The 72,089-nt window shown below is 40.6% G+C and overlaps 2 protein-coding genes across 2 annotated transcripts in view; one reads left to right on the top strand and one right to left on the bottom strand.

The window, feature by feature from the left end:
• Nucleotides 1–8,595, bottom strand: part of znf526 (zinc finger protein 526) — a 21,211-nt gene extending 12,616 nt beyond the window's left edge. The window contains exon 1 of the mRNA XM_061947508.1: nt 8,389–8,595. The gene's annotated coding sequence lies outside the window, so the exon portion shown is untranslated. The remainder of the gene's footprint in view (nt 1–8,388) is intronic.
• A 16,344-nt stretch (nt 8,596–24,939) lies between these two features.
• gsk3ab (glycogen synthase kinase 3 alpha b) lies at nt 24,940–71,597 on the top strand. The gene is made up of 11 exons (XM_061947477.2): nt 24,940–25,046; nt 25,154–25,339; nt 51,559–51,746; nt 52,936–53,019; nt 55,945–56,055; nt 56,829–56,959; nt 65,315–65,519; nt 65,594–65,689; nt 65,914–66,100; nt 66,183–66,260; nt 69,553–71,597. Exons 2-11 carry the CDS (start codon nt 25,165–25,167, stop codon nt 69,618–69,620), a joined length of 1,323 nt encoding a protein of 440 aa, XP_061803461.1. The 5' UTR covers nt 24,940–25,046; nt 25,154–25,164; the 3' UTR covers nt 69,621–71,597.
• The last annotated feature ends 492 nt before the right edge of the window (nt 71,598–72,089 follow it).

The raw sequence follows: 72,089 nt of genomic DNA, 5'->3' as shown, positions 1-72,089 counted from the left end.
GGACATTAAAAATCCCTACAGGCAACCTATGGACCGACTCAACTGACACTGATTTGATGCCCTAGTACAGGGGTCACCAACCTTTTTGAAACCAAAAACTACTTCTTGGGTACTGATTAATGCGAAGGGCTACCAGTTTGATACACACTTAAATAAATAAATATATTGTCATTTGTAAGTTACACGTAAGTGTGATTTAAACAAGAATAGCTAAATAAATAAATGTATATATATAAAAAAAATGGGTATTTCTGTCTGTCACTCCATCGTACTTTTTTTTTCCTTTTACGGAAGGTTTTTTGTAGAGAATAAATGATGAAAAAAACACTTAATTGAACGGTTTAAAAGAGGAGAAAACACGAAAAAAATTTGAAATAAAATTTTTAAACATAGTTTATCTTCAATTTCGACTCTTTAAAATTCAAAATTCAACCGACAAAAAGAAGAGAAAAACTAACTTATTTGAATCTTTTTGAAAAAATTTAAAAAAGAATTTATGGAACATCATTAGTAATTTTTCCTGATTAAGATACATTTTATAATTTTGATGACATGTTTTAAATTGGTTAAAATCCAATCTGCACTTTGTTAGAATATTTAACAAATTGGACCAAGCTATATTTCTAACAAAGACAAATCAGTATTTTTTCTAGATTTTCCAGAACAAAAATTTTAAAAGAAATTAAAAATACTTTGAAATAAGATTTAAATTTGATTCTACAGATTTTCTAGATTTGCCAGAATATTTTTTTTGAATTTTAATCATAGTAAGTTTGAAGAAATATTTCACAAATATTCTTCGTCGAAAAAACAGAAGCTAAAATATTTATTATTCTTTACAATAAAAAAAAAAAATGTTTACTTGAACATTGATTTAAATTGTCAGGAAAGAAGAGGAAGAAATTTAAAAGGTAAAAAGGTATATTTGTTTAAAAATCCTAAAATCATTTTTAAGGTTGTATTTTTTCTCTAAAATTGTATTACTAAAAGTAATAAGAAGCAAAGTACACCGGCGGTGAGGGATGCCGTCAAGCTGAAGAAGGAGTCCTATCGGGTTCTTTTGGCTCATGGGACTCCTGACGCAGCAGACAGGTACCGACAGGCCAAGCGGTGTGCGGCTTCAGCGGTCGCGGAGGCAAAAACTCGGACATGGGAGGAGTTCGGTGAGGCCATGGAAAAAGACTTCCGGACGGCTTCGAAGCAATTCTGGACCACCATCCGCCGCCTCAGGAAGGGGAAGCAGTGCAGTGTCAACACCGTGTATGGTGGGGATGGTGCTCTGTTGACCTCGACTGCGGATGTTGTGGATCGGTGGAGAGAATACTTCGAAGACCTCCTCAATCCTACCAGCACGTCTTCCTATGAGGAAGCAGGGCCTGGGGAATCTGTGGTGGGCTCTCCTATTTCTGGGGCTGAGGTTGCCGAGGTAGTTAAAAAGCTCCTCGGTGGCAAGGCCCCGGGGGTGGATGAGATCCGCCCGGAGTTCCTTAAGGCTCTGGATGTTGTGGGGCTGTCTTGGTTGACAAGACTCTGCAACATCGCGTGGACATCGGGGGCGGTACCTCTGGATTGGCAGACCGGGGTGGTGGTTCCTCTCTTTAAGAAGGGGAACCGGAGGGTGTGTTCCAACTATCGTGGGATCACACTCCTCAGCCTTCCCGGTAAGGTCTATTCAGGTGTACTGGAGAGGAGGCTACGCCGGATAGTCGAACCTCGGATTCAGGAGGAACAGTGTGGTTTTCGTCCTGGTCGTGGAACTGTGGACCAGCTCTATACTCTCGGCAGGGTCCTTGAGGGTGCATGGGAGTTTGCCCAACCAGTCTACATGTGCTTTGTGGACTTGGAGAAGGCATTCGACCGTGTACCCCGGGAAGTCCTGTGGGGAGTGCTCAGAGAGTATGGGGTAACGGACTGTCTTATTGTGGCGGTTCGCTCCCTGTATAATCGGTGTCAGAGCTTGGTCCGCATTGCCGGCAGTAAGTCGGACACGTTTCCAGTGAGGGTTGGACTCCGCCAGGGCTGCCCTTTGTCACCGATTCTGTTCATAACCTTTATGGACAGAATTTCTAGGCGCAGTCAGGGCGTTGAGGGTATCTGGTTTGGTGGCTGCAGGATTAGGTCTCTGCTTTTTGCAGATGATGTGGTCCTGATGGCTTCATCTGGCCAAGATCTTCAGCTCTCACTGGATCGGTTCGCAGCCGAGTGTGAAGCGACTGGGATGAGAATCAGCACCTCCAAATCCGAGTCCATGGTTCTCGCCCGGAAAAGGGTGGAGTGCCATCTCCGGGTTGGGGAGGAGATCTTGCCCCAAGTGGAGGAGTTCAAGTACCTCGGAGTCTTGTTCACGAGTGAGGGAAGAGTGGATCGTGAGATCGACAGGCGGATCGGTGCGGCATCTTCAGTAATGCGGACGCTGTATCGATCCGTTGTGGTGAAGAAGGAGCTGAGCCAGAAGGCAAAGCTCTCGATTTACCGGTCGATCTACGTTCCCATCCTCACCTATGGTCATGAGCTTTGGGTCATGACCGAAAGGACAAGATCACGGGTACAAGCGGCCGAAATGAGTTTCCTCCGCCGGGTGGCGGGGCTCTCCCTTAGAGATAGGGTGAGAAGCTCTGCCATCCGGGGGGAGCTCAAAGTAAAGCCGCTGCTCCTCCATATCGAGAGGAGCCAGATGAGGTGGTTCGGGCATCTGGTCAGGATGCCACCCGAACGCCTCCCTCGGGAGGTGTTTCGGGCACGTCCGACCGGTAGGAGGCCACGGGGAAGACCCAGGACACGTTGGGAAGACTATGTCTCCCGGCTGGCCTGGGAACGCCTCGGGATCCACCGGGAGGAGCTGGACGAAGTGGCTGGGGAGAGGGAAGTCTGGGCTTCCCTGCTTAGGCTGCTGCCCCCGCGACCCGACCTCGGATAAGCGGAAGAAGATGGATGGATGGATGGATAAGAAGCAAAGTAAAAAATAAATGAATTTATTTAAACAAGTGAAGACCCATCCATCCATCCATTTTCTACCGCTTATTCCAAGGGAAGACCAAGTCTTTAAAATATTTTCTTGGATTTTCAAATTCTATTTGAGTTTTGTCTCTTTTAGAATTAAAAATGTCGAGCAAAGCGAGACCAGCTTGCTAGTAAATAAATAAAATTTAAAAAAATAGAGGCAGCTCACTGGTAAGTGCTGCTCTTTGAGCTATTTTTAGAACAGGCCAGCGGGCGACTGATCTGGTCCTTACGGGCTACCTGGTGACCGCGGGCACCGCGTTGGTGACCCCTGCCCTAGTATATACAATAATATAAACCAAGTCATTGTATTTCATTTAGGATTATTTCATATCTTCATTTAAATAAAAATATATTTTTATCTTTTTTAGATACAGTCAATAAATAATGTGAACATGTATCATAACATGGAAATCTAAGAGAACGTGTTGTGGATGATTGTGGACTGGGAATTTTTTTAATTTTATTTTTTTTACACATTTTTATAAAAAAAAAAAAAAAAAGTTTTTCTGACGTATTACATTTTAGACGATTTCTCTTCTTAGTTATTATTTCTCCGGCTGTAGAAAAGAGCCGTTCACAGGGCACAGAGGAGGCGTCAGTGCGACACAGTTCGCGTATCGGTCACGTGACCGAAACAGCTCATGATCGGTCACGTGACTTTCTAAAAGCGGTACGCGCACCGACACAGGGTTTTGCTCTATGAGCTCGACGCATGCGCCGATGCATCGGTGTTGCCGGACCCATCACTAGTAACTAGTATATCATGCAAAAGCGCAGACTCCAACCATAGAAATACTTTGTATCGTTCAAGACTTACGGCCATTTGAAAACATCGCTGCACATCATAATGGCAGCTACACTTTCCATCTTAAACATCTAAAAAAATGATTTGGGAATGTCCGGTGGGCCAGATTGAAAAGCTTAATTTGCCCAGGTCTGCTCTAACCACTAGGCCACTGAGTAGAAAGTAAGAAAGTATAAATAACGACAAATAAAGGTAGACTACTACTAACCACCAGTGTTGGGACTAACACGTTACAAAGTAACGCGTTACTGTAACGCCGTTAGTTTCGGCAGTAACTAGTAATCTAACGCGTTATTTTTTTATAGTCAGTAACTCAGTTACCGTTACTACATGATGCGTTACTGCGTTATTTTACGTTATTTTTTATGTAGTATCGGCTAGAAACTGAGGATCTGAGTGTGTTTTATTCCAGCGAAGCAGAGACGTGCTTCTGATTCTTCCTCTGCGCTCTCTGTGTGTGTGTGTGTGTGTGTGTGTGTGTGTGTGTGTGTGTGTGTGTGTGTGTGTGTGTGTGTGTGTGTGTGTGTGTGTGTGTGTGTGTGTGTGTGTGTGCGTGCGTGCGTGCGTGTGTGTGTGTGTCTGAGTGTGGGAAGGGGAGGGGAGGGGAGGGGGGTGCGCAATACAACCGTTGGCCAACAAAAAAGTAACCACAGAACACTATACGACTATACGGTATAGTGTTCTGTGGTTACTTTTTGGTTGGCCAAGCGGACGTGACGACAGGCTGTCCCCACTCAGATCCGCACAGACCGGGAGGGGGCGTGCCTTAAGTCCGGCTGGAAATCGGCAGAAATTTGGAGAATGGTTGTCCCGGGGAGAGGCAGTGAAATTCGGGAGGGTTGGCAAGTATGAGATATTCTCACTTCTTTTCTTTTGTCGAGCACAATTTAGTTAAATGTAAGTTGTGTCTTGGATCAAAGATCCCGTCTACTGCCCAAAACAACAATTCAAATCTGCCTGGTTAGGCTTTGTGTACCGTATTTTCCGCACTATAAGGCGCACCTAAAAACCACAAATGTTCTCAAAAGCTGACAGTGCGCCTTATAACCCGGTGCGCTTTATATATGGATTAATATTAAGATTCATTTTCATAAAGTTTCGGTCTCGTAACTACGGTAAACAGCCGCCATCTTTTTTCCCAGTAGAACAGGAAGCGCTTCTTCTTCTACGCAAGCAACCGCCAAGGTAAGCACCCGCCCCCATAGAACAGGAAGCGCTTCTTCTTCTACTGTAAGCAACCACCCGCCCGCGTAGAAGAAGAAAAAGCGCGCGGATATTACCGTACGTTTCATTTCCTTTGTGTGTTTACATCTGTAAAGACCACAAAATGGCTCCTACTAAGCGACAGGGATCCGGTTCATGAAAAGACGCAATCTCTCCATCCGCACACGGATTACTATTTCACAGCAACTGATATTCCTGTGAACCGCACTGTGGATACAACGGGAGCACGTACGGTGAATATTCGCACCACAGGGAATGAGAAGTCATCCTTCACTGTGGTTCTAGCCTGCCATGCTAATGGCCAGAAACTTCCACCCATGGTGATATTCAAAAGGAAGACCTTGCCAAAAGAGACCTTTCCAGCCGGCGTCATCATAAAAGCTAACTCGAAGGGATGGATGAAGAAAAGATGAGCGAGTGGTTAAGGTAAGTTTAAGTTTAAGTCCATGTTGATATACGATTCCATGCGCGCCCACATCACGCTGGTTTTAATATATTATTAAAGTTTGACTGACCTATTTGACTGTTTTTTTGACATTCCTTTAGCGCAGTTAGATGCGGCTTACAACACGGGGCGGCTTATAGGTGGACAAAGTTTTGAAATATGCCGTTCATTGAAGGCGCGGCTTATAACCCAGGGCGCCTTATGGTGCGGAAAATACGGTATGTCACGTGTGCCTTCCTTAGGTGAAGCCAGCTTTACAGCTATGTTGTTGATTGATTGATTGAAACTTTTATTAGTAGATTGCACAGTACAGTACATATTCCGTACAATTGACCACTAAATGGTAACACCCAAATAAGTTTTTTAACTTGTTTAAGTCGGGGTCCAGATACAGATATATACTATCAAATATATACTAACATCATAATACAGTCATCACACAAGATAATCATCAGAGTATATACATTGAATTATTTACAATCCGGGATGTGGGATATGGGGGGGGGGTTAGGTTTGGTTGGTATCAACACTTCTGTCATCAACAATTGCATCATCAGAGAAATGGACAGTGAAACAGTGTAGGACTGACTTGGTAGGATATGTACAGCAAGTAGTGGACACAGAGAGAGAGATCAGAAAGTATAAGAAAAAGTGTCTACATTTGATTATTTACAATCCGAAGAGGTATTATGTGGAAGGGAGGGTGTTAGTTTAGGGTTGTAGTTGCCTGGAGGTGTTCTTTTAGTGCGGTTTTGAAGGAGGATAGAGATGCCCTTTCTTTTACACCTGTTGGGAGTGCATTCCATATTGAAGTGGCATAGAAAGAGAATGAGTTAAGACCTTTATTAGTTCGGAATCTGGGTTTAACGTGGTTAGTGTTAGTGTTAGTGTTATTATGCTGTTTGTTACTTATGTATGTTATGTTGCAGCTATTTAAAATAGTTTTGTCAATTTGTTCTGGCCTGAAATAAATTGGCCCTTTGAAACATATCTTTGTCTTTGTGTGTTGTATGTAGAGCACATTGCTTAGCAGAGTTCAGTGATGCAAATGCATGTCAAGTTGATCAACAGATTGTATTATTCTCCAGTGCAATAACAGTACTGAAATGAAGGCTAAAAGGGCATTAATGGGAGCTTTAAAAACAAAAAGTAGAAGAAGTAACTAAATACCGTATTTTCCGCACTATTAGCCGCACCTAAAAACCACAAATTTACTCAAAAGCTGACAGTGCGGCTTATAACCCAGTGCGCTTTATATATGGATTAATATTAAGATTCATTTTCATAAAGTTTAGGTCTCGCAACTACGGTAAACAGCCGCCATCTTTTTTCCCCGTAGAAGAGGAAGCGCTTCTTCTTCTACGGTAAGCAACCGCCAAGGTAAGCACCCGCCCCCATAGAAGAGGAAGCGCTTCTTCTTCTACTGTAAGCAACCACCCGCCCCCGTAGAAGAAGAAGCGCGCGGATATTACGTTTCATTTCATTTGTGTGTTTACATCTGTAAAGACCACAAAATGGCTCCTATTAAGAGACACGCGTACAACGCAGAATTCAAACTCAAGGCAATAAGTCACGCAGTAGAACACGGAAATAGAGCAGCAGCAAGAGAATTGAAGCAACAAGATGACCTGCGCCACTAAGACAGGGAGACAGCGCCGGACAACATACGCCAACATCTGCCAGTGGATTGTAAATGCCTGGGCGGATATATCGGTCTCAACTGTGGTCCGAACTTTCCGGAAGGCAGGATTCACGGAACTGCTGGACAACAATAGCAACATTGACTCTGATGACTTCGACGAGACGGAGCCGGCCATTTTGGATCCCGTATTCGCCCAACTTTTTAATTCGGACACCGAAGGAGAAGAATTCGAGCGATTTATGAATGAAGAATAACTTCAGAAAGTGAGCGTTATGTTTATTTTGTGTGTTGTGACATTGCTATTGCTCTGCACTATTTTGAATTTTACTATGTTTGTGATTGCACATTTGCACATTACCGTACATTTTGGGAGTGAACAGAGTTGTTAGAACGCTGGTTTTTAATATATTATTAAAGTTTGACTGACCTATCTGACTGTTTTTTTGACATTCCCTTTAGCGCAGTTAGATGCGGCTTATAACACCGGGCGGCTTATAGGTGGACAAAGTTTTGAAATATGCCGTTCATTGAAGGCGCGGCTTATAACCCAGGGCGGCTTATGGTGCGGAAAATACGGTAGTTACTTTTCACAGTAACGCATTACTTTTTGGTGTAAGTAACTGAGTTAGTAACTGAGTTACTTTTGAAATAAAGTAACTAGTAACTGTAACTAGTTACTGTTTTTCAGTAACTAACCCAACACTGCTAACCACAACATGTAAGTGTAACAAAACAACAACATTGTGATTTGTACATTTTCAGAATGTGCTTGTTCTATTTTTTAAAAAGAAAACAATATTCTGAAGTTGTCTTTATTTTTAAGTTATGGTGCGGTGATTTTACCAGTCCGACCCACTTGGGAGTAGATTTTTCTCCGCCATCTAAAATGAGCTTGACACCCCTGATTTAAATACATTTGGCAAGATAATTATGACTTTGATATATTTGTCAAATAATTGTGATGATTATCAGGTGGGCTTCATGAATGATTTGATTAGCAGTTAGCAGACATCATGTTAGCCTCGCCATAGCTACTCGCTAGCATGCTACTTTATTATCGCGATGCGTGAAAATGTGCTTTTATGGCGTCTGGGGGGGCGCTTGAAGGCGCTCCTCCCCCCGGACAACGCGGACCAGTTCCTCCGCAGCGCAATTTCCTGACAGCGTCGCCCCGGTTCGCCGGGCGGTCCGTCAGGCGGCGCTAGCTACTTTTCACCGAAGCTCTTCGGCGGCCATGACGGCGGCGGGCCCTTCCTTCTTTAGCCTTACCTATCATATACTGTGGTCAGACGGTGACTGTTACAGACATCACGGCGCGTCATTCACACGTCCACATGTCCTCCGTCGTGGTCTCCGGAACGGGAGTGGTACATAATTGAAGGATATTCGCTGGAAACGCTGATTCAAGGCGTGTTATAACCTAACCCGCCGTTTTCCCTTCATTTTCTAAACACCAAGCCCCGCCCAATGCGGTAGTGCTCAAGCCTTCTAAACGCTGATAGGCTCGCTCGCCTGCCAATCGTCACTTCGCGCTTTGCTTTATGGGTATTGTAGTTTGAGTTTTTTTAGAGCAGGCCTGGGCAATTATATTGACCCGAGGGCCACATTTGGAGAAAAAGGTGTGTCTGGGGGCCGGTATATCTATTTTTAGGAACACTAATAAAAAAAGATCACAATAATGTCTGATTCAATCAATCAATCAATCAATGTTTATTTATATAGCCCTAAATCACAAGTGTCTCAAAGGGCTGCACAAGCCACAACGACATCCTCGGTACAAAGCCCACATAAGGGCAAGGAAAAACTCACCCCAGTGGGACGTCGATGTGAATGACTATGAGAAACCTTGGAGAGGACCGCATATGTGGGTAACCCCCCCCCCCCCCCTCTAGGGGAGACCGAAAGCAATGGATGTCGAGTGGGTCTGACATAATATTGTGAGAGTCCAGTCCATAGTGGATCCAACATAATAGTAAGAGTCCAGTCCATAGTGGGGCCAGCAGGACACCACCCCGAGCGGAGACGGGTCAGCAGCGCAGAGATGTTCCCAGCCGATGCACAGGCGAGCGGTCCACCCCGGGTCCCGACTCTGGACAGCCAGCACTTCATCCATGGCCACCGGACCTGTGCCCCCCCCCCTCTCCACAAGGAACAGGGGAGCAGAGGAGAAAAGAAAAGAAACGGCAGATCAACTGGTCTAACAGGGGGGCTATTTAAAGGCTAGAGTATACAAATGAGTTTTAAGATGGGACTTAAATGCTTCTACTGAGGTAGCATCTCTAATTGTTACCGGGAGGGCATTCCATAGTACTGGAGCCCCAATAGAAAACGCTCTATAGCTAAATTGAATGCTAAAAACTAGGGGTGTGGGCATTGGCGTTGTTAGGCCTATTTTAGGGGGGCTCAAGCCCCCCTAAAATATTCTTAAGCCCCCCTAAATAATTTGGTGTTTTTTTTGTTTTTTTTTACACATACTTGCCAACATATTCATTATAAAGTGGCCCAAATATGAGTTTAAATATCCATCCATCCATCCATCTTCTTCCGCTTATCCGAGGTCGGGTCGCGGGGGCAGCAGCCTAAGCAGGGAAGCCCAGACTTCCCTCTCCCCAGCCACTTCGTCCAGCTCTTCCTGTGGGATCCCGAGGCGTTCCCAGGCCAGCCAGGAGACATAGTCATCCCAACGTGTCCTGGGTCTTACCCCGCGGCCTCCCACCAGTTGGACGTGCCCTAAACACCTCCCTAGGGAGGCGTTCGGGTGGCATCCTGACCAGATGCCCGAACCACCTCATCTGGCTCCTCTCCATGTGGAGGAGCAGCGGCTTTACTTTGAGCTCCTCCCGGATGACAGAGCTTCTCACCCTATCTCTAAGAGAGAGCCCCGCCACCCGGCGGAGGAAACTCATTTCGGCCGCTTGTACCCGTGATCTTGTCCTTAAGGTCATAACCCAAAGCTCATGACCATAGGTGAGGATGGGAACGTAGATCGACCGGTAAATTGAGAGCTTTGCCTTCCGGCTCAGCTCCTTCTTCACCACAACGGATCGATACAGCGTCCGCATTACTGAAGACGCCGCACCGATCCGCCTGTCGATCTCACGATCCACTCTTCCCTCACTCGTGAACAAGACTCCGAGGTACTTGAACTCCTCCACTTGGGGCAAGATCTCCTCCCCAACCCGGAGATGGCACTCCACCCTTTTCCGGGCGAGAACCATGGACTCGGACTTGGAAAATCAGAATTAGAATAGTTGTATCGCCATTGTTTGAGAACGGGTTCACAAACTAGGAATTTTTCTTGGTGCAATCGTGCAACATAAAATACATACAACACAGATTTGGTAATAACAAGAGCTGTAACTGAGCTATCAGATAGAAGGAATTCAAAGGAGCTACTGTTAAGGAGTTATTGTTCATGACCTGATGGCCGAGGGGAAAAAAACGTACAGGTGGCGGGAGGTGTGGGTCTGGATGGACCTTAGTCTCCTGCCTGAGGGGAGAGGGGAGAATAGTTTGTGTCCAGGGTGAGAAGAGTCAGCTGTGATCCGACCCACACGCCTCCTGGTCCTGGAGGAGAACAAGTCCTGGAGGGATGGGAGCTTGAAGCAAATCACCTTCTCAGCAGCACGTACCATGCGCTGCAGTCGATGCTTATCCTGGACTGTGGCGCCGGGGAACCACACGGTGATGGAGGAGGTCAGGATGGACTCGATGATGACTGAGTAAAACTGCACCAGCATCTCGGTCGGCACCTTAAGTTTCCTCAGCTGTCGCAGGAAGTACATCCTCTGCTGGGCCTTCTTGATGACGGAGCTGATGGTCGGCTCCTACTTGAGGTCCTGGGTGATGGTGGTGCCCAAGAAACGGAAGGAGTCCACAATGGAGACGGGGATGAGGGTGAGGGGGGGAGGGTGGGTGCTCTGACTTTCCTGACGTCCATGATCATCTCCACTGTTTTCTGGGCGTTCAGCTCCAGGTTGTTGAGGCTGCACCAGGACGCCAGCCGGTCCACCTCTCTCCTGTAGGCGGTCTCATCGCCAATCCGAGAGAATGAACTATACACAGCAACAGGGACGTGCACATGATTATAGAGGGGCAGGGGCTCAAAGCCAGAAAAGGGCAGGACATTTTTTTTTGGTCCTTTACACAATATGGAAATTAATGTAAAATTAAATTTGCTAATAGGAAGCTAACTACTTAGCTGTGTGTCCTTTGTAGGTAAAAGTGATTGACATTTCTTTTGTGTCAACAAATTATTGTCATAATGAGTTAATTCACATTATCATAGGCTTGGAAGACATGAAAAGCAACAAAACACTGGTTTATTATTAGGCTATTTATTGTTAAAGATAAGCACTTTAATATTGAACATTGAACAGTGCAACATCTCAGGGGTGACACTTTCTGAGGTCTGTGGTCTTTCTTGAATTCTGGTGCAGTACTTGGTTTTAGCCATGCATTAAGAGGTCTGCTACCCTTAGCTGCTTCCTGGCGCTCCTTCTCCTTCCTTTTCTGTATCCTTTCTTTTTTTTGGCATTGTGCTGCAGGCATAATCAACATGAATCAAGTTTAAATACAGATGGTAATATTCCTAACAGATAACCTACATCTTATATCCCCAGAATGCTGAAATTATTATTATTATTAATAATAATTATTATTATTATCATTATCATTATTATTCTTCTTATTATTGTTATTATTATCATTATTATTATTATTTTGTTAACCCACACAGTAATAGCAAAGTCACAATAAACTTTATATCTAAACCTCTACTGTGAGAGAAATGTGATCCGCCGTAAACAGTGCATTTTATTTTGAAAATTAACCCGGTGTTTTATTTTGTATTTTGTACACTACTTCCTGTCCCGCACGATCCGCTCTGCTCTGTGCGGAATTGATGTGCCGTGCTCAATTGATGCGCCGTGCTCCGACGTCCGGCAAAAACAGAAGCTGACACATTGAATAATAGAATAATACAGCGTTTTTCTGAAATATTACTCATATTAGATGCTGAATAAGTGAACGGCGACTAGACCATAACTCACAGGTTCAAGTTGCTCCACTGTCACGTCTCCTCAGGGGCGCACTTGGCTCTCTCTCCTCTCACTTACTCACTCACTCGCCCTCTCTCTCTCTCTCTGGCGGAAGCGGCAGGCTCAAACAACCCGGTATTACAAGAAAACGTGGAGTTTTTGTACCGCTGTTTTTTTGTGTGGTTTTTTTACATCCCTGACAGGAATTTATTAATGTTGTTTAAAGAAAAAAAAAGAAAAAAAAACACACACACACACACAGGCAGAGGGCACTTTTTAAGACGAGGCAAAAAAGGGCAGGGGCTCAAGCACCCATAGGGCCCTATGTGTGCACGTGCCTGCACAGCAATACCATAACAATGCAATCCAATTCCAAAACCAAACCCGACCCAGCAACACTCAGAACTGCAATAAACAGAGCAATTGAGAAGAGACACAAACACGACACAGAACAAACCAAAAGTAGTGAAACAAAAATGAATATTATCAACAACAGTATCAATATTGGTTACAATTTCAACATAGCAGTGATTAAAAATCCCTCACTGACATTATCATTAGACATTTATTTAAAAAAAAAAAAAAAAAAAAAAGGAACAATAGTGTCACAGTGGCTTACACTTGCATCGCATCTCATAAGCTTGACAACACACTGTGTCCAATATTTTCACAAAGATAAAATAAGTCATATTTTTGGTTCATTTAATAGTTAAAACAAAGTTACATTATTGCAATCAGTTGATAAAACATTGTCCTTTACAATTATAAAAGCTTTTTACAAAAATCTACTACTCTGCTTGCATGTCAGCAGACTGGGGTAGATCCTGCTGAAATCCTATGTATTGAATGAATAGAGAATCCTTTTGAATCCGGAAAAAATCGTTTTTGAATCAAAAATCGTGTTGAATTGAAAAAAAAAAAAGATTTTGAATCGAATTGTGACCCCAAGAATCGATATTGAATCGAATCGTGAGACACCCAAAGATTCACAGGCCTACTAAAAACGTTATGACAGACCAGGCCCGGCCCTAACCAATCTGGCGCCCTAGGCAAGATTTTAGGTGGCGCCCCCCCACATCGGCAGTGAAGTGTATATACTCACAAGAACCCGAATAGCTTTGTCTTTGACCTTTTTTTTTTTACTTACAACTATACCTAATATATAAAGGGGTGGAAAAGTGACTATTACCTGCAGGGCAAACATTAGCTAACCAGAAGGCAATAACAATGTAAACAAAAAACACCTGCTTGAGAGAGACCTAATACAAACATTTATATGCACGTACAACACTTATAACTTTTAGCATATCAGTATGTGGAATTAAATTATGGAATAGATTAAGTAAAAAAGTTAAAAATTGTACTGATATGATCCAGTTTAAGAGGTTGTTCAAAATAATAGTGCTTACAGAGTACAAAGAAGAAGAATTATGAGAAATACTTTCAACCTTATTGAAAATAAGATATTCTTCATCTCAGTATGTTAATAATGACTGAATTAATTAATTAATTACATATTACAAAACTGTTGTATACTAATTCATAGATGTTATTTTATTATATAAAAAGGTCAGTAAATGATTCTATATATTTGTAAACGCTTTGAAATGGGAAAGGGGTAGGATTAAATAAGCTTTGCTTCTTCCTACTCCTTTTCGGGCATGATGTAAAATGAAATGATATGAAATTGTGTGATGTATTATGATGTAAGTGTGTTCATGTTCCAAATAAACTAAAGAAAGAAAGAAATGTCCCTGAGGAATGTAAAGTGGGAGTACTGTAATTACCTAACGTTACATTATTATTTTCCATAACAATTTAGCCCCCTCCACAATATTAACCCGACGTTAAAACAGAACTAGCTATTTATTGATTAGCAATTGCCGAATCATGTAACATTAGCTTAATGCTAAAAAGCCAGGTTACTATCACATTCTGTAACAGACAAATAATTTCATGTAGGCTAACGTTACCTACCTGCTACCTCTGTCTTTTCTCGTTTCTCCTCCTCTTCTTTTCTCTTTTTTCTTCCCTGGGCACCTGACAGTTTTGGCATCTTGTGTTGATTTTTTGATGTGGTGACGTCCAAAAAGAGTCATGATACGGGAAGGGAGGGGGCGCACCGTGCGGGGGAGGAGGGGGGGGCGGGGGCGTAATGTTGTAACAAATAATATTTCTATTAAATAGGCTTTACTTTGCATTTTAATTAACGTGGGATTATTTTTTGTATTTAGAAATAATAGTACCAACTTTTTTTCTTTTCTCCCAACATTTGTGGCACTGGCGTGGCGCCCCCTGATGGACGGCGCCCTTAGCATTTGCCTATACGGCCTATGCCACGGGCCGGCCCTGTGACAGACCGACCGCTTTAAAAAACGGAATGGAATTTAATTTTTTTTTACTGAATGAGACACGCAGAATGTACATGAAAATAAAGAATGTGGGATTTACGATATTAGCTAAGAACGATAAAACACTGAATATTGACAACATATGAATGTCACACCCCCTCTCGATCGACATATTTTACAATCAAGCTAAACGCAACAAAAATGCAACAAACGCAGTCAAATATGAACGCGAAGGGTAAAAAAAACACCTAATATCTGATAAATTTGATACATCACTAAGCTTTAGAACTTTGCTGTAAAAATATCCTTCCACGTCTGTCTCTGACACCCACATTTCAGGCTGGCCGCTCTGGAAACACACTGTGGAAACGTTCCCCACCCACACTGCTCGGTGCCTCATCTGAGCTGCTGTGACTTGGATTACCATAGTAACTAATTAGATTACCAAAGTAACTAATTAGATGACCATAGTAACTAGTATATCATGCAAAAGCGCAGATTTCAACCATTGAAATACTTTGTATAGTTCAAGACTTACGGTCATTTGAAAACATCACTGCACATCATAATGGCAGCTACACTTTCCATCTTAAATATCTGAAAAAAAATATTTGGGAATGTCCGGCGGGCCAGATTGAAAAGCTTAACGGGCCGCATGTGGCCCCCGGGCCTTATATTTGCCCAGGTTTGTTTTGGACATTTGATGTCAATCATCTGTTTGTGGAATGTGAGAGTGTTACATGAGTTTTGGGAGAAGATCAGAGATTGGCTGAGAAACAAGAAACAAGAAATTTGACCTCTATAGAAGAGGTCAAATTTGGTATTTTTATAAGTTTGTCAACATTATTACGTATGCTCCAGGCAAAAAAAATTCTACATAAATGTCGATTTATGAAAGTAAGGCCTACATTTTTTAATTGGCTTAATCATTAAGCCAAAGCCACTTTTTCTGCAGGCGAGCTACTTTTCAATTGATCAAGTCGTGGGGATCTACCTCATTCATATATATCATTTATATTTACTTATTTATGAAATATATGTTTTTGTTAACAAGTTAGAGGTGTTTAATGATAATGCAAGCATGTTTAACACATATAGTTAATATTGTTAATAAATTAAAGGTGTTTAAAGATAATAAAAGCATGTTTAACTCATATAGTTAATATTGTTAAAAAAATTAAAGGTGTTTAATGATAATACAAGCATGTTAAACACATAGTTAATATTGTTAAAAAATTAAAGGTGTTTAATGATAATACAAGAATGTTTAATACATATAGTTAATATTGTTAACAAGTTAAAGGTGTTTAATGATAATACAAGCATGTTTAACACATAGTTAATATTGTTAAAAAATTAAAGGTGTTTAATGATAATACAAGAATGTTTAATACATATAGTTAATATTGTTAACAAGTTAAAGGTGTTTAAAGATAATACAAGCATGTTTAACACATATAGTTAATATTGTTAATAAGTTAAAGGTGTTTAAAGATAATACAAGCATGTTTAACACATATAGATTCCTTTCTTTCATGAAGACAAGAATATAAGTTGGTGTATTACCTGATTCTGATGACTTGCATTGATAGGAATCAGACAGTGGTGATGATAAGGTCCGCATTTTCGAATGGAGGAGAAAAAAAGTCCTCCTTTCTGTCCAATACCACATGAAAGTGGTTGGTTTTTGGCATCTTATTTGTCCAGCTTTCGTACTCCTTTGTATACACTTTACAAGAAATACATTGTCGGCAAACTCCGTAGCTTGCTAGCTTGTGCACGCCAGCTTTCTGAGACTCCTATTTTGTTTGCGCAACTGTGCAACTGTGCAGTCGGTCTTTGGAGTTTTGACGACAGGTACGGCGCCAGAGTCTGTTGAAATAAAGTGTTTCTCGCCTTCCAGTCGGTAATTTTAATGAGCTGGCAGCAGCCAGTGTCATCTCAGAAGACCCTCGGGTGCCGTGAATGTCAATCAAGTGACGAAAATGACGTCATTGTGAAGATTTATGATCGCTCATTTTTAGGACTATTTTTTTAATGCCTGGCTGGTGATCGACTGACACACCCTCCGAGATCGACCGGTAGCTCGCGATCGACGTAATGAGCACCCCTGAACTATATGATTTGCCTGAGAAGCTGGACAGGACACACACACAAAAAAAAAAAAAAAAAAAAAGATTTTTTTTTTTTTTTTTTTAATAATGTAATGCGATCTACCAATACTACCTTTGCGATCGACTGGTAGATCGCGATCGACGTATTGAGCACCCCTGGCTTAATGGTTTACAATTTTCAATCAAATCTTGGAGGATGATTAAGAGTACAAAAGCCCTTACATTTATATATTTGTTAAAAACATTTAAAGTGATTTAGGTAGCCATTTTTGTCTTTTTTTCATATATATTTTTTTCATATATTTGTATTATTATTATTTACTAATATTTAATACTCTATCTGTATTTACTTTTGTTTTCTTTCCTTGACATGCTTCGCTGATGTTGAAAGTGCCTTGACTTTTGTGTGCATTATAAATGTATGTTAGTTGTTCAATAAAAATAATAATAAAATAAAATAAAAAAAGACATTGGATCGTTGTGGAACTTCCGGTTTTGCTCAAAATATGTACTTATGTACATATGTACTAGAGTATTAAATATTAATCCATCCATCTTCAATCGCTTATCTTGAATCAGGTTGCGGGGATTAAATATCAATAAATAATAATAATAAAAAATATGAAGAAAAAAAAAAAAAAGACAAAAAGGGCTACCTAAATCACAACACAAGAAAATGTAGGCCTTACTTTAATAAATTGACATTTATGTAGAAATGTTTTTGCCTGGAGCATAATAATATTGACAAACATTTCTATGTTACAGTCGTCTATAAAAATACCAATTTTGATCTCTTCTACAGTGAAAATGGGGACATCTCCACACCTCAGTCAGTTTAGACGTTGGATCGTTGTGGAACTTCCGGTTTTGCTCAAAATATGTACTTTGTTCATTTTCGCTTTATTTCTGATCATTTTAATCGACACATAAACACCATAAACAACAGAAACAAACTTCCGAGATTGAATTTCAGTACAGTAAAATAAACTCTAAAAAAATATGTAAAGCACAGGTGTCAAACTCAAGGCCCGGGGCCCAGATGTGGCCCGCCACTTCATTTTATTTGGCCCTTGAAAGCCTGGAAATAGTATATATCAATAAAGTACTGTAATTTTCCTTACCAAATGTATTCTTTCTTTCTATTTTGGGAGAACACATATATACAGGTAAAAGCCAGTAAATTAGAATATTTTAAAAAACTTGATTTATTTCAGTAATTGCATTCAAAAGGTGTAACTTGTACATTATATTTATTCATTGCACACAGACTGATGCATTCAAATGTTTATTTCATTTAATTTTGATGATTTGAAGTGGCAACAAATGAAAATCCAAAATTCCGTGTGTCACAAAATTAGAATATTACTTAAGGCTAATACAAAAAAGGGATTTTTAGAAATGTTGGCCAACTGAAAAGTATGAAAATGAAAAATATGAGCATGTACAATACTCAATACTTGGTTGGAGCTCCTTTTGCCTCAATTACTGCATTAATGCGGCGTGGCATGGAGTCGATGAGTTTCTGGCACTGCTCAGGTGTTATGAGAGCCCAGGTTGCTCTGATAGTGGCCTTCAACTCTTCTGCGTTTTTGGGTCTGGCATTCTGCATCTTCCTTTTCACAATACCCCACAGATTTTCTATGGGGCTAAGGTCAGGGGAGTTGGCGGGCCAATTTAGAACAGAAATACCATGGTCCGTAAACCAGGCACGGGTAGATTTTGCGCTGTGTGCAGGCGCCAAGTCCTGTTGGAACTTGAAATCTCCATCTCCATAGAGCAGGTCAGCAGCAGGAAGCATGAAGTGCTCTAAAACTTGCTGGTAGACGGCTACGTTGACCCTGGATCTCAGGAAACAGAGTGGACCGACACCAGCAGATGACATGGCACCCCAAACCATCACCCAACCATGCAAATTTTGCATTTCCTTTGGAAATCGAGGTCCCAGAGTCTGTAGGAAGACAGGAGAGGCACAGGATCCACGTTGCCTGAAGTCTAGTGTAAAGTTTCCACCATCAGTGATGGTTTGGGGTGCCATGTCATCTGCTGGTGTCGGTCCACTCTGTTTCCTGAGATCCAGGGTCAACGCAGCCGTCTACCAGCAAGTTTTAGAGCACTTCATGCTTCCTGCTGCTGACCTGCTCTATGGAGATGGAGATTTCAAGTTCCAACAGGACTTGGCGCCTGCACACAGCGCAAAATCTACCCGTGCCTGGTTTACGGACCATGGTATTTCTGTTCTAAATTGGCCCGCCAACTCCCCTGACCTTAGCCCCATAGAAAATCTGTGGGGTATTGTGAAAAGGAAGATGCAGAATACCAGACCCAAAAACGCAGAAGAGTTGAAGGCCACTATCAGAGCAACCTGGGCTCTCATAACACCTGAGCAGTGCCAGAAACTCATCGACTCCATGCCACGCCGCATTAACGCAGTAATTGAGGCAAAAGGAGCTCCAACCAAGTATTGAGTATTGTACATGCTCATATTTTTCATTTTCATACTTTTCAGTTGGCCAACATTTCTAAAAATCCCTTTTTTGTATTAGCCTTAAGTAATATTCTAATTTTGTGACACACGGAATTTTGGATTTTCATTTGTTGCCACTTCAAATCATCAAAATTAAATGAAATAAACATTTGAATGCATCAGTCTGTGTGCAATGAATAAATATAATGTACAAGTTACACCTTTTGAATGCAATTACTGAAATAAATCAAGTTTTTCAAAATATTCTAATTTACTGGCTTTTACCTGTATGTACCCGGTACTCTATGTAAACTTAAATATTGTCTAATTATGCAAAAATAAATGATCAAACATTCAAACCATTTTTTTTAATAGAAATAAATACTAATAGTAATGATTTCAAAGCAAGTTATCCATCAAATTGTGCAATGTAAAAGTAGCAATACATTTCATGGTAAAATTGTGAAATTTACTGTGGTTTTTCAGCATTTCTCAAAATGAAAAAAACTGTACTTTTTTTTTTTACTGTAATAAACTGTGGTGCCGTTTTGGCATTTACAGTAATAAACTGAAAAATCTACAGTTGTTGAAAAAAAACAACAAACAAAAAAATCTGTCAGCTCAGGTGCCAAAATGTTACTGTAAAATTGCAGGTTTTTTATTTACAGTAAAAAAAAACAAATGTCAATTTTGCAGTAAAATTCTGGCAACTTAGCTGCCTTTTTTTGAAACGATAAAAACAGCAGTGAAGTGAAGTGAAGTGAATTATATTTATATAGCGCTTTTCTCTAGTGACTCAAAGCGCTTTACAGTACCATTTTTCCATTTACAGTAATATACACAAAATTTGGAGGTGAAATTATTGCAACTTACCAAATTTAAAAAATATATATATATTTTTTTTAAATCTACTAATAAAATGCATTAAAAAATTGTATAATAATAGTATTCACTGTTAGAAGCAGCCCTCTGGGGCCAAACATAACTGCGATGTGGCCCTCAGTGGAAACGACTTTGACACCTCTGCTCTGAAGCAAAATACAAACATCTCGTAGCCATTTTACACGATTTGTAAATGTCCCACAAAGAGTCTTGGAACACATAAGCAATACCACTATACCTTTAAAACCTTTCGTTACTCAAGATGTATTCAAACACGACTCCCTGTTGCGCAACATTTATATTGAACATGTTCAAATACATGAGGGGGGTGTTAATACAATTATATTTCTAAGGCACAATTTATTGCCAAAATATCCTAAAAATAGTTTAGAAAATTAGAAATAGAGACAATATCGACAAGATATATTGCATATCCAATTTTTTCTAAAGTAAATAAATACATTTTAAAATTTTTAGTGGAATATATCCTACTGTTTTTTTTTATTTGTTTTTTTACAAAAAAATTACATTAAGGTTGACAACTGTTATATCTGTAAAGCTATAGAACAGTGGTTCTCAAACTTTTTTTCACCAAGTACCGCCTCATAAAACCACCATAATGAGCAACATTAAACTACAGTAGCGTAGTAGGCCTAAGTATTCATTACAAAACAAGGCAGAAGTTTTATTTATGATTTAAGTATATTTTATATTTTTGGCTACTGTGTTATTACACACAATTTGAACAGTAACACAGTGTTTGAATATAGAAAAATAAAACACTGTACTTTAATTAAGCCATTCTTTGGTGTACCACTACATGGAGCGACTCGTTTGGGAATCCCTGTTATAGAAGATGTGAATCATTTATTTTTGGAATGTGAAACTGTAAATTTATTTTGGGAGGGAATCAGAAATTGGCTGAAAGACAAATGTATAGTGATGGGTGCTGGTTAGCGCCTTGCATGGCAGCTCCCTCCATCAGTGTGTGAATGTGTGTGTGAATGGGTAAATGTGGAAGTAGTGTCAAAGCGCTTTGAGTACCTTGAAGGTAGAAAAGCGCTATACAAGTACAACCCATTTATCATTTATCATTTTTACCCATTTATTTTTTTTAAATATAACAATTTAGAAATGATTATTGATATTATTATGTTGCCAGCTGAATTTTTCAAAGTCCATTTCTTCAAGTGAAACCCAAATCCTCACATTGGTTTAATGTTTTCAAATTATGAATAAAATGTCGAAAGATGGTAAAAAGTTGAAAACCCCTTAAATTATTATCCATATTGGAGGAATTTAAGTTGTTTTACATAAGCCACATTTTTTATATATATTTTTTGTTTTATCTATAAAAAAAAATCTATTTGTATTGTCTCTTACTTTTTTATTATACTTTTTTTTGTGCTCAACCTCGTTATTAATTTAACTTTAAAATGTAATTATAATAATAATTAAAATGATTAATAAATATAAATATATTCAATCCATCCATCCATTTTCTACCGCTTGTCCCTTTTGGGGTTGTGGGGGGTGCTGGAGCCTATCTCCGCAATAATTAATACGAATAATTAATAATAACTAAAATAAAAGTTACATTTAAATTTAAAATGTAGCTGTATTAATCTGTCAGGATTCTGATTAGAGATGTCCGATAATATACTCCATTATTATCATTATAGTAATAATGGAGTATTATTATCGGCCGATAAATGCTGTAAAATGTCATATCGGAAATTATCGGTATCGTTTGTTTTTTTTTATCGGTATCGTTTTTTGTTTTTTTAATATATATATATTTTTTATTAAATCAACATAAAAAACACAAGATACAATTACAATTAGTGCACCAACCCAAAAAACCTCCCTCCCCCATTCATTTACACTCATTCACACAAAAGGGTTGTTTCTTTCTGTTATTAATATTGTGGTTCCTACATTATATATCAATATATATCAATACAGTCCGTAAGCACACATGATTGTGCGTGCTGCTGCTCCACTAATAGTACTAACCTTTAACAGTTAATTTTACTCATTTTCAATAGTTACTAGTTTCTATGTAACTGTTTTTATATTGTTTTACTTTCTTTTTTTATTCAAGAAAATGTTTTTAATTTATTTATCTTATTTTTTATTTTTTTTAAAGAACCTTATCTTCACCATACCTGGTTGTCCAAACTAGGCATAATAATGTTTTAATTCCACGACTGTATATATCGGTATCGGTTGATATCGGTATCGGTTATTAAAGAGTTGGACAATATCGGAATATCGAATATCGTCAAAAAGCCATTATCGTACATCCCTATTAAAAAGTTGTATTCATTTTTGTTTCGTAGGTTTAAGTGTCAATGATGTTGATCAATTTAAATGTACTATTATTATTGACATTATTATATTTTGATACATTTTAAATATTTTCTGTTACAAACTACAAAACAATGTTAGTTATTCAAGTTATTCTTCGTTGTAAGTTGATCGATATTTCTTGTTTTCTTTCATGTTAATAAAGATGCAATGTTATGCAGAGGTATACTTTGATATCGGTATCGATTGATATCGGTATCGGTAATTAATTAGTTGGACAATATCGGAATATCGATATTGGCAAAAAGCCATTATCGGACATCCCTAATTCTGATTATTGTTTAAAACAGGCCCGGCCCTAACCAATCTGGCGCCCTAGGCAAGATTTTAGGTGGCGCCCCCCCACATCGGCAGTGAAGTGTATATACTCACAAGAAACCGGATAGCTTTGTCTTTGACCTTTTTTTTACTTAAAGAAAGCAAATTAACAATCAGAATAGTTAACAAGATAAAAAAAAATATGAATAAATAAATGAATGCAAAAATGAATATATGAAATACAATATTTTTTACATACATATTGCTTAATTAACATTAATGATGTGCACTTTAACAACTAGGCTTACAACTATACCTAATATATAAAGGGGTGGAAAAGTGACTATTACCTGCAGGGCAAACATTAGCTAACCAGAAGGCAATAACAATGTAAACAAAAAACACCTGCTTAAAAGATCTAATACAAATGTCCCTGAGGTATGTAAGGTGGGAGTACTGTAATTACCTAACGTTACATTATTATTTTCCATAACAATTTAGCCCCCTCCACAATATTAACCCGACGTTAAAACAGAACTAGCTAATTATTGATTAGCAATTGCCGAATCATGTAACATTAGCTTAATGCTAAAAAGCCAGGTTACTATCACATTCTGTAACAGACAAATAATTTCATGTAGGATAACGTTACCTACCTGCTACCTCTGTCTTTTTCTCGTTTCTCCTCCTCTTCTTTTCTCTTTTTTCTTCCCTGGGCACCTGACAGTTTTGGCCGTTTTGACATCTTGTGTTGATTTTTTGATGTGGTGACGTCCAAAAAGAGTCATGATACGGGAAGGGAGGGGGCGCACCGTGCGGGGGGGGGGGGGGAATGTTGTAACAAATAATATTTCTATTAAATAGGCTTTACTTTGCATTTTAATTAACGTGGGATTATTTTTTGTATTTAGAAATAATAGTACCACCTTTTTTTCTCTTTTTTTTCTTTTTTCTCTCCAACATTTGTGGCACTTGCGTGGCGCCCCCTGATGGACGGCGCCCTTAGCATTTGCCTATACGGCCTATGCCACGGGCCGGCCCTGTGTTTAGGGCACGTCCGACCGGTAGGAGGCCGCGGGGAAGACCCAGGACACGTTGGGAAGACTATGTCTCCCGACTGGCCTGGGAACGCCTCGGGGTCCCACAGGAAGATCCTCCCGCACGCTGAGCATCGGCTCCCCACAGGGCTGTGTGCTGAGCCCCCTCCTCTACTGCCTTTACACCCATGACTGCAGTCCGGCCCACAGTGACAACCTTACCGTCAAGTTCGCCGACGATACCACAGTGGTCGGGCTCATCTCCAGGGGTGACGAGGCTGCCTACAGAGAGGAGGTCCTGAAGCTGACGGCCTGGTCTTCGGAGAACAACCTCGCTCTCAACACCAGCAAGACCAGAGAGATCATCGTCGACTTCAGGAGGAGCAGCACCGACCCTGCCCCCCTCTACATCAACGGCGAGCGTGTAGAGAGGGTCCACACCTTCAGGTACCTTGGAGTCCACATCTCTAATGACTTCTCCTGGACAGTCAACACCACATCAATCATCAAGAAGGCTCAGCAGCGGCTACACTTCCTTAGAGTCCTCGGGAAGTACAACCTGAAGCCTGACCTGCTGCTGACCTTCTACCGCTCGTCCATCGAGAGCCTGCTGACCTACTGTATTACGGTATGGTACGGCAGCTGCACTGCAGCAGACAGGGAGAGGCTGCAAAGAGTGGTCAAGACGGCTCCGAAGATCATCGGCCGCCCTCTCCCCTCTCTGACGGACATCTACACCTCCCGCTGCCTCAACAGAGCCAGTGCCATCATCAAGGACAGCACCCACCCTGGCTCTGACCTGTTCCACCTGCTACCCTCTGGGAAGCGCTACAGGTGCATTAAAACCAAAACAAACAGGCTAAAGAACAGCTTCTTCCCCAGGGCCATAACCATCCTGAACGGACTGCCCCATTGTCCCTCATAACTGCCTTCTCTTCGGTGCAATAACCCATTCCACCAACCACCCTGTTTTTTTTTTGTTTTTTTTCATGTATATATTCATTTCACACCATATTCATTGCACTTCTACATTTTTTATATTTTTATATATTTGCACATTGTTTTTCTTGCATGCACACATCGCACTGTATGGAATGGCCTCAATCTCGTTACCTTGCGTAATGACAATAAAGCTGATTCTGATTCTGATTCTGATTCTGAGTGCCTTAATTTGTCTGTAAATTTTCAATGTGTACTGTTTGTGTGTTCAATTGGTCAATAAAAAACTATGGAAAAAAAAGTCCTGGAACACATTTTGTTCTGATTTGCGAAGCAGCGTCTTTGACCCCAAAAACTCTACTTCCCATCAACCTTTGCGAGCGTGACGTCATCGTGCGTCAACTCCCCAGTCCCCCACCATCATCGTTCTACAGAGGAAGAAAGGGGGAGACGGGCAGCCTGTATAGAACGCTGTAAGTGTAGTTGTTTATTTATTTATTTCTAACAACATTCTTCTACATCTCACGTTGTCTCCGTTTGCCTGGCTGTCAATAACGCTCGCCGTTAATCCTGGCTTTAGTTCACAAAAATATGAGCGGCAGCGGGCGGCCCAGGACCAGCTCATTCGCTGAGCCTCCCGGAGCTCCTGGATCCGCTGCAGCCGGCGCCGGATCAGCAGTCGCCGGCGGAAGCTCGACGGGAAAGACTGGGGCTTCGCAAGCCAGTGGCAGCACCTCGACGAGCTTCGGGAATTTAAAACTGCCCCGTGAGTTGGTTTGCTTTTCCAGTTGGCCGGCCTGACGTTTCGTTACAAACAACACATTTTGTGGGTTTAATTGGTGTGACGTGTCGACATTTGTTACAGAAATGTCGATTACGCTCGCAGGGCTAATCTTATCTATAGCAGGCTGTTAGCTAACTTTGGCTAACGTTAGCCCTGTTTTCCCCCCAACATGGAGCCGGTACTATAAAGGGATTTTTTTCATTAACTCCAATATTCGCTCCTGACTACATTCCACGAGGTGAAAAAAACATTTGTGTGTTAATAAAATTCGATTTATGCCCAGTTAACGTCACCCCATGCTAAGCGCTAACGTTAGCATTAGCATCAGAGCTAATATTTTGTGGACGCTAACCCCTCTTTTTTTTATCTTCTTATCCAGTATCATTCTATCTTTTTCTCCAAATACGCATTGCACGGTTGGTTCTACAATAGCATATGGTAAAACATTTATAATGTGTTATGTAGTAGCTTTAACACAATTATTTCCCAGTGGCAATGATCACATTATAGACTCCTACACTGCAAAAAGTCAGTGTTCAAAAACAAGAAAAAAAAAATACAAAAATGAGGGGTATTTTACTTGAACTAAACAAAATTATCTGCCAATAGAACAAGGAAATTTGGCTTGTCAAGACTTTCCAAAACAAGTAAAATTAGCTAACCTCAATGAACCCCAAAATACCTTAAAATACCGTATTTTCCGCACCATAAGGCGCCCTGGGTTATAAGCCGCGCCTTCAATGAACGGCATATTTCAAAACTTTGTCCACCTATAAGCCGCCCCGTGTTGTAAGCCGCATCTAACTGCGCTAAAGGAATGTCAAAAAAACAGTCAGATAGGTCAGTCAAACTTTAATAATATATTAAAAACCAGCGTTCTAACAACTCTGTTCACTCCCAAAATGTACGCAAATGTGCAATCACAAACATACGTATATCAACATGGACAGAGCTGCGTGAAAAAAGCCACCCGGCCTCTTCGCGTAAACTTAAACTTACCTTAACCACTCGCTCATCTTTTCTTCATCCATCCCTTCGAGTTAGCTTTTATGATGACGCCGGCTGGAAAGGTCTCTTTTGGCAAGGTCTTCCTTTTGAATATCACCATGGGTGGAAGTTTCTGGCCATTAGCATGGCAAGCTAGAACCACAGTGAAGGATGACTTCTCATTCCCTGTGGTGCGAATATTCACCGTAAGTGCTCCCGTTGTATCCACAGTGCGGTTCACAGGAATATCAGTTGCTGTGAAATAGTAATCCGTGTGCGGATGGAGAGATTGCGTCTTTTCATGAACTGGATACCTGTCGCTTAGTAGGAGCCATTTTGTGGTCTTTACAGGTGTAAACACACAAAGGAAATGAAACGTACGGTGATATCCGCGCGCTTTTTCTTCTTCTACGCGGGCGGGTGGTTGCTTACAGTAGAAGAAGAAGCGCTTCCTGTTCTATGGGGGCGGGTGCTTACCTTGGCGGTTGCTTGCGTAGAAGAAGAAGTGCTTCCTGTTCTACCGGGAAAAAAGATGGCGGCTGTTTACCGAAGTTGCGAGACCGAAACTTTATGAAAATGAATCTTAATATTTATCCATATATAAAGCGCACCGGGTTATAAGGCGCACTGTCAGCTTTTGAGAAAATTTGTGGTTTTTAGGTGCGCCTTATAGTGCGGAAAAAACGGTAAGTAAAAATCACTACATATTCTCTACTGCTCGCTAGTGTTGCCATATCTGAGTTATTGTGCAGAAATATGGGGAAATAACTACAAATGTGCGCTACATTCGCTAACCGTGTTACAAAAAAGATCAGTTAGAATAATACATAATGTTGGATATAGAGAACACACAAACCCTTTATTTATTAAGTCAGAAATATTAAAGTTTGGTGATTTGGTAAAATTGCAAACAGCTAAAATGATGTACAAAGCAAACTATAACCTGCTACCAAAGAATGTACAACAATTCTTCTCAACTAAAGAGGAGAAATATAACCTTAGAGGAAAAAATAATTTAAAACATTTATATGCACGTACAACACTTAGAACTTTTAGCATATCAGTATGTGGAATTAAATTATGGAATGCATTAAGTAAAGAAGTTAAAAATTGTACTGATATGATCCAGTTTAAGAGGTTGTTCAAAATAATAGTGCTTACAGAGTACCGTATTTTCCGCACCATAAGGCGCCCTGGGTTATAAGCCGCGCCTTCAATGAACGGCATATTTCAAAACTTTGTCCACCTATAAGCCGCCCCGTGTTGTAAGCCGCATCTAACTGCGCTAAAGGAATGTCAAAAAAACAGTCAGGTCAGTCAAACTTTAATAATATATTAAAACCAGCGTGATGTGGGCGCGCATGGAATCGTATATCAACATGGACAGAGCTGCGTGAAAAAAGCCACCCGGCCTCTTCGCGTAAACTTAAACTTACCTTAACCACTCGCTCATCTTTTCTTCATCCATCCCTTCGAGTTAGCTTTTATGATGACGCCGGCTGGAAAGGTCTCTTTTGGCAAGGTCTTCCTTTTGAATATCACCATGGGTGGAAGTTTCTGGCCATTAGCATGGCAAGCTAGAACCACAGTGAAGGATGACTTCTCATTCCCTGTGGTGCGAATATTCACCGTACGTGCTCCCGTTGTATCCACAGTGCGGTTCACAGGAATATCAGTTGCTGTGAAATAGTAATCCGTGTGCGGATGGAGAGATTGCGTCTTTTCATGAACCGGATCCCTGTCGCTTAGTAGGAGCCATTTTGTGGTCTTTACAGATGTAAACACACAAAGGAAATGAGACGTACGGTGATATCCGCGCGCTTTTTCTTCTTCTACGCGGGCGGGTGGTTGCTTACAGTAGAAGAAGAAGCGCTTCCTGTTCTATGGGGGCGGGTGCTTACCTTGGCGGTTGCTTGCGTAGAAGAAGAAGCGCTTCCTGTTCTACCGGGAAAAAAGATGGCGGCTGTTTACCGAAGTTGCGAGACCGAAACTTTATGAAAATGAATCTTAATATTTATCCATATATAAAGCGCACCGGGTTATAAGGCGCACTGTCAGCTTTTGAGAAAATTTGTGGTTTTTAGGTGCGCCTTATAGTGCGGAAAATACGGTAAGTAAAAATCACTACATATTCTCTACTGCTCGCTAGTGTTACCATATCTGAGTTATTGTGCAGAAATATGGGGAAATAACTACAAATGTGCGCTACATTCGCTAACCGTGTTACAAAAAAGATCAGTTAGAATAATACATAATGTTGGATATAGAGAACACACAAACCCTTTATTTATTAAGTCAGAAATATTAAAGTTTGGTGATTTGGTAAAATTGCAAACAGCTAAAATGATGTACAAAGCAAACTATAACCTGCTACCAAAGAATGTACAACAATTCTTCTCAACTAAAGAGGAGAAATATAACCTTAGAGGAAAAAATAATTTAAAACATTTATATGCACGTACAACACTTAGAACTTTTAGCATATCAGTATGTGGAATTAAATGATGGAATGGATTAAGTAAAGAAGTTAAAAATTGTACTGATATGATCCAGTTTAAGAGGTTGTTCAAAATAATAGTACTTACAGAGTACAAAAAAGAAGAATTATGAGAAATACTTTCAACCTTATTGAAAATAAGATATTCTTCATCTCAGTATGTTAATAATGACTGAATTAATTAATTAATTACATATGACAAAACTGTTGTATACTAATTCATAGATGTTATTTTATTATATAAAAAGGTCAGTAAATGATTCTATATATTTGTAAACGCTTGAAGTGGGAAAGGGGTAGGATTAAATAAGCTTTGCTTCTTCCTACTCCTTTTCGGGCATGATGTAAAATGAAATGATATGAAATTGTGTGATGTATTATGATGTAAGTGTGTTCATGTTCCAAATAAACTAAAGAAAGAAAGAAAAGAAGTATATTCTCACTAATAACAAGTGCACTTTTCTTGATAGAAAAAAAACAATATGAGACCTTTTTTCTCAATATGTTGAAAAATGTTCTTAAATTGAGTAAATGCTAGTGCAGGGGTGGGCAATTAATTTTTACCGGGTCCGCATGAGCAACCCTAGCACTGCTGGAGGGCCACATCGACAATATTTCAATAAAATTTTGCTCAATATTATTTTTGATATATACCGTAAGATAAATAATAATAACAATAATAGACATGCACCTGGGGATAGGTTGATTGGCAACACTAAATTGGCCCAAGTGTGTGAATGTGAGTGTGAATGTTGTCTGTCTATCTGTGTTGGCCCTGCGATGAGGTGGCGACTTGTCCAGGGTGTACCCTGCCTTCCGCCCGATTGTAGCTGAGATAGGCTCCAGCGCCCTCCGCGACCCCAAAGGGAATAAGCGGTAGAAAATGGATGGATGGATTAATAATAATAATAATAATACTTTTATTTAACCTAACTTAACTTTATACCAAAAGCACTGCTTTGGAAAGCATTTGTACCCCTTTCAGAGATCACATTTAGTTCCCCTTAAACATCCTCATGTTGCACAATGAAATGTAAGCATAGGATGAAGTGTGCATTCCTGTAACTTTCTCTCGTATCAGCATTCCATGATTAATATAAATAAATTAACATTAATAATGAATGACAGTAAAATAAGCACACGTATGACTGAGGAGTCATAGTGTAACTTTGTGTGGTATATGAGTTGTCCGACTTTTTGTGTGGCCATAAACGCACCAGTGCTTTAGTTGTATGCGTGTTGGTGACAGGTGACAAGTTGGTTTTGGCCTGGTTTGTACGGCAGAAAATGACTCGTTTTTCGAGATAGAAGTGTTTTACTCGTGTTTTTGGTGTGGTTATGGCCGAATATAAACAGTTTTGCTCAATGAAGTGATCGATATAATTCCTGGCCTCGAAGCATCTCGAGAGACGTTACAATAATTGAACGGTGTTGACGAACACCATTAGGGCCGCTTGTTGTCACTGTCACTCGGAGTTGCATTTCAAAATTTCACAGAATAAATGTGTTTATTTTGTTTAGAATTCAGATGCTTGAGCAGTGCGCAATTGCGCAGGCGCGCACCTTAGAGGGAACGTTGCTTGGCAGTCCATGTCTTGTTGAAAACACGCCATTCGTCATCAACTTTTCTCTTTTTAGCGTCTCGGGAATAACCGTGCATCACTTGTCGCTGTGCGCCTTCACTCACAGGTTACACACGGACATACGCCCATAAATAATACTTTTCAAAATAAAGGCAGCACAGTTGTATTGCGCGCACGACATACCGTATTTTCCGCACCATAAGGCGCCCTGGGTTATAAGCCGCGCCTTCAATGAACGGCATATTTCAAAACTTTGTCCACCTATAAGCCGCCCCGTGTTATAAGCCGCATCTAACTGCGCTAAAGGAATGTCAAAAAAACAGTCAGATAGGTCAGTCAAACTTTAATAATATATTAAAAACCAGCGTGATGTGGGCGCGCATGGAGTCGTATATCAACATGGACGGAGCTGCGTGAAAAAAGCCACCCGGCCTCTTCGCGTAAACTTACCTTAACCACTCGCTCATCTTTTCTTCATCCATCCATCCCTTCGAGTTAGCTTTTATGATGACGCCGGCTGGAAAGGTCTCTTTTGGCAAGGTCTTCCTTTTGAATATCACCATGGGTGGAAGTTTCTGGCCATTAGCATGGCAAGCTAGAACCACAGTGAAGGATGACTTCTCATTCCCTGTGGTGCGAATATTCACCGTACGTGCTCCCGTTGTATCCACAGTGCGGTTCACAGGAATATCAAAAGTCAGTGGAACCTCGTCCATGTTGATAATGTTCTCTGGCCGGATCTTTTTTTCAGCTATCTTGTTTTTACAATATGCACGGAAAGTAGCCAGCTTTTCTTGAAAGTCTTTAGGCAGTTGCTGTGAAATAGTAATCCGTGTGCGGATGGAGAGATTGCGTCTTTTCATGAACCGGAAACCTGTCGCCATTTTGTGGTCTTTACAGATGTAAACACACAAAGGAAATGAAACGTAATATCCGCGCGCTTCTTCTTCTTCTATGCGGGCGGGTGGTTGCTTACAGTAGAAGAAGAAGCGCTTCCTGTTCTATGGGGGCGGGTGCTTACCTTGGCGGTTGCTTGCGTAGAAGAAGAAGCACTTCCTCTTCTACGGGGAAAAAAGATGGCGGCTGTTTACCGAAGTTGCGAGACCGAAACTTTATGAAAATGAATCTTAATATTAATCCATATATAAAGCGGGTTATAAGCCGCACTGTCAGCTTTTGAGTAAATTTGTGGTTTTTAGGTGCGGCTAATAGTGCGGAAAATACGGTAGATGTTTTTTCAACTTTATTTTGTAATTTGTGATTGCAGCTGTTCACATTCACTGACAATCACGCACGCGCATACGTCCACACGGAAGTAATACAAATAACGCTTTTCAAAACAAAAGCAGCACTGTTGTATTGCACACTCGACATAGATGCTTTTTAAAATTTATTTTGTAATTTATGATGGGCCTCACGCGGGCCGGACAGGGACGCACAAATGGCCGGATGTGGCCCGCGGGCCTCAGAATGCCCAGGTCTGTGCTAGTGTCATTATCTCGACATAATGATATGCGCTCGGCATTACATTTCTTGAAACCAGCAAACTTATACTAAATACTAGTTTATTGTTCTTAATGGAAAGGCAACGGCTTGTTACTCTCGGGGTCTACTAGCCGCTCAGGCAAATCATATGGTTTACAAATGCATTTTTCCATGGATAACATGACATCATCGCGCCAAATGCGTGCTCTTTCAGTCAATTAGTGCGCATATATACAGCCCGGCCCCCGGCCAAAAATGTTTTAATTGTAATTTTGAAGAATTCATCTGAATGTGCATGAACTATTTCTGTTCAAAATTGTTAGAAATGTCACATGTTTAAATATTAACTGTCAGTTTACTCTACTGTGCCAACTGTACTACTATATGAGTACGTATTTTCTATTGTTTCATGGAAAATAAAACAGCAAAGTCCATTTGGCTGTCATCTGTTTTAATTATGAGACACAGTTGTGACAAAGTCATGATTTTTTTAATTTCACGCTTGAAATAGGAAATTTTTACTTTGAAAAAGCAGTTTTATACTTGTAGATGTGTAGATGACACAGCTTTGCAACAGTTGATATTCTAGTTTCGAGCACGTTTTACTCAATATAGGTCATAAAATCTCAGCAACAAGCTGTAATATCTTACTGAGATCATTCAGGACCAAAACACTTAAAACAAATAAAACACTCTGACATAAAATCTGCTTAGAGAGAAGAATTATCTTATCAGACAGAAAATAAGCAAATATCACCCTTATTTGAGATATTTAATCTTACTTAGATTTCAGTTTTTGCAGTGTATGGTCTGTTTGTGTAGAGTTACCCCAACTAAACACTCTAAAACAGTGGTTCTTAATCTTGCTGGAGGTACCGAACCCCACCAGTTTCATATGCGCATTCACCGAACCTTTCTTTAGTGAAAAATAAAATGTTTTTTTTTTTTCAAATTCAAGACAAAGTGATATGTTTTTGGTAACACTTTAGTATGGGGAACATATTCTAAGTAACAAAGACTTAATTTAGAGTTATTTGGTTAGGGTTAGGGTTATAATAAGGCCATGCCGAATAAGGCATTAATAAGTAGTTAATAATGGCTAGTTAAGAGCCAATATGTTACTAATTTGAATGTTAATAAGCAACTAATTAATGGTGAATATGTTCCCCATACTAAAGTGTTACCATGTTTTTTTACTGGTGCCCAAAATGAACCGTGCATGAACATCACCTTATTCAAACAACAAAACCAACACAGTGCATAAACTCACAACAAATGACACACCTGCAAATCAGTGTGACTTTTGCTGTTGCCGTATCCATAATAAGCCGATACGGAGAAGTTTTTATTTACACGATGAGTCGGGTGTGTCTTGACCTCCGCCGAATCCCTGATCCCCAAGTTAAGAACCACTGCTCTAAAATCTCCTTATGGTTACTGCTGATAAGCCTCATTTTAATTTTGTATGTGTTCAATTAAGACAACACCAGTTAAATTGCTTACCAAACTGTTTATTTTGCCTTAAAATTCAACATATTTGAAACAATGCACTTGAATAGCAAACCCTAAGAATTGACCATGAATTGATTAACGTGGACCCCGACCCAAACAAGTTGAAAAACTTATTCGGGTGTTACCTTTTAGTGGTCAATTGTACGGAATATGTACTGTACTGTGCAATCTACCATATTTTTCGGATTATAACTCGCAGTTTTTTTCATAGTTTAGCCGGGGGTGCCGCTTATATTCCGGAGCGATTTATGTGTGAAATTATTAACACATTACCGTAAATAATCAAATAATATTATTTATCTCATCTGCGTAAGAGACGAAGTAAATGTCAGCAATCGTCACACACACGTCAACCAATAAGAATTCGGCGGGGGCGGGTCATGGCAGAAGTGCATTGCGCGTCATGGCAGAAGTGCATTGTGGGTCATGGGATGCTAACTGCTGCTACGTCCGTAGCTATTAAAATGAATTATTTCAACATTGGCGGTAACTTATAAAAACTGAGAAGGGCTGAACAAAAATGGCACCGAAAAGGAAATCATATACTGCAGATTACAAGCTGGACGTAGTGAAATATGCAGCAGAAAACGGCGATCGAGCAGCAGAAAGAAAGGGAGCGGCGCATACCAGGAACGACAACGAGGAAGAAGATTTAATCGGATTTAGCGATCAAGAGTGACAGATTGTTTGGTAAACGTATAGCATGTTCTATATGTTATAGTTATTTGAATGACTCTTACCATAATATGTTACGTTAACATACCAGTTGGTTATTTATGCCTCATATAACGTACACTTATTCAGCCTGTTGTTCACTATTCTTTATTTATTTTAAATTGCCTTTCAAATGTCTATTCTTGGTGTTGGCTTTTATCAAATACATTTCCCCTAAAAGTGCGACTTATACTCGAGTGCGACTTATATATGTTTTTTTCCTTCTTTATTATGCATTTTCGGCCGGTGCGACTTATACTCCGGAAAATACGGTATTAATAAAAGTTTCAATCAATCAATCAAACATTAAGCTCAAGGAACACTGCTGTAATGAGAGTCCGTGCCCTCTCCGCCCTCGTTTTATGAATTTAAAGTCCCTCCAAACCCAGACTCGTCCATCAGATTGCCAGATGGAAAAGCGTGATTCATCACTCCAAAGAAGGTGTCTCCACTGCTCTAGAGTCCAGTGGCGACGTGCTTTACACCACTGCATCCCACGCTTTGCATTGGACTTGGTGATGTATGGCTTAGATGCAGCTGCTCGGCCATGGAGACCCATTCCATGAAGCTCTCTGCGTACTGTACGTGGGCTGATTGGAAGGTCACTTGAAGTTTGGAGCTCTGTAGCAACTGACGGTGCAGAAAGTCTTTGCACTATGCCCTTCAGCATCCGCTGACCCCTCCCTGTCAGTTTACGTGGCCTACCACTACGTGGCTGAGTTGCTGTTGTTCCCAAACGCTTCCATTTTCTTATAATAAAGCCGACAGAAGCAGCTGCAGGACACCTGTCGGCTCAGTTAAAGTTTCAATAATATAGCTGCATAAACTAGTACCGTATTTTTCGGACTATAAGAGCCCCCCCCCCACACACACACCCACCCAAATCTCCCGAATTTGGAGGCCTCAAGGTTGGCAAGTATGTTCAAGGCCCGGTGGCCAGAACTGGCCCGCCGCATTGTCTTACGTGGCCCGCGAAAGCCTGGAAATTACGTGCTTTAATAAAGCACTTCATCTTTCTACCAAAAATATTTGTTCTTTCACTTTTGACAATACTAAAACATATTTGTTCTTTCAATTTTGACAGAAACATTGCTTGTGTTGCATACAATTACATGTCTTTTTACACTGATGATTATCTGACCGTGCAAAACCATTAATAAAACACAGGGGTGTCCAAAGTGCGGCCTGAAGCTCCAGTTATGTCGGATAAAAAATAACAGCAAAACTGTTAAAGAAAAATAGAGCAATCATTTTGCGGAAAAAAAACAAAAATTTTAATACTACTACCTCAGAAGAGTCCAAACTTTTAGGATACGGGCGCCATTTGGATTTGTTTTTATTTCGTTAAAAAGATAAAATGGACATCATATATTCAGTATCTAAAGACAATACTTAAGGTCAGCTTTGTGCTAAACATAAAAGTGTATTATTATTAGTAATTAATAATAATAATAGTGATAACAATTTTAGTGTTTTCTTATCACATTACTTTTTTGCTCGTATTTTTATGGTTTTGTTTTTTTTACCTGTGTAATAAGTAATAATAGTACACATTGTCACCTATACCGAAAAACTGACATTATGTTTTGTCTTTAAACTCATGGAATGTCTGCTTTAACATTTTTTTTTTTTTTACAAAATAAAAATATATCAAAATGGATCCCACTACTTGGACTTTTTAGCACTTGGCCCTTGTTGAAAAATTATTAACATATATTCTAAAACATTTTTTTTGTCATGACTTGGTCCTGGGGTTTAGTTTTTCTCGAAGTTAACGGAAAGTTGGCTCGGGCGAGACGGGAATGAAGGTACATTTTTATTTAAACACTATAAATACAAAACAAGGAAGTAAACAAAAGGCGCACACAATGGCGGAGAACAAACTATGAAACCAAACACTTGCACAAAGGCAAAAACTATGAACAACAAAAAACAGTAACTGTGGCAGTAATAAACAAAACTTACTTGGAATGGACAAAAAGGAGCAGCGTGAACGATGGACATGAAAAAAGAGTCAGAAATGTGCAGAGCATAAATGTGGGGATGTCACCAGAAAGACAAACTGAAAACACTGAACTTAAATACTACAGACATGATTAACGAAAACAGGTGCGTGACTCAAAACTTGAAACAGGTGCGTGACGTGACAGGTGAAAACTAATGGGTTGCTATGGTGACAAACAAGAGTGCACAATGAGTCCAAATGTGGAACAGGTGAAACTAATGGGTAATCATGGAAACAAGACAAGGGAGTGAAAAGCCAGAAACTAAAGAGTCAATAACTAAACAAAACATGACTAAAACAAAACATGATTACACATACATGACATTTTTAGAATAAAGTCTTGTCCCCCTGTCTAATGTTTTGAAAAGCATTTGTTATTCATCAATTCGTATGTAAAAAAAAGAAGAAGATGGAACTCCAATAGGGAACTGTGTGATGGAATATACATTATAATTATTCATATATATTCACTGTAACAAGTGCCCTCCTGAGAGCAGCCATAAATGCAATGTGACCCTCAGTAAAAACGAGTTTGACACCCCGCTTAAATGGATAACCATCCATCCATCCATTTTCTACCGCTTATTCCCTTTGGGGTCGCGGGGGGCGCTGGAGCCTATCTCAGCTACAATCGGGCGGAAGGCGGCGTACACCCTGGACAAGTCGCCACCTCATCGCAGGGCCAACACAGATAGACAGACAATATTCACACTCACATTCACACACTAGGGCCAATTTAGTGTTGCCAATCAACCTATCCCCAGGTGCATGTCTTTGGAGGTGGGAGGAAGCCAGAGTACCCGGAGGGAACCCACGCAGTCACGGGGAGAACATGCAAACTCCACACAGAAAGATCCCGAGGCCGGGATTGAACTCACAACTACTGAGGACCTTCGTATTGTGAGGCAGACGCACTAACCCCTCTGCCACCGTGGATAACATGAAACACAATTCAACCTATAAAGAGAATTTAAAAATCTGATATTTTAATAAATTAAATTGTGCAGTACTTGGTAGGCCCAGGATGTGTCTTTTCACGTCAGAGGGATTATTATAAAAAAACAAAAAAACATTGCCTTTACCTTGGCAGGACAAAGACTCGTGTACCACTTTCCTACGTCAAACTAATGCTTCTATGATTATCATCAATCGCTGTCCTTTTTGACAATACTGATACTTTCTTGACCTTTTTACACAGCTCACAAAAGCTTCCTCATTTTAACAGAACAACAAGTAAATGAAATCGACCCTGCAGTTTTCTTTCTGCTGATGCAGCGCCAGAGCTGTGACAGACATAGTTATATTCGCTAATGCCTGGACAATTGTGTTAACTTCCCCGTTGTGTGGAAATCAATTGTCGCTGTGCAGCAAGTGTTTTATCCGTCACATCACACTTATTCACACATCTTATTATCTAACTGTGGCGTGCCAAGCCGCTGTGTGAAAGTGCACACAGTGCCGGCAATATTTTGCTTCCTTGGGTTGTGTGTAAAAGGCAGACAAATGGTCGATTGCAAGGGTTTTTGATGTTTTTGGGGGAATTTTTTTTATTGTTTACAAACTGAAGGAGTAAGTAGCACCTTGAGGGGAAAACTCAAATGATTTTAATGAGAGCCAATAGTAGTTTTTGCTTTTGTTTAGTTATGTATTGTGCACTAAAAATGTATCTAGCATTCATTGCCACAAAATCAATGCATCATCTGATTTCCAACAACCCTAGCAAATTCAAAATGTAATAAGATAAGCTTTATACAAATGTGTTACTGTGTTCACTTTAGTTACTCGCTTTAAACCATTTTCAGTGTTATTATGTACTGTCAAAGTATCGAATTGGTACTCAAACGGATCGGGTCTGAGACCCAAAAATCGAATCAGTAATAGGGCTGGGTGCTTAGGCTTAAAACTGCATCAAGATGTAAGTGTTTCATATCGGTCAAAATCAATAATTACTGATATTTTTTATGACCTATCAAAAACAAGTACCGGGAGAAAAACGTATTAAATGTTAAAATTTTTATTGAAAATATAACCTTCTGATTTACTGTATTTTTCGGGCTATAAGTCGCTCCGGAGTATAAGTCGCACCGGCCGAAAATGCATAATAAAGAAGGACAAAAACATATATAAGTCTCACTGGAGTATAAGTCGCATTTTTTGGGGAAATTTATTTGATAAAACCCAACACCAAGAATAGACATTTGAAAGGCAATTTAAAATAAATAAAGAATAGTGAACAACAGGCTGAATAAGTGTACGTTATATGAGGCATAAATAACCAACTGAGATGGTAAGAGTCATTCAAATAACTATAACATATAGAACATGCTATACGTTTACCGTACCAAACAATCTGTTACTCCTAATCGCTAAATCCCATGAAATCTTATACAACTAGTCTCTTACGTGAATGAGCTAAATAATATTATTTGATATTTTATGGTAATGTGTTAATAATTTCACACATAAGTCGCTTCTGAGTATAAGTCGCACCCCCGGCCAAACTATGAAAAAAAACTGCGACTTATAGTCCGAAAAATACGGTATATTCTCCTCAGCTATCAATCAGAAAGTAAAGGAAATGTTGATAGAGCCATGGAAAACACTCAAATAATCAATGTAAACAAATAAATACTGAACAATAAGCTCTTAAAATTAAGGCGCAGAGATAAAATATATAAGAAATGCTTAATAAAGTAAAAACATAGTGTGAAAATGTAAGCATAGAGAAACCTGAGAAGAACAATTTCCTGCAGGTTTAGTGCCAGACTGTGGTTCGGCTAAGGAGGTCCACATTGGTCTGACCATGGTCCGTTTTAAAAAAATCTCAAAAACTGCCATACTGTCAAGATGACCGTTTCTGTTTTATTGACAATTTATTCGCTTTCTGCAGCACTCATTCTTGGTTTCTCTTCTCTCACCATGCAAATAAACATTGAGACAACAAGATGGTGCAACCAAAATTGATAGTTGAAACTGTTAACATGTCACTCCCACTGATCAGTGATCACTTCCTCCACTGCTCGGTTACCAGAGAACGGGCGCCTTTGTTCATGCAATAAAGTTTGCTTCGCAACTTCCGGTTTCTTACGACATAGAAGAAGAAAAAAAAAAATTGTTTTATCAGACACATTTTTTTATTGCTCATTGATTACGTGTCTATCACGATATATATTGATATCGTTTTATCGCCCAGCCATAATCGGGAAATATCTTGAAATTTGGCAAGTTCTTTCAGAAGTTCAACCTCTTAGTTTTGGGCAACTTGAGAGGCAGTTACATACAACTTGCCTATTTATTCCAACTTTTTTTATTGGCATTTTCAAATAGACAGAAAAAAGTGCAAGTCAAAACAGTACAATTTTAAAGTCAGTAAATGATTCACACCCTTTCCCTTAAAACCCAAACCACCCACCCACCCTCCCACCCCACTCAGGTCCCACTAACGAGGGACAAATGGCACAATTATGTAACAAGTAAGACGACAAAGACAGACACATGATCATACACACACACACACACACACACACACACACACACACACATACGAGGCCAGAGACAGACAGATATATATAAAAAAATATATATATAATAATAATAATAATAAAATAAAAAATAAAAAATAAATAATAATAATAATATATACCGGTAATAAAATAAAAAATAGAATAAAATAATAAACAACTTGCCTATTTAACGACAAAAGACTTGTTATGCACGCTACTGCACTGACTTGTCCACCTGCATTGCCAAAACACTTGTGCAACTAACCCTGCATGTCAATGATACCTTGAAACATAATCACCTGTGAATATGCTGATAGACATGCTGAAGTTAAATATGTACATGCAACAGAAATCACCATGTTCCTACAGTTGCTCTTCTGGTTGGGTTGGGTCAGTGCTTCTCAATTATTTTCTGCTACACCCCTCCTTGGAAGAAGAAAATATTTTGCGTCCCCCCCACTCTCTACGGCGACTATAAATAGCATAATTTGTCTATAAAATTGTTATAACTATACCTCTGCATAACATTAAAGGAAACAACACGTCGGCCTTTCCTCGTCTCCCGCCGTGGTTCCAGTGAAGCCAAGTGCTACATACGCTCCGTCATATTCTGGTATGGGGAAAAAAAGGATGTTCCACGTGGTCACGTGAAGCCCGTCCCACTATTTGAGAAGGACTGGGTTAGATTGACTCTATTCTCCAATTTACAATGTCTAACATTTAACCCCTTTCTGAAACCTGCAATTATTTGTGATTGTATGTAGGGCTGGGCGATATGGCCTTTTTTAATATCTCGATATTTTTAGGCCATGTCACGATACACGATATATATCTCGATATTTTGCCTAAGTCTTGAATGAACCCTTGATGCATATAATCACACCAGTATGATGATTCTATGTGTCTACATCAAAACATTCGTGTTCATACTGCATTAATATATGCTCATTTTAATCTTTCATGCAGAGAGGGAAATCACAACTAAGTCCATCCATCCATTTTCTACCGCTTATTCCCTTCGGGGTCGCGGGGGGCGCTGGAGCCTATCTCAGCTACAATCGGGCAGAAGGCGGGGTACACCCTGGACAAGTCGCCACCTCATCGCATGGCCAACAGATAGACAGACAACATTCACACTCACATTCACACACTAGGGCCAATTTTTAGTGTTGCCAATCAACCTATCCCCAGGTGCATGTCTTTGGAGGTGGGAGGAAGCCGGAGTACCCGGAGGGAACCCACGCAGTCACGGGGAGAACATGCAAACTCCACACAGAAAGACCCCGAGCCTGGGATTGAACCCCAGACTACTCAGCACCTTCGTATTGTGAGGCAGACGCACTAACCCCTCTTCCACCGTGCTGCCCTGTCTTAAACTCAGATATTCAAAATCAATTTACTGGGTTGAACATGACCTATTTTAATACAAATAACGTATTTTTCGGAGTATAAGTGAGTCATTTGACCAAAACTGTATTTATTAAACAGTTATTAAGCAATGGCACAAACATTCATGTCATTTCCAAAACAGAAAGTGCAAGATTGTCAGACATTTTAAAACAAGCTATGAGTGCACTTTTGTGCATGATGTTACTAAGATGACATATCAAAACAACACTAAATTAAAGTGCACTTTTTGTACAGAACGCCACTACAATAGTTTCAAACAAATAAAGTGCACTTTTGTGCATGATGTCACACAAGATATTTCAATAACTGTCAAATAAAAATGAGCTGCATAATAGGAAATCAAATAGTGTACCGTATTTTTCGGAGTATAAGTCGCACCGGGCGAAAATGCACAATAAAGAAGGAAAAAAACATATAAGTCGCACTGGAGTATAAGTCGCATTTTTGGGGAAATTTATTTGATAAAAGCCAACACCAAGAATAGACATTTGAAAGGCAATTTAAAATAAATAAAGAATAGTGAACAACAGGCTGAATAAGTGTACATTATATGAGGCATAAATAACCAACTGGTATGTTAACGTAACATATTATGGTAAGAGTCATTCAAATAACTATAACATATAGAACATGCTACCGGTATACATTTACCAAACAATCTGTCACTCCTAATCGCTAAATCCGATGAAATCTTATACGTCTAGTCTCTTACGTGAATGAGCTAAATAATATTATTTGATATTTTACAGTAGTGTGTTAATAATTTCACACATATGTCGCTCCTGAGTATAAGTCGCACCCCCGGCCAAACAATGAAAAAAACTGCAACTTATAGTCCGAAAAATATGGTATGTCCTTCGCTATGTGGTAGGTTCCTGCGGACGTTATCTCCTTCTGTTGTTGACAATTTTATTCATACGGTGTTGATGTGGAAATAGTTGCCTCTGCATTTTGTTGGTGTGGCGCTGAACTGAGATATTGACATGCGGAGAAAGCACTCTTCATTCTCTAGCAGGTGACTTTTCAAATGATGCTACATATTAGCAGTAATGCTACTTTTTGTAGCAACGCTTTTGCCCCACACTTGACAAATTACGTTTGTCAGTTCGACATATTCCCACCGCCAGACGATGGACCCCCTGCTGTTTTTCTTGGGAATTAATTATTCCTTCATTTGTTACCAGATTCGCACTTTCTTTCTCTCGTATTACCAATCGCACCACAGCTAACGTTACCCATGCCGCTACCTCTCTGCTCTGCGACGCCGTGTACGTATGTAAGAGGGTGCGCTTGCTAAAAGCAACTGCGTAAGAACGTATACTCGAATATCACGATATAGTAATTTTCTATATCGCACAGAGACAAACCCGCGATATATCGATATATCGCCCAGCCCTAATTGTATGTATGTTATCTGCACCAGTGTTTGATTAATATACTTGCTGCAGATGTTAATCTATTTATATTATGGGGGTCAAAAAGCAGGAAGGGATGTTCAGCTCGTCATCCAACACAATCTCAGCTGCCTGTCTTTGGAGCAAAATGACAGTGTCTTACTCCCATTTTGAGTCAAGGAGACATGGCAGTGATCCATAGGGGGGGTCCTGTTTAGACAAGCAAAGAAGTGAACAAGCCCAGGAAATGGTATCACTTCTGGGTGTGCTCCTGTCCACACAATTTCATCACAGGCTCCGACAAGCGCTTTGGGGGCGGGCCTCTCTCTCTGTCCCTCTATCCCTCTATCTCTACGTTTCTGTGTTGTTCTTTCTTTCCCAGTGTCATTGCTTCTGGTGTTGATTCATCAAATTGCTCCCTACGACCCGGCGCACACACCCTGTAAAAAAAAAAAAAAAAGACGGCACCACTGTTACCCTACTCCCCGACTGCCAACGCTGTCATTTACTATTTGATCTGGAAAGGCTCGTTTTTCCGCCGTGTAACATCAGCCCTGACAGTGACACTATTTGACTAGTTTTTAAGATGCATGCCTTGTACTCCCGACTGACATTTATTTTTACCCCCACAAGAAATGTTGGAGAAGGTCAACTTGTCTCTATAATAAAAGCCAGGAAGTGTTTCAACTGTCATACAAGTGCAAGAAGTAGCTTATTGAGTATACTGTATAGCAGGGGTCGGGAACCTTTTTGACTGAGAGAGCCCATCCATCCATCCATTTTTTACCGCTTATTCCCTTTGGGGTCGCGGGGGCGCTGGAGCCTATGTTAGCTACAATCAGGCGGAAGGCGGGGTACACCCTGGACAAGTCGCCACCTCATCGCAGGACTGAGAGAGCCATGAAAGCCAAAAATTTTAAAATGTATTTTCTTGAGAACCATATAATATTTTTTAACACTGAATACAACTAAATGCATGCATTTTTAAGTAAGACCAACATTTTTTTAGTATAATAAGTCTATTATTCTTTTTAATAACATTGTTATTCTGATGCTAACCAATAATAAATAAAATACTTCTTAATGCGACCCTCCTGTACCCCGAAGGACAGCTGGGATGGGTGCGGTAGAAAACAGATAGATAGATTAAAATGCATGAAAATGCAAAAAAAAAAAAAATAACACTGATTTCCAGCGGAATTATTCATTACTTATCGTGTTAAACAATGTCAGTTAAGATTTATCTGAGAGCCAGATGCAGTCATCAAAAGAGCCACATTTGGCTCGCGAGGCATAGGTTCCCTACCCCTACTATATAGGTTATTAATACTGTATACAAGTGTATATATATATATATATATATATATATATATATATGTATATATAGGTTCATTAACTAAAGGCTGTTTTTACTTTAAAGCAGTTCTTCTCAAATAGTGGGGCGGGCACCCTGAAGGTCAGGGGGCGCAATAGTTTGCCGGGGGCCAGGGTGACCCCGGGGAACATGCTTTATCGGCATTATGCCTAAAACCCCACTTTGAAAAGCTGTGCACAACAAAACATGCTCATTGTTGCCATTAATCTTGACTTCCGCATTTGGATTAAAAAGTAGAGATGTCCAATAATATCGGCCTGCCGATATTATCGGCCGATAAATGCTTTAAAATGTAATATCGGAAATTATCGGTATCGTTTTTTTTATTATCGTATCGTTGTGTTTTTTTTATTATTATTATTCCATCCATTCCATCCATTTTCTACCGCTTATTCCCTTTTGGGGTCGCGGGGGGCGCTGGAGCCTATCTCAGCTACAATCGGGCGGAAGGCGGGGTACACCCTGGACAAGTCGCCACCTCATCGGAGTTATTATTATTAAATCAACATAAAAAACACAAGATACACTTACAATTAGTGCACCAACCCAAAAAACCTCCATCCCCCATTTACACTCATTCACACTCATTCACACAAAAGGGTTGTTTCTTTCTGTTATTAATATTCTGGTTCCTACTTTATATATCAATATATATCAATACAGTCTGCAAGGGATACAGTCCGTAAGCACACATGATTGTGCGTGCTGCTGGTCCACTAATAGTACTAACCTTTAACAGTTAATTTTACTCATTTTCATTAATTACTAGTTTCTAGGTAACTGTTTTTACATTGTTTTACTTTCTTTTTTATTCAAAAAAAATGTTTTTAATTTATTTATCTTATTTTTATTTTATTTTATTTTTTTAAAAGGATCTTATCTTCACTATACCTGGTTGTCCAAATTAGGCATAATAATGTGTTAATTCCACGACTGTATACATCAGTATCGGTTGATATGAGTATCGGTTGATATCGGTATCGGTAATTAAATAGTTGGACAATATCGGATATCGGCAAAAAGCCATTATCGGACATCCCTATTTAAAAGTTATATTGATTTTTGTTTTGTAGGTTTAAGTGTCAATGATGTTGATCAATTTAAATGTACTATTATTATTGAGATTATTATATTTTGATACATCTTAAATATTTTCTGTTACAAACTACAAAACAATGTTAGTTACTCAAGTTATTCTTTGTTGTAAGCTGATCGATATTTTTTGTTTTCTTTCATGTTAATAAGGATACAATGTTATGCAGAGGTATACTTATAACAATTTTACAGACAAATGATACTATTTAATAATTGCTTTGGAGAGTGGGGGGGCACAAGAAGTCTTCTTTGTGGTAAGGGGGTGGGGCGTAACAGAAAATAATTGAGAAGCACTGCTTCTCAATTATTTTCAATAACCTTTACTTGTCGCACAAGTGTCAAATTAAATGTATTCACTGAACAGGCTCTGTTTACAGTAAGTAACATTCAACATTCTTACCTGTCATGCAAGTGTAGAAAGATGTGTATTATCTGTATTTTAATCTCCTTAGCAGTCATGCAAGTGTAAAAAAAGGTGTATTATCTGAATTTTAACGTGCTTAGTGGTCATACAAGTGTAAGAATAAGGTTATCTGTATTTTAACAGGCTTAGGTGTAAAACAGGTGTACTCGCTGTTGAAGCTGAGCTTTAAGTAACGTTTTAACGTTCTTACCCTCCGTACAAGTGTAGAAACAAATGTTTTATCATTCTTACGTGTCATGCGAGTAGGGCTGGGTAAAATACTTGATTATTGAACGATAGCCTTAAAATTTAGCAATATTGCCATGACGAATGCCTCCACAATTCTTCTTTCTCCTTCTCACGGTGCACAGTCATATGAGCAGAACTACATATTGACGCTCCAAAATGATTAGTAAAACAAAGAAAAAGCGTATGCTCCGAACAACACACGCGCTCTCGAACGCTGTCAGGTCAACCAAACTGTTGCATCCCTAGCTACCAGCCAATTCTCTTTGGGCCATGAAGATACAGTAATTGAAGGCCTCCCAACTATAGTTGCCAAAATTTACGCCCACATTCACTGGCTTCAAGTGGCTCGTGTACATGCTCAGAGTGAACTGTACTACATTATGATCATGCAAACATAAACATCTGACTTAAACTGAATGTGTTCTATTTTTAGCTGAAAATCTTGCACGATGACCTCTGACAAGGTGCAAGCTCACTATGAAGGAAGGACGGCCGCCGTTAATCGGGTGGTACTTTTTGATTGCAAATCTCCCCGCACAAAGCACTTTCGTCCAGTGCGCCAAGAAAACAAGAATTCCGCCTTCACAATAAAATTGCTGTGTGTTACATCCTGTCTGAATGCGCTTACAAAATAAGGGTCACTAAAGATTAGCGCACAAATGTTCTGTTTGCACTTGAAGAAACATTACCTGAATGCAATTTGCAGTGGGCTGCAATTAGGTGAAGTTAACTCGACAATGACGCGTTAACTACAAGTTCCTTTAACGTCACCAATGTTTTAATGGGCCATTAACCAACACGCGTCCTTTTTTACCCTCAGTCCGTTCTGTAGCAGGGGAAAATTGGCAGCGTTCACTAGTTACTGATGAGCCACAAGTGGGAAAAGGGTGAGCAGATATGGCCAAAGAAAAGGGTATATTATAGTAATATCAGGTCCAGAGCAATGGCAAGTTGTTTTCCCGACAAGACAATTTTTGGCCGTGGGTCGTCTTCACAGGAGCTAATGCCTGCTACACAAGTCGTTATTTAGACTTAGACTTAGACAAACTTTAATGATCCACAAGGGAAATTGTTCCACACAGTAGCTCAGTTACAAATGATGGAAATGACAATGCAGGTATAAAATAGACTAAAAGAAATATAACATATATACGTAATATTTACATAATATATGTACAGTATAGGATATATACTGATATATTATATTATATGTTTATATCATATATACCAGGGGTCCTCAAGTACAAATCTTGAAGGTCCACAAATGTTTTTTTGAAACAGGCTGGGTCCGTTTATTATCGGTCAAGCTTATATAATAGCAGGAGGTAGGTAGTTTAACATTTTCTTAAAATTAACAAAAATAAAATAAATATCCAATAAAATACATGAAATATTTTCTTTGAAACAAAAATAAATAAGAACTTTGAAAAAATGTGTCCTCTGCATTTGACCCATCCCTTGATCACCCCCTGGGAGGTGAGGGGAGCAGTGGGCAGCAGCGGCGCTGCGCCCGGGAATCATTTTTGGTGATTTAACCCCCAATTCCAACCCTTGATGCTGAGTGCCAAGCAGGGAAGAATGCTGGTATGAGCTTTTAAACATAACCCGTTAACTGCTGCCAATCAAATGGTGAATAAGATACTCTTTAGGGTTCATATGTTTGTAAATCTGACTGTGTTGAAGTCAGTGCCTCACCAGCCATCAACCTCACCGCACGTTACTGCTCTGTTGCTATTTGTTGTTGTGTCATAGATTTAACAAAAATCTTGCTTGATGTTTCATATGGCTTTTTCAGCCTCGTGATTTCTTTTTTTCTTAGCTCTGAATCATGAGGAAATGTCTCTTCAAATTCGCGGTGCTCTTTCAGATAGTGACGTTTCAGATTTTCACTTTTCACTAGAGCAATAGTAGTGTTGCATTGTAGACACATTGGTCTGGTACTTGCAGTAGGTAGGATGAAACATATTGCTCTGTCCATTCTTCCTTGAAACGTCGGTTTTCCCTGTCCACCTTTCTTTTACCAGCCTTAGCCAACTTGGAGCATGCCATTGTGATTTGATTCACATTCAGTGACTGACAAGTGAACAGTTAGCGAAGTAGCGATACGAGACAACTGTGTGCCTGCAGCGAAAGGTTCCATGCACTGTCCACATGACCCAGGTGGTAACAGCCTATCAGCGCATCGTTGTGAAAGAGATGACAACCCATACCCCGGAATTAGCCAATCAGAGTGGCGTTCTCTCGCTCTCACTCCGTCTCTCTCTCTTTCTCTCTCTGAGAGAGAGAGAGAGAGAGAGAGACGGAGTGAGTGAGACACGAGAAGTGTAAACGAAACGTGGAGATATTTGACTAAAAACAACAAAGAACGTTGACTTGCGCTAGCGATAACTCACAGATAAATACAATTATTATATATTTTTATAATAATTATAATTATAATAATAATAAAAATTTATTTATTTATTTATTTATTTATTTTTTTTACTATAATTCGTGCTGGGTCCGGACGGACACGTCGCTGGGTCCGGACATGGACCGCGGTCCGCCTGTTGAGGATCACTGATATATACAATATATAACAATTACCATGTTCAATATTACAGTATATGTAACAGCTGCAGCATAAAATAGAAAGTAAATCCAGCAGAAAATAGACATTATAAACAAAGAGAAGTAGCAAACATAGAAGGTGTCAGGTAATAGACATCATCTATTGCTGTCAGATAGGTGGTTGGAGCTTCTATTCTGTGTTTGGATTACAGTTAAAATACCTATGAAGGTTCTCATTCATCTCAGGGTGTTCAATCGTTCGCAAGTAGTCCAGTTGCGAACGATTGAACGCCCTGAGACTACAGTTATGGTGCAGTGATAACATAAAATGTAGATTGTTACTGTGACTATAATAGTAAGATGCCATAAAAGCTCAACAAAAATGTAAGACGGTAAGCAGGACATCAAAAGGGAACTTTTTTTTTTTATTGCAAACAGTCCTTCGTCAAAAAATATCAAGACACCTTTCTTAAACCAATCACACTTTTTCGGCTTCAAAATTAAAAGCGTCACGATTTACATGTGGTTTAACTACATTAACAAAATAAAAATGTTTCACATAATGATCATGCTTTGTCAAAGATGTTTTGTAAAGTAATCTGTAATGTTTAAATAAATGCTAGTACATCAGTTGAGGAATATAAGGGGTGGGTTTTTTGGCTGCCTGAAATATTGCGTAAATTATTTTTTAACATGTTCTGGTTTATACCCGGTGGAACAGGCGTTAGTGCGTGTGTCTCACAATAAGAAGGTCCTGGGTTCGATCCCCGGGCTCAGGGTCTTTCTGTGTGGACTTTGCACTTTCTAGTGTGTGAGTGTGAATGTTGTTTGTCTATCTGTGTTGGCCCTGCGAGGAGGTGGCGACTTATCCAGGGTGTACCCTGCCTTTCGCCCGAGTGCAGCTAGAAAACGGATCGATGGTTGGAGTGTGATTCGGGTGGTAGAGCGGCCGTGCCAACAACTTGAGGATTCCAGGTTTGATACCAGCTTCTGCCTTCCGAGTCGAGTCCGTTGTGTTCTTGGGCAAGGCACTTCACCCTGGCTCCCGCCATCAGTGTGTCAATGTGTGTATGAATGGGTGAATGTGGTACTCAAAGCGCTTTGACGACCTTACAAGTCCATTTAACATTTACATTAAGCAGAAACAAGTAAAAAAACAGCAAAATGATATTATGTAAGAAAAAATATTTGTTAACACTATAATTACAAATTTGTCTACATTTTTGGGGGCTTTTTGAAGAAAATGTGTGCTTCATAGCAAATAATCTGATGACATCGTATTGACCCCGCCCCCAAACCACATCCCTAACCACACCCTACCACCACAGGCATCTTGGCAATCTAGGGGAAACCTTAGACAGATAAGTTCGAACTATACGCTACATTGTATCAGAAATGGGGGATGCACGTGCATGTACGGGCCAGTCTGTCCCACAAGAAGAGGATAGAGAAAAAGAAGGAACTTACTGACTACGTTGGACTACAATGGCATATATGGAGATATCCGCTGACATCACCAATGGGTAAAATGTCACAAATGGTGAACATTCCAAACGGTTAATTTGGAGGAAGTATAGTGGAAGGCAAAATTGTTAAATAAAAATAATTTTGTAAATAGAAACAACCTGGTCCTTAACACCACCAAGACAAAGGAGCTGATCATGGATTTCCGGAAGAAAAAAACGATAAACATCCAACCACTGTACATCAATGGGGACTATGTGGAAAGGGTCTCTCACTTCAGGTTCCTGGGGATCCAGATCGAGGAAGACCTGTTGTGGTGTGCGAACACCTCAGTGACCATCAAAAAGGCACAGCAGAGACTTTACTTTCTGAGACGCCTCAAAAAGAACCACTTGTCACAAAAACTGCTTGTCCTTAATAGAGAGTGTGCTGACATACTGCATGTGTGTATGGTATGCCAGCTGCACGGCGGAAGAGAGAAATGCACTTCAGAGGGTCATAAAAACTGCCATGAAGATCACTGGCTGCTCTCTCCCCTCCCTAGATGAACTGTACAGTGCCAGGTGCCTCAAAAAGGCCCAAAACATCATAAGGAACCCATCGCACCCCGGACATAAACTTTTTGAACTGCTGCCCTCGGGCAGGAGATACTGGACAATAACATGCCGGACAAACAGATTTAAGAACACTTTTTACCCGAGAGCAATAGTGTCGCTGAACACAAGACAAGAATGACTGTGCATGTGAGCTGTGTGCTTGGTATTTTTATCTATTTATCTATGTTTTTATGTGTTATTATGAATTTGCACTAAATTAGTTTTGCTTACAATTTCGACAAAGATATATTCTATTCTATATTCTATTCTATAAAAGTCTCCGCCATGCCTTCATGGTTTGATCTCAAATTTTCAAGACTTATGCAGATCCCAAATACACAAAAGCAGGTACCAATAGGTAAGAAAAAGTTGTTTTTTGCACGATAGGTCCCCTTTAAAGCATCACAATTAGCCAAGAGACAGCTCTTTTCTCTCAAAACACTCTTAAGTCAGGGCACTCTTAATTTGAGGTACCACTGTATTAAAATAATTACCTGTACAGGCTGTGTTGGAACAGTAAAACAATCACTAAAACAGCAAAGCCTTAATGTGAAAAAAAATCTCTCCCAAATATGACTCTCCCCCCCACATTTTGACACTCTAAAATGCCACAAAAGAGTAAAAAAAAAGTTAACCCCTGTTAATGCCCCCATCCAACGCCTTTGACGCGAATCCCTTAGGGGTGATGGACGGATGGGCAGCGCCTGAAGAGCTGCAGCCCTCCACCGTAGCACCCACTCCCTCCCCTCTGTTGGCAAGTCTCGAGATGGATGTTGTAATGTGTGTATGTGCTTTGCTATGGAGGTTTTCCCCCACTCCAGACTGGGCCTCCTTAGGAGCCCAGTCTAGATTGTATTTTTTTACTTATCCTCCCCCAGCGTTCACCTTTTTCCCATCTTTTACGGGGCGCCTTGTGGCGACCCATCAGCATTTCTGTTCTGTAACCCTGTACACTGTCTGTCTGTCTAATCTTGAACAGGTTTGTGCTGAAAACAAAGTTTCGTTGTACTTGTGCAATGACAATAAAGACCTACCTAATAGTTAAACCTCGAAATATATGTGGAGTACTCCAAATCCTACTAAATGTGTTTACTTCTTCTGTCTTCCCTTAACACTTCTTAATAGTACCTTTTCTATTGTTGCAAAAAAAGTCAAATACAAAGCAATACCCTCATCCACAGTGTTTCTTTCAAAATAAGTGACAGCCATTTAAATAAATATATATGTTTTTAAAGACCATATTAGGGTGGGGTCCATTATTGTAATTGTAAGCAAACAAGGCATGAACTAATGTATTATATCTCAATGTCCCTCTATAAATACAAAGTTGTCATTTTTAAACAAAACACTCACTGTATGTATTTGGCTTTTATTTACAGGCGACAGTGGCAAAGTGACCACAGTGGTGGCAACGCCTGGGCAAGGCCCCGACCGCCCACAGGAAGTCTCCTACACGGACATTAAAGTAATAGGAAATGGCTCCTTTGGAGTGGTCTACCAAGCTCGCCTCATCGACAGCCAGGAGATGGTGGCCATCAAGAAAGTTCTCCAAGACAAAAGGTTTAAAGTGAGTGTGTATCATTGAGTTGTTGTATACGCCAACGAAGCCTACCGTATTTTCCGCACCATAAGCCGCCCTGGGTTATAAGCCGCGCCTTCAATGAACGGCATATTTCAAAACTTTGTCCACCTATAAGCCGCCCCGCCCCGTGTTATAAGCCGCATCTAACTGCGCTAAAGGGAATGTCAAAAAAACAGTCAGATAGGTCAGTCAAACTTTAATAATATATTAAAAACCAGCGTGATGTGGGCGCGCATGGAGTCGTATATCAACATGGACGGAGCTGCGTGAAAAAAGCCACCCGGCCTCTTCGCGTAAACTTCCCTTAACCACTCGCTCACCTTTTCTTCATCCATCCATCCCTTCGAGTTAGCTTTTATGATGACGCCGGCTGGAAAGGTCTCTTTTGGCAAGGTCTTCCTTTTGAATATCACCATGGGTGGAAGTTTCTGGCCATTAGCATGGCAAGCTAGAACCACAGTGAAGGATGACTTCTCATTCCCTGTGGTGCGAATATTCACCGTACGTGCTCCCGTTGTATCCACAGTGCGGTTCACAGGAATATCAAAAGTCAGTGGAACCTCGTCCATGTTGATAATGTTCTCTGGCCGGATCTTTTTTTCAGCTATCTTGTTTTTACAATATGCACGGAAAGTAGCCAGCTTTTCTTGAAAGTCTTTAGGCAGTTGCTGTGAAATAGTAGTCCGTGTGCGGATGGAGAGATTGCGTCTTTTCATGAACCGGAAACCTGTCGCTTAGTAGGAGCCATTTTGTGGTCTTTACAGATGTAAACACACAAAGGAAATGAAACGTAATATCCGCGCGCTTCTTCTTCTTCTACGGGGGCGGGTGGTTGCTTACAGTAGAAGAAGAAGCGCTTCCTCTTCTATGGGGGCGGGTGCTTACCTTGGCGGTTGCTTGCGTAGAAGAAGAAGCGCTTCCTGTTCTACGGGGAAAAAAGATGGCGGCTGTTTACCGTAGTTGCGAGACCTAAACTTTATGAAAATGAATCTTAATATTAATCCATATATAAAGCGCACCGGGTTATAAGCCGCACTGTCAGCTTTTGAGTAAATTTGTGGTTTTTAGGTGCGGCTAATAGTGCGGAAAATACGGTAGTTGGTTTAAAAATATATTTATGGTTCCAGAACTCATATTTTGCCTTTTTACAACTTTGCGTTTTTCTTCCCTATAGAATAGAGAGCTGCAAATAATGCGCAAGTTGGACCACTGCAACATTGTGAGGCTACGTTACTTCTTCTACTCCAGTGGTGAGAAGGTATGTATGCGCCATCCTGTTTATTATTATTGTTTACTTGTAGCCTAACATGGGTGTATGTAAAATTTTAGTAGAAATAGTCAAACTTTTTAGAGCCAAATGCACACTACAAACATCAATCAACTGTCTCTATTTAGGGCTCGGTGAAAACACATTGGCTTTAAAAGCTGTGGCTGTAGGCAACCTCCTGATGTATTTTGTTTTTATTAATTCCCCAAAATGGCAGTATCTGCATTAGGGATGTCCCGTTCCGATATTTGGATCGGATCGGCCGCCGATATTTGCAAAAAAATGCGTATCGGCAAGGCATGGGAAAATGCCGATCCAGATCCAGTTTAAAAAAACAAACTCCGGTCCGTGTTTTCCAATGCACCGATTTAAATAATACATTCCACTTTTCTGCTGCGCCCTAATTTCCGTTCCGCATTTTCCAGCACACCTTTAACACATCCACAGGTCTGTGGATTCTCACGCAGTTGCTTTTAGCTGCTGGCATTACACGACAGGCTCTTCTCACTCTTTCCTGTGTCTCCTTCTCACAGACAGCAAGCGCACCTTCTTACACACGTCACATACTGTCACGTCACACGTCACATACGTATACGCCCTCGCGGAGAAGAGAGGTTGCAGCATGGCTATGGCTAACGTTAGCTGTGATGCTAGCGCAGCCGTGTGACCAATGTTCTCTCTAAGGTGCGCGCCTGTGCAATTGCGCAATGCTCACGTGTCCTTTGCGCACTGCAAATCTATGCCACGCACAAAATCAAATTAAAAAATAAGCGCATAACAATTTTCGACACACGGACACGACAGAGAAAACAGTTTTCGTCATCATTGTTCAAATATTGTAATGTCTGTCGAGACGCTTATCTCCATTCGGTGCCACACGCCCACACCATCAAAATGCCGAGGCAAACATTTCCAGATCAACACCGTATGAAAAAAATAGTGATTTTTTTAGTTGTGATTTCCTTCTTTGCATGAAAGTTTAAAAGTAGCATATATTAATGCAGTATGAAGAAGAATGTTTTAATGTAGACACATAGAATCATCATACTGCTGTGATTATATGCATCAAGTGTTCATTCAAGGCTAAGGCAAAATATCCAGATATATATCGTGTATCGCAATATGGCCTTAAAATATCGCAATATTAAAAAAAGGCCATATCGCCCAGCCCTAGTTCAATGATGCCATTTTTGTTTGTCATGTATAACTTCGTCTATTTTGTGTTTATCCTTGAATAAACAGGTCAGTTTCTTGTTACCAACCATTGTGTATTATTCAAACTCCCCTAATTCAGCTGGCTAGTTGTTATCAAGAGTGCTAAAACCCTTTTCAACATGATTCTGACAACTAAGTAGGCTAAATAACTTTAAACTTTAATACATGCTCAGATAGGCCAGTATCGGTCAGTATCGGATCGGAAGTGCAAAAACAATATCGGTATCGGATCGGAAGTGCAAAAACCTGGATCGGGACATCCCTAATCTGCATTCAAAGCCCCATGAGTGGCCAATATCCAGCAGCATTATCTAGCTCTGCACGCGCTGTAAAATGTTTCTGCGTGGTGAGAAACTTACAGGTGTTATCATTTCCATACTGCACTAATACATCTGTGGTATTAGTGCAGTTATATTACAACTTTGGCTCTGGTAAAGTTTTTTGAATAAATGACCATGTGGTTAAAGACGGCTACAATTTTCTCTCCACCTTCTCAAATTATAAATTATGGTTGAGAAATATGACTTTTCATTTATCTGCTTCCAATTAACGCCCTGTACTCTTTGCAGTTAAGGTAATGTAAATAAACACCATGAGTTTGAACATTTACGGTCATTGTCTATCCATTGGACAATTATGCATTGACCTTAAACTTTACATCTGCGTAGTTAAAGTTGTAGATGTTCATATTTAAAGAGGAACTGCACCTTTTTATGGAAATGTGCCCATTGGTTACAATCATTATGAAAAACATGGGTAGATGTTTTAATGCATTCTGACTTGCAGTGGAGCCAATGGGAGGTCCTCTATTTCGCCCTTAAAACCCAATAAATAACCATTCAAAAACCGCTAACAATGCTCCATTTAAATAATAACCTTGTATAAGTGATATTATTATTATTATACGAACTAACGCAGACAAACTATTTATAGCGGCGCCGTGATCACAAGTTTGTGTGCAATTTCGACATGGTCGACAGGTGAGATGTTTTCTCACTTCCTTACTCCCTGGAAGTTTATTGCAGATCATAAAGAAAAAGAAAAAGGCTGAAGACATATTCCGACTAATTGGTACACATTGACAGCCAATTTAGACTCGGAAATAACGAAAACGAAAAGAGGCTTGGTTCCACCCCCCTTTTCTTCGTTAGGATTATGAGACATTCTTCACCTAAATGGGAATATATGAACATCCCAGAAGTCGGCATCCATCCTAATGACGGCAGACCTTGCACAGTAAGTGATGTTTTATTATGTTTGTTGGCTCTCATAAAGTCTGCAGTGAGCAATAAATCAGTGATGCTGTAAACAAAAAAAAGCAAACTTGATGCGTTTTTTAAATTAATGCGCCGCGTATGCTCAAAATGATCAAAATACGTTAAATGATATAAGTGTGCCCGTTACTACATTACATATATACTTGCATCATGTATATAAAACCTAAATGAGGGTGTTTGGATGTTTTTTAAGAGCTTTATAAGCAGAATAGAGCGGCTCCCACAGGCAGGCAGACTTTTGATCGCATTTATTTAATATTTAGAATGCATTAAAAAAAATCCATCGTCATGTCTTTCATAATGATTGTGAACGATAGGCAAAAGTAAAAAAAAAAGTGCAGTTCCCCTCTAAAGGAATCTTGTCTGTAAGTTAAGTAAGAAGGCCTAATCGCCTCCTGTGTCCTGTTCTTGTGTTCATGTGCAGAAAGATGAAGTCTATCTGAATCTGGTGCTGGACTTTGTCCCTGAAACAGTGTACAGGGTGGCTCGGCACTTCAACAAGGCCAAGACCACCATCCCCATCATTTATGTAAAGGTAAGTCCATGCTAATCACGCCACATTGAACACATTGTGAAGCAGTCCCGCTGCTACTTATCAATAAGTGTTTCACTTAAGAGTCCACTAAACGTAATAAAACGGGCTACAACTTTTTCCAGTGTATTTAGCTTGAGGTAATGAACAGTGGCTGTTTTTACGGATTATACGAGCTGGAAGCAAGAAAAAAAGCCACTTAGCGCCTTGTCTTAAAGCTTGTTGGTTTCTAAAGAGCGTTTATTGTGTGTGAGTGTAGCAGCAGCAGAGAGAACATTCCAAGTGTCTCATGGCCCACTTCACTCTTTCAGCCTGAAGTTCCCCTGAGGCTTTGAGACACAAACATACATCGTACTCACTCTTCTATGCAGCCTCCTCTTCTTATTCTTCGTCCTTTAGGGTCACATTTCCATTGTAGCTTGTTTGGGGTCTTCTAGCCCACTTATTTCTGTTTTAGTAATATTACCTATAATAATGTTATATTCTGTGTATGGCCCCTATTGCTGCAACGTGCTGCCAGTAATGGCGAAGAATAAAATGCCTACTCGTTCATTTTTGAAAAAGGGAGCGATCATTGTCAGTCATGATGAAGCTTTTGCACAACTATTGGAAAGTATGAGTCACAGTTGATTGACAATTAACCTGCAACACCCACATTAGTTAGCCACAGCTTTGGTTGACTCAAGCTTTAGTTAAAAAGTCACACAAGTCAAAAAGTATCCACATAAGTTTGTAATAATTGACTGTACTAATCTTTTTCTTGTGTGCCTCATCAGGTGTACATGTACCAACTGTTCAGAAGCCTGGCATATATCCATTCCCAGGGCGTATGTCATAGAGACATCAAGCCCCAAAACCTCTTGGTGGACCCAGAGACGGCCATCCTCAAACTCTGTGACTTTGGCAGGTCAGATCCACAAATGTTTGCTTGACTGTCTCCATCATTCTTTCCATTGCTGTACTGTGGATTTCCCCGTTTGTCAATTATAATCAATGTTACTTCACTAATGCTATTTCCAACACTGTTTATAAGTGGTATAAATTAAAAGTGTGGCAGTAACTTGGACTTGTCAGATAGTGAGCTAATACTTGCTGACAAACTGATTGCTCTGTAAATGCTGAAGAAACCACCAAAATACGCGTAGGGTCAACTTACCCTAATTTACGGTATTTAAGCCGCACCCACCAAATTCTAGAAGAAATTAATATTTTTACATACATTAGCCGCTATGGACCTTAAGACGCAGATATATACCGGTACAAAAGGTTTTGTAAATATTTATTTATATACCTTTGATTGTTTCCAAACAGTACATGTCACATGTTGGTAATGATCAAACAAAACAGAAGTCATCGTCATGGACCCACAAGCTGCGGAAGCTAGCTTTTCAATCAGCTAAACATACTTAATAACTCCACGGTGACCTTTTGGTGAATTTACGGAACTGAAACAATACAAAAATAAAATGCCATTGTAAGTCAAGTCCTCCTCAGCCTTCCCGGTAAGGTTTATTCAGGTGAGGAGGCTACGCCGGATAGTCGAACCTCGGATTCAAGAGGAACAGTGTGGTTTTCGTCCTGGTCGTGGAACTGTGGACCAGCTCTATACTCTCGGCAGGGTCCTTGAGGGTGCATGGGAGTTTGCCCAACCAGTCTACATGTGCTTTGTGGACTTGGAGAAGGCATTTGACCGTGTCCCTCGGGAAGTCCTGTGGGGAGTGCTCAGAGAGTATGGGGTATCGGACTGTCTGATTGTGGCTGTCCGCTCCCTGTACGATCAGTGTCAGAGCTTGGTCCGCATTGCCGGCAGTAGGTCGGACACGTTTCCAGTGAGGGTTGGACTCCGCCAAGGCTGCCCTTTGTCACCGATTCTGTTCATAACTTTTATGGACAGAATTTCTAGGCGCAGTCAAGGCATTGAGGGGATCCGGTTTGGTGGCTGCAGGATTAGGTCTCTGCTTTTTGCGGATGATGTGGTCCTGATGGCTTCATCTGGCCAGGATCTTCAGCTCTCGCTGGATCGGTTCGCAGCCGAGTGTGAAGCGACTGGGATGAGAATCAGCACCTCCAAGTCCGAGTCCATGGTTCTCGCCCGGAAAAGGGTGGAGTGCCATCTCCGGGTTGGGGAGGAGACCCTGTCCCAAGTGGAGGAGTTCAAGTACCTAGGAGTCTTGTTCACGAGTGGGGGAAGAGTGGATCGTGAGATCGACAGGCGGATCGGTGCGGCGTCTTCAGTAATGCGGACGCTGTATCGATCCGTTGTGGTGAAGAAGGAGCTGAGCCGGAAGGCAAAGCTCTCAATTTACCGGTCGATCTACGTTCCCATCCTCACCTATGGTCATGAGCTTTGGGTTATGACCGAAAGGACAAGATCACGGGTACAAGCGGCCGAAATGAGTTTCCTCCGCCGGGTGGCGGGGCTCTCCCTTAGAGATAGGGTGAGAAGCTCTGCCATCCGGGAGGAGCTCAAAGTAAAGCCGCTGCTCCTCCACATGGAGAGGAGCCAGATGAGGTGGTTCGGGCATCTGGTCAGGATGCCACCCGAACGCCTCCCTAGGGAGGTGTTTAGGGCACGTCCAACCGGTAAGAGGCCACGGGGAAGACCCAGGACACGTTGGGAAGACTATGTCTCCCGGCTGGCCTGGGAACGCCTCGGGATCCCCCGGGAAGAGCTGGACGAAGTGGCTGGGGAGAGGAAAGTCTGGGCTTCCCTGCTTAGGCTGCTGCCCCCGCGACCCGACCTCGGATAAGCGGAAGAAGATGGATGGATGGCATTGTAAGTTAATGGGGCAGCACGGTGGGCCAGGGGTTAGTGCATGTGCCTCACAATACGAAGGTCCTGAGTAGTCCTGAGTTCAATCCCGGGCTCGGGATCTTTCCGTGTGGAGTTAGCATTTTTCTCCCGGTGACTGTGTGGGTTCCCTCCGGGTACTCCGGCTTCCTCCCACCTCCAAAGACATGCACCTGGGGATAGGTTGATTGGCAACACTAAATTGGCCCTAGTGTGTGAATGTGAATGTTGTCTGTCTATCTGTGTTGGCCCTGTGATGAGGTGGCGACTTGTCTAGGGTGTACCCCGCCTTCCGCCCAAATGCAGCTGAGATAGGCTCCAGCACCCGCAGCGACCCCAAAAGGGACAAGCGGTAGAAAATGGATGGATGGATGTAAGTTAATAATAACAGACACTTGTAAACGTGTGAGCATATTTGGTAATGCTAACAACGCTAACTTGATTACATTACGATAGCACGTACAAATATGCATGAAAACACTCCCACCGACATGGGACGGTTTAGTAAATATGAATTGTCTTGGGTATATTGTAAAACTTACAAACATTGCTTGGAGTGACGAATGAAGAATCCTTTCGAGTAGAAACGCTGTGGACGAATATACTTCCCTCAATATGGCACCATTGCACAAACAATAACACACTTTTCAGTGTCTGTCGGCAAAATATGAAACTATTTGTTAAACACAAAACATTATGGCCGTTAGTGAATAAAACTCCATAAATTAGCAGCACAATTTTATAAGCTGCAGGGTTCAAAGCGTTGGAAAAAAAAAGTAGCTGCTTATGGTCCGGAAAATACAGTAGCTTATAGTGCTGGGCGATATGGACCAAAACTGATACCCTGGTAATATGGCAATATACGATATATATCGCTATCTTAAACAAAACGTGCAGAGTGTTTAGGTAAAACCTACCATCTTTGTTTCATTTAAATATTTATTAAATATATAATACTGGTACAAATAGCCTACATTTAAAAAAACAAAGCTCTGCAACTAACAAAAATAGGCTAAATGACACACTTTGGCTTTGTGGTAACTTTTATTGGTCACACGCTCAAGCTAGCTGCTAAAACACAGTCAATGTGCAGAATGCACACAATTAAAGCTTACAATAAATGTCCAGGGAATGTCCAAGGAATAATTGTTATGATTGTTGACATGTCAGAAAGCTTTACTTTAATGCTAATTTGACATCAACAAGAACAAAGCGATTGTGACATTTTGAAATTAAGATTAAGAGCAAACGGCACCGTAACAAAGGCAGCATTAAAATATTTTAAATATCAGTATGTCTCATATACATATCTCTTTCTTAAATATACTGATATAACTTCTAATAGCGTATACCACCTAGCCCTACATGTAACCATTTAAAACTGTAAAACAATGTTCGTTGTGAATATCGCAATACAAAACTGGGGACTAAGATTTATTATAAACACAATTTACTGTAGGGTATTAATGGCATATTGTTTGTCCATGTTGTTAATCATTTCAACCTGCAATTTTGTAGGAAAGAAATACATTGTTTTTAATACATGTTTAGACAGCCACAGATTGATGGCAAGTGCAGTCTTGTGCAGAACACTGGTATATACCGTATTTTCCGCACTATAAGGCGCACCGGATTATTAGCCGCACCTTCTATGAATTACATATTTCATAATTTTGTCCACCAATAAGCCGCCCCGGACTAAAAGCCGCGCCTACGCTGCGCTAAAGTGAATGTCAAAAAAACGCTGCGCTAAAGTGAATGTCAAAAAAACGCTGCGCTAAAGTGAATGTCAAAAAAACAGTCAGATAGTTCAGTCAAACTTTAATAATATATTGAAAACCAGCGTTCTAACAACTCTGTCCCAAAATGTACGCAAATGTGCAATCACAAACATAGTAAAATTCAAAATGGTGTAGAGCAATAAATAGCAACATAATGTTGCTCGAACGTTAATGTCACAACACACAAAATAAACATAGCGCTCACCTTCTGAAGTTATTCTTCATTCGTAAATCCTTCGAATTCTTCGTCTTCGGTGTCCGAATTGAAAAGTTGCGCAAGCGTGGTATCCAAAATGGCCGGTTCCGTCTCGTAGAAGTCATCGGGAGTCAGTGTCGCTGTTGTTCTGTGAATCCTGCCTTCCGGAAAGCTCGGACCACAGTTGTGACCGAAATATCTGCCCAAGCATTTACGATCCACTGGCAAATGTTGGCGTATGTCGTCCGAGGCTGTCTGCCCGTCTTAGTGAAGGTGTGTTCGCCTTCGGAGCTGTGTGAAAAAAGCCACCCGGCCTCTTCGCGTAAACTTCCCTTAACCACTCGCTCATCTTTTCTTCATCCATCCATCCCTTCGAGTTAGCTTTTATGATGACGCCGGCTGGAAAGGTCTCTTTTGGCAAGGTCTTCCTTTTGAATATCACCATGAGTGGAAGTTAGCATGGCAAGCTAGAACCACAGTGAAGGATGACTTCTCATTCCCTGTGGAGCGAATATTCACCGTACGTGCTCCCGTTCCACAGTGCGGTTCAGTTGCTGTGAAATACGGTAGTAATCCGTGTGCGGATGGAGAGATTGCGTCTTTTTATGAACCGGATCGTTTAGTAGGAGCCATTTTGTGGTCTTTACAGATGTAAACAGGAAATGAAACGTACGGTGATATCCGCGCGTTTTTTCTTCTTCTTCCGGGGGCGGGTGAAGCGCTTCCTGTTCTATGGGGGCGGGTGAAGCGCTTCCTGTTCTATGGGGGCGGGTGAAGCGCTTCCTGTTCTATGGGGGCGGGTGCTTTCCTTGGCGGTTGCTTGCGTAGAAGAAGAAGCGCTTCCTGTTCTACCGGGAAAAAAGATGGCGGCTGTTTACCGAAGTTGCGAGATCAAAACTTTATGAAAATTAATCGTAATAAAGCGCACCGGGTTATAAGGCGCACTGTTAGCTTTTGAGAAAATTTGTGGTTTTTAGGTGCGCCTTATAGTGCGGAAAATACGGTACCTTGAAAAAACATGATGAATAATGTAAAATATAGTAGCCGGGTTGTTTACTTAACGAGCGAAAGGAGAACAGGGCATTCACTGGAAGCAGGCTATTTAATAATATGTATTGTACAACACAGCAGCAACAGAGCCAATGCTGTAATAGCTCTAATTAGAAAACTTCTCAGTCAGCATTATTATCGCTGAGTGCATTGTAAACAGGGCAGCACGGTGGGAAGGGTTTAGTGCATGTGCCTCACAGTACGAAGGTCCTGGGTTCGATCCTGGGCTCGGAAATGTTGTCCATCTGAGTTGGTCCTGCGATGAGGTGGCCACTTGTCCAGGATGTACCACGCCTTCCGCCCGAATGCAGCTGGGATAGGCTCCAGCACCCCCCCGCGACCCCGAAAGGGACCAGCGGTAGAAAATGGATGGATGGATGGGGCATTGTAAACAACAGTCTGACAAGTGGAATGCAAATACATTCCACACCTACCGCTGTGTAGCGCAACCAACGTTTAAAAAGGTATGCTGATGTAATTAAAACTTCTAATGCTGCGACTGTCATCTTGTGGAGATAATTAAAAACTACATCGGAATGTTGCCTATAGCCACGGTAATTTGTCAATTAGCTAGTTTAATACCCCCACTATTATTTGGTTTTGTAGCTCTTTAAACATTCCTTTAAATTAGAGGTTCCACTTGAGGTTGTATATCGATAGTGCCTGCAATGAAGGTACTGTACAACTAAGCACACAAAGGAAAGTACATTAATATACCATACCTGCCAACTACTCCGGTTTTCCCGTAATTAGTACGGTTTTCGTCAACCTATTCCGGGTTACGGTCGCAGTGATAAAAAAATACGTTTTTTCATTAATTACATTTTTTTTTTTTTTATTTAAAAGTTTTATTCACGAAATCTCGTAACAACAATCACAATCGACACTGCTTCCCGTAACTTCCTATCGAGCCATTCCGAATGCCATGCGCGAGGCAATTTATAGCACCGCTGCCAAGCACGAGGCACCTGTTGCCATTGTTTCCAAACGAGCGAACGATCATGGAATCAGCCGGAGAAAAATCGCAAACGAGTCTTAAACCGAAAAGAAAACTGCAGTCATTCCGTGAAGAATATTCAAAAGCCTATCCGGGAATAATTATCCGTTCCAAAAAGGGTGAAAACTACGCGAATTGCACCTTGTGCAGACAAGATTTTTCGATCGGACACGGAGGAATTAGCGATGTAAAAGACCACGTTGGGACAAAAAAACACAAGTCTAATGCCGTTGCTAAATTTGGATTTTAGCCACAAAAAGGTAATGACACCAATGTTATCTATTGGAATTGTTTAGTACTGTTATACTGTTAAAAGTGTTTATACTATTTATGCTTTCAAGTCCAAGTTGAAGAAATCTTGTTAAATGTTGACAGCATAACTACCAAAATACAGAAGTATGTCCTTAATATTTTTGCAGTGCTATTTCTGTTGAAAAGTTAAAATGATTACATTAGAGATGTGATGTGCCACTTTTCAAGTGTCTGATGGCTTAAATTAATTTTCATGAATTTTTCATATTTTGAATTCTTTTGAAAGGCTTACAAAAAAACTACATTTGAATTGTAATTCCATGCTATTGACAGGACTATTAATTTTAATGAAGTTAGCTTACCATGTTTACAGTATGATAATTGTGATAGAAATGTGAATTTTAGGCACAGAATATTTTTTACAATTGAACAAGGCAGTAGATTATACAAGCTTGGACAGAAAGTTAATAATGACACCAATTTTTTTTTTTATGGAATTGTTTAGTACTGTTTTACCATTTGTTTACTGTAAAAAGTGTTTATACTGTTTATACTTTCAATTAACAAATTGAAGTCTTGTGAAAGGTTGACAGGATAACTGGCATTAACTGTCAAAATAATTTCAAACTACCGTATTGAAGTTAGTTTACAGAATAAACATGTCAATCAACCCATATGATTTTTGCTGTAATATTTTTGTTTTGAAAAGTCACTGTGACTGATAGAAAAGTGATGGTTTTAGCAACATTTTAACTTGTCTGAATGCAATCAATCATTTTGCGTCGGGGGGCGGAACCCCCCACCAGGACTTTGTCCTGGACCTACCGGGGCCTGCGGCCCCTGGACCCTGGCTACTAGGTTTTTCTGATTTCAAAAGTTGGCAGGTATGATATACACATGAAGTGCACATACATGTAAGAATTGTGTTAAATCAACAATACAGCCCGGTATGAACAACAAAAAGTAACAATACAACCATACAGGATAAAGGTTGGTCTTCATGCCGCTATCTTAATGCTAATGTTCAATGGACGAGCCCATTGACAGGCTAAAGAAAATTAGCTTTGCAATGTTTTTAAACTTGTACAAATGAGATTTTAACCAAACAAAATTGACACAAAAGAAGAAATGTTTGTGCGACAAAAATGTATTTTGATTTCAATATTTAGACACCTGTGAGTTAAATGAAGTCACCATCCATCAAGGAAATGCAGTCGCACTGCCCAAATCCTAGTCTACATACAGTAATGTCACCTGTATTTGGCTTTTACTGCCAATGTTGGAGATATTAAAATGAGGCAAAGGTTTACCAACTCTTGATTGAGACAAAAAAAATTAATAAGAAAACAAGTTAATTGAAGTTTTGAGTTGAACTTAGCAATTAGCACAGCTCACGTTAACTTTGGTTGGAATCAATGTAGCTTTTTATTGATTGTGTACACAATTCTCCATAAGGGTCCTATTTTGTCACAAAAAAAATACTAAATAACTTAAATACCAAAGCAAGCCATGACCTGACAAAGCCATATTGTGGAAAATACAGTCGTGGTCAAAAGTTTACATACACTTGTGGAGAGCATCGTCACGGCTGTCTTGAGTTTGCAATCATTTCTACAGCTCTTGTTTTTTTGTGGTGGAGTGATTGGAGCACGTGCTTGTTGGTCGTGGAAGACATTCATGGGGTTTGCTTCTTTTGTGAATTTGTTATGGGTCTACTGAAAATGTATATTTTACATGGTTTTTGGCAGGTTTCATTGCAGTGGGGCGCTTTTGGTGACCATCCGCGGGCTTCTGCTTGAGTTTTTGACCGCTCCTCTTGGTGCAGTTCAGCTGGATGTGTTGGTTTTCTGACATGGACTTGTTTCTTCAGCATTGTCCACACGTTTGGGTCAGGACTTTGGGAGGTCCATTTTGGGGCCTTCGTTCTGGCCTGATTTGGCCATTCCTTTACCACTTTTGACGTGTGTTTGGGGTCGTTGTACTGTTGGAGCACCCAGTTGCGCCCGGGACCCAACCTCCGGGCAAGGAAACCCTTGCTCCAGAAGCGACACCTTAAGGCTCGTCTAAACTGGTTTAAATGTAACTTAGATATTGGGTTTCACTATGTAAAGCGCTTTGAGTCACTAGAGAAAAGCGCTATATAAATATAATTCACTTCACATCCTTAATGTGGGTTGTCCACTGTTGCCCCACAGTGCGAAGCAGCTGGTTCGGGGGGAGCCGAACGTGTCCTATATCTGCTCACGATACTACCGCGCTCCGGAGCTCATCTTCGGCGCCACGGACTACACGTCCAACATTGACATCTGGTCGGCTGGCTGCGTGCTAGCAGAGCTGCTGCTGGGTCAGCCTATCTTCCCCGGGGACAGCGGAGTGGACCAGCTCGTAGAGATCATCAAGGTACGTTCAAATTGTCGTCCGTCCTTCGTCAGAGCTTTCATTCATGTGATTGTTTTCTACCTCGCCTATGTCAGGTTCTTGGAACACCGACAAGGGAGCAGATCCGAGAGATGAACCCCAACTACACAGAGTTCAAGTTTCCCCAGATTAAAGCTCACCCTTGGACAAAGGTAATTAGTGCTGAATGACTGGTAGAAGTGAGATCAGTATCTCCATTCAGGCTATTTGATCTCACTAAAGAAAATACAATGGCACTCAGTGGAGCAGCACACCTCCACTTTAAAGGCTGAACAAGCATCATTTGGACCAGCTCCAAAGTGGACACTTTCTTCACGCTTTCAATGCAGACGCTGAGAAATGTTCAAAAGTTTTCTGTATTGCTGTCTTCAACCAGGTGTTTAAGCCCCGCACGCCGCCGGAGGCCATCGCTCTCTGCTCTCGATTGCTGGAATACACGCCAGTCACCCGTCTGTCTCCGCTGGAGGCCTGCGCACATGCCTTCTTCGACGAGCTGCGCCAGCCCAACACCCGCCTGCCGAGCGGGCGGGAACTACCGCTCCTCTTCAACTTCAGTCCCGTCGGTCAGTCTCCTCAGCCCACCCTCGCCATTACGTGAAAGAGCATTTCTCTAATAATGAAACTTGATGGCGTTCACATCCTCAGAGCTGTCTATCCAGCCTCAGTTGAACTCAACACTCATTCCTCCTCACGCTCGTGCACAGACGACGCCTGCCTCACACGGTTTGTACACTTTTTGATCCACACAAATCTACGCTTTCTTTTCTTTTCTACACAACTGGCTGGCTTGAAGTTAGAGGTGGGAATCATTGGCCACCTCACGATTCGATTTTTGGGGTGACGATTCGATTCACACTCGATTCTCAAACTAACACGATTCTGATAATATATTGATAATAAAAAAAACTTTTCAAAACAGGGTACAGGTTACGAAATCTCCTCGTGGCTGCTGACATACTACTTACCGTATTTTCCGCACCATAAGGCGCCCTGGGTTATAAGCCGCGCCTTCAATGAACGGCATATTTCAAAACTTTGTCCACCTATAAGCCGCCCCGTGTTATAAGCCGCATCTAACTGCGCTAAAGGAATGTCAAAAAAACAGTCAGATAGGTCAGTCAAACTTTAATAATATATTAAAAACCAGCGTGATGTGGGCGCGCATGGAGTCGTATATCAACATGGCCTCTTCGCGTAAACTTACCTTAACCACTCGCTCATCTTTTCTTCATCCATCCATCCTTTCGAGTTAGCTTTTATGATGACGCCGGCTGGAAAGGTCTCTTTTGGCAAGGTCTTCCTTTTGAATATCACCATGGGTGGAAGTTTCTGGCCATTAGCATGGCAAGCTAGAACCACAGTGAAGGATGACTTCTCATTCCCTGTGGTGCGAATATTCACCGTACGTGCTCCCGTTGTATCCACAGTGCGGTTCACAGGAATATCAAAAGTCAGTGGAACCTCGTCCATGTTGATAATGTTGTCTGGCCGGATCTTTTTTTCAGCTATCTTGTTTTTACAATATGCACGGAAAGTAGCCAGCTTTTCTTGAAAGTCTTTAGGCAGTTGCTGTGAAATAGTAGTCCGTGTGCGGATGGAGAGATTGCGTCTTGGAAACCTGTCGCTTAGTAGGAGCCATTTTGTGGTCTTTACAGATGTAAACACACAAAGGAAATGAAACGTAATATCCGCGCGCTTCTTCTTCTTCTACGCGGGCGGGTGGTTGCTTACAGTAGAAGAAGAAGCGCTTCCTGTTCTATGGGGGCGGGTGCTTACCTTGGCGGTTGCTTGCGTAGAAGAAGAAGCACTTCCTCTTCTACGGGGAAAAAAGATGGCGGCTGTTTACCGTAGTTGCGAGACCGAAACTTTATGAAAATGAATCTTAATATTAATCCATATATAAAGCGCACCGGGTTATAAGCCGCACTGTCAGCTTTTGAGTAAATTTGTGGTTTTTAGGTGCGGCTAATAGTGCGGAAAATACGGTACATGCGCAGTGTTGGCCTAAAAAAGTATTTTTAAAATGGTATTTTTTAAATTTTATTTACAAAAATAGTAATCTCATAAAAGAAAATATAGCAACTCCAATCCCAGTTTTACAATACTATAATTCACAAAGCAGTTAAGACAAATATTATAAATACAATACTAAAAAAAAAAAAAAAAAGAAATTACAAAAAATGATAAAAAGCAACCGTTTTAGTAATGACAATCATATCAATAATATTTATAAATGGTTGATTTATATAGGCAGGTAAAGTTTTGTACCTGACTATATATATATAAATCAACTATTTATAAATACATATCAGTAGGCTAAATGAACCTCTTCAACACATAACAATAATAGTTGCCAAATGTTTTAATACAAAAATGTATTCTTAAAATACATAATTTTTTTTAAATAGAGTCTAGAAAATTATTAATCAATTTAGAATCGGAATCAATAAAAATTGCTATTTGGATGCGAATCGATTTTTTTGGACCTCCCGTACTAGAGCTTGTAACAAAGCAATTTTTAGGCACTATGTTGACATCCTAGTGTAAAAATAAGTTTAATATTAGGCCATAAAAGAAATAAAACACTAAGAAGGCTAATCACACCACAGTTGCACCGGACTCATCAGACTTTTTGACATAGTTGTAATACAAGTGCAAAAATGTGTCGAATAAATATTTAAAGATAAAAAGACAAAATAGCACTTTATCAATTTCCCGACGCACATTCAATTTAAAGTAATTCAATGACAGTCTAATATTAAACATAGTTTTATTTTTAATAACTAAATCAGTTTGTATTTTTTGTGTACCGTATTTTCCGCACCATAAGGCGCCCTGGGTTATAAGCCGCGCCTTCAATGAACGGCATATTTCAAAACTTTGTCCACCAATAAGCCGCCCGGTGTTGTAAGCCGCATCTAACTGCGCTAAAGGAATGTCAAAAAAATAGTCAGATAGGTCAGTCAAACTTTAATAATATATTAAAAACCAGCGTTCTAACAACTCTGTTCACTCCCAAAATGTACGCAAATGTGCAATCACAAACATACGTATATCAACATGGACAGAGCTGCGTGAAAAAAGCCACCCGGCCTCTTCACGTAAACTTAAACTTACCTTAACCACTCGCTCATCTTTTCTTCATCCATCCCTTCGAGTTAGCTTTTATGATGACGCCGGCTGGAAAGGTCTCTTTTGGCAAGGTCTTCCTTTTGAATATCACCATGGGTGGAAGTTTCTGGCCATTAGCATGGCAAGCTAGAACCACAGTGAAGGATGACTTCTCATTCCCTGTGGTGCGAATATTCACCGTACGTGCTCCCGTTGTATCCACAGTGCGGTTCACAGGAATATCAGTTGCTGTGAAATAGTAATCCGTGTGCGGATGGATAGATTGCGTCTTTTCATGAACCGGATCCCGGTCGCTTAGTAGGAGCCATTTTGTGGTCTTTACAGATGTAAACACACAAAGGAAATGAAACGTACGGTGATATCCGCGCGCTTTTTCTTCTTCTACGCGGGCGGGTGGTTGCTTACAGTAGAAGAAGAAGCGCTTCCTGTTCTATGGGGGCGGGTGCTTACCTTGGCGGTTGCTTGCGTAGAAGAAGAAGCGCTTCCTGTTCTACCGGGAAAAAAGATGGCGGCTGTTTACCGAAGTTGCGAGACCGAAACTTTATGAAAATGAATCTTAATATTTATCCATATATAAAGCGCACCGGGTTATAAGGCGCACTGTCAGCTTTTGAGAAAATTTGTGGTTTTTAGGTGCGCCTTATAGTGCGGAAAATACGGTACAATTAAATTGTTTGTGAAAAAATATTTTCTATTACTGCTCAGATTAATTTGCTACTTTATTTGGTAGGATGCTGATTTTTGATGTTAACTTTAGCAACTTTTAAATTAGTAGATTGCGCTATTTTTTAGATTGCACACGCTGTTTAGCGCGTGGTATTTAGATGTTAGTAAACCTGGCCCTTAGTGTGCCGTGACATGTACTCCCTCTGTCTCCCTGCAGATGGCAGCGTGTCAGACAGTACCGCCCAGCCCAGCTCAGCACCTGGAACCATCAGCAACAGTACTTGAGCAGCCATCACCACAAGCGTACACCCCCCTCTTCTACACCACCACACCAACCTGCCATCCTTTTCTTTTTGTCTTCCCTTCCTCTATTCCTCTTCCTCTCACTACTTCTTCCTCCTGGCTCCAAATTAGAAAGACTTTAGAGACACACACCCACACACACACACACACACACACACCCCTCCATACTCATGCATTGCTACCCGCCCTCTCAATGATGACGTCTGCAAGCCTTTAGAGGAGCGTGTGCTTAGGCTTTATGTATAAACTGACTTTATAAGTCCTCTTAGGATAGTTAAAAAAAAAAAAAGACCCTGTCGGTTACATGGAATGTTCTAGGAGATTTTACTTTTTATCCAACTATTTTTTTATGTTTCGTTTCATTTAGCTAAATTGAATAGTCCACATTGGTGTTGACAATCATCCAAAATCGTCCCAAAAAGTGATATAGTGGATGTTTCCCTCGTCGTCCACTAGGGGATGTCTTGTCACTTTGTACCCAAACGCTCCATGCAAAGTCATCACCCAGTTTTTTGTTTTTTTTTAGCAATCAGTTTGTTAGCAGACTTCACATGAACTGATTGTTTCTGCTGTCCTTTTTAGATCCGATTTTAAAGCTTTTATTACAAAGAAGGAGCACACCGCAGCCCTTTGCCTTTACTCTTCTGTTTCTTCTTATCGTCTGCTCCTGAAACTCGCCTTTTTAGGGCTTCTTCGGTATAAGCTCATGTATTCATCGTGTAAGCTCAAGTGTTTCACGGTCATCGGTTGCACATCCTGGAGGAGGAGGAAGTTGGCCTTGAAGGGTGTTTTTTTTTTTTTTTTTTGGTGGGGTCCAGTTGAATTCTAGAAGTGACATCCGGTGCACCTTTTGTACACTATGAGCGACGTAATTGGTTGTTTGGTGTGTGTGAGAGAGTGTGAGAGCGCCCTCTTTCCCCAAACAGCCTCACTTCCTGTCGTGCAATGGTTGTCGGACCTTGCTCTCCCTCCATCCCTTCTCCCCTCATCTTTATTTTCACTGCTAATCTGTAAATATCAAGTACCTTTTTATTTTTGTCGCTATTATTGTAATTATATTGTCTTTTCCCCCCCCCCATCCCCAGTAGATGGCGCATCAGCCGCCAGACTGTTTTATCCTCTGTCGCAGCAGTCTGTAAATACGATTTATTTTGGGGGGGGTTTTGTCCTTTTTTTTGTTTGGGAGGGTCTGAAACAGAACAAACAAAAAAAAAAAGTTAAAAAAAAAAAATCTCACTTGAATTCTCTCTTCCTCCATTTCTCTCTCGGTGACTTTCCCTTCCCCCCCTCCACCATAGTTGTTGTCTTAACTGTTTTATTTATTGTATTGTTTTTAAGGGGGGGGTGAAGGGACTGTCTTTTTTTTCCACGGGTGCGATATAGTATTTTTTCTTTTTATTGTATATTATTTACAAAAAAATGTATGTAATGGAGCAGTTGTCACATCCGAGATACTGTACCTTGACTTATGTGTACGTTAAGCACGGGTGCACACGCGAGCCGACGCTTTTATGAGTCGTTTCATCCAACTTCAATGTGAACAGAATGTTACAAGCACCCGGTTCTTTAGTGCGTGTGTGTGTGTGGAGGGAAAAGGTGGAAAAATGAACCTTCCGTGGACCTCCCGTGTCCGTCCATCCATACGTCTGCTGTTTCCACTCGTGAGAGTGTAACTGTGTGTGTTGTTGTCGAGCACAGCTGCAGGGAACGTGTGTATGTGTGTATGTATGGTAGCAAACCCATGGGTATTCTTCTCGTCCTCCCGTCATTCTCCTATACTTGGAAGTTCTGACAAAATGTGCTTTTAATGTTTTTTTTCCTTCAATCCAATGGCATCTTGTTGGCGAACAGAACGGTCGGATAAAGGAAATGAGAGATAGCGAGGGATGGGGGGAGAGAGACAGTTTTTTTGTTTGTTGATATAAATAATGAAACTCATTAATAAAGTGATGAAACGCTTCCCGTCTCACAAGCGTGGTTTTAATTACGCGGCGATAATTGAGGACGCGTTTGTACGCTACGGCAGCGAGGGACACGCGTCGGTGACGTTATCGGCGCGTGTTCAATCAGTTCAAGCTGCGACCTTTTTAGACGGGAGAGAGGAGCATCATGAATGTGAATATTGATTGGACTTGTATGCTAATATCATAGCCTCTGTCGTAGTAGTACCCCTCACATTGAAGCATTTACTAAACCCAAAACCAGTGAAGTTGGCACGTTGTGTAAATGGTAAATAAAAACAATACAATGACTTGCATATCCTTTTCAACCTATATTCAATTAAATAGACCGCAAAGACAAGATATTTAATGTTCGAACTGGAAAACTTTATTTTTTGCAAATATTAGCTCATGTGGAATTTGATGCCTGCAACATGTTTCAAAAAAGCTGGCACAAGGTCAAGGTCAAGGTTCAACTTTATTGTCCCCGCGGGGAAATTTGTCTTGGGCA

The sequence above is a fragment of the Nerophis lumbriciformis genome, linkage group LG04, assembly GCF_033978685.3.
Source record: "Nerophis lumbriciformis linkage group LG04, RoL_Nlum_v2.1, whole genome shotgun sequence".
Lineage (NCBI taxonomy): Eukaryota > Metazoa > Chordata > Actinopteri > Syngnathiformes > Syngnathidae > Nerophis > Nerophis lumbriciformis.
Note: the sequence above shows the minus strand (reverse complement) of the source record. Positions and strands in the feature narration are given on the sequence as shown.

What these genes read in the sequence shown, in the direction of transcription:
- gsk3ab (XM_061947477.2), top strand. Translation starts at nt 25,165, where the DNA reads ATGAGCGGCAGCGGGCGGCCCAGGACCAGCTCATTCGCTGAGCCTCCC. An exon ending in TCCCCATCATTTATGTAAAG is followed by an intron (nt 56,056 to 56,828) that starts GTAAGTCCATGC and finishes GTGCCTCATCAG; the next exon opens with GTGTACATGTACCAACTGTT. An exon ending in AGCTCGTAGAGATCATCAAG is followed by an intron (nt 65,520 to 65,593) that starts GTACGTTCAAAT and finishes CGCCTATGTCAG; the next exon opens with GTTCTTGGAACACCGACAAG.